Raw genomic sequence first — 72,089 nt, 5'->3', positions numbered from 1 at the left:
GTTCTCTGGAGAAGACAAAACAAAAAGTGCAAAAAATTATGTCTTTACCATGATGTTCAGCCTGGAGAAGAGAAGCTGTATGGAGACCTCATAGCAGACCTCCAGTATCTGAAAGGGGCCTACAAGGATGCTGGGGAGGGACTCTTCATTAGGGACTGCAGTGACAGGACAGGGAGCAATGGGTTTAAACTTGAACAGGGGAAGTTTAGGTTAGATATAAGGAAGAAATTCTTTACTGTAGTGAAGCACTAGATGGGTTGCCCATGGAAGTTGTGAATGCTCCATCCTTGGTGAGGTGTTCAAGGCCAGCTTGGACAGAGCCTTGGGTGACATGGTTTAGTGCGAATGTGTCCCTGTCCATGGCAGGGGGGTTGGAACTGTATGATCTTAAGGTCCTTTCCAACCCTAACTATTCTATGATTCTATGTGGAACAGAATATTGACCCCATCTCATCATTAGATTAGCAGATTAAATTTACAGTAGGTGTTTGATGGGAAAATATTTGTATTCCCCTAAAAGTGTTAATGTTTACAGTCTTCGTCCAGTCTACTACTGTATCTGTCAGAGCAGTGGTATAAGTGGAAAAACATTATACTTATATAGTATCTCAGAATTATATTTTACATTTACAGTATTTTTCACCCTGGTTTCCACTTTATTTGGAAAGCAAAAACCCCAAACCCAACCCCAAAAAATCAACAACCCGGTTTCTGACTGCACTGAAGTAGCTTGAATATGACTGGAAATTTCTCAACCTGCCAGTTCTCTCCTGTTCCCTCCCTATGGGTTGGGAATCCTTGTTAGAGCGCAAGCAGACACTGAATTAAGACGGCTGCTCAAAGTCCTTAACAGCCTCCAGGAGACTTTGAAAGTGAAGTGGCATGGAAGAAGAAGGATGAAATACACATCAAAGGTCATGATGAAGTCTTGATCAGATTCACCTTACTTCTCTGACCAACTAATTAGGTGATATGTATTCAAGCATGAGAGGTACATAGAGACACATCATGTTTAAAATGCAAGGAGGAGGAAGAGGTAGAATAATCAATAGAGATATTTGTAGTCTGCAATCAATGAAAGTTGTACTTTCAAATCAGCATAACATTGATTCTTGGATTGCTTTTTCCTAAAAAAGAAAACAGGTGTGACACGCATTTAAAAGCCAAGGCTGCATAATTTGACTTCTTTTCTGTGTGTAGCTGCTGTCTGGTGAGAACAACAACTTTGAGAACTCATCCTAAGCTGTAGCATGAGGAACCACTCCTGTGGCACATTGATCTACGTATACTGCTTTTTCCTACCACTAACAGATTCAGGTAACATGACTCACAGAAACACAAGCCACAGAATGGATAGGGTTGGAAGGGACCTCTGCAGATCATCCAGTCCACACCCTCTGCTAAAGCAGGTTTATCTACAGCAGGTTGCACAGGATTGTGTCCACGTGGGTTTTGTATATCTCCAAAGACGGAGACTCTCCAACCTCTCTGGGCAGCCTGTTCCAGTGCTCTGTCACCCTCAAAGTAAAGTTTTCCTTCTTATTCAAATGGAACTTCCTAAGTTTCAGTTTATGCCCATTGCCCCTTATCCTGGCACTTATTCAGCAGTGGGCCCACATTTTCTCTAGTCTTCCTGTGCTATTGATGTACTTGAGGAAGTCGCTCTTGCTGTCCTTGACATCCATTGCCATATAGAGTTCCAAATGGATCTTAGCTTTCTCGTCATCTCTCTGCATACTCACAATGTTCCTATATTCTTCCCAAGTATGCTGTCTTTTTTACCACAGTTTGTAAACTTGCTTCATCTGTTTGAATTTTGCAAGAAGCTCCTCACTCATCCATGCAGGTCTCCTGCCTCTTCTGCTTCATTTCTTACTTATAGGGATGCACTGACCTTGATCATGGAGGAAATGATACTTGAATATTAATCACCTGTCTTGGGTCTCTGCCCACGACAGGGGGGTTAGAAATAGACGATTTTAAGGTGCTTTCAAACCCAAACTGTTCTATGATTCTATGACCTTCCAATCTTCTAAATCCCAGATCCCTAACCCATAGGACTCCTCTGAGTAAATCTTTGAAGAGGCCAAAGTTAGCTCTCCTGAAAACCAGGGCTGTAATCCTACTTATTGCCCTGTTTCCTCCATGCAGGATCCCGAACTCCACCATTCCATGGTCACTGCAGCCAAGACTGTTCCCAGCCTTCACATCCCCAACCAGTCCTTCTTTCTTTGTTAGTACAAGGTCCAGCAGCACACCTCTCCCAGTTGGCTCCTCCACCACCCATGTAAAAATGTTATCATCAATGCTCTAAAATACATCCTGTCATCGGTGATAGTTCAAAATCCAGTCCATCAGCACAGGCTGTGAATTTATTTCTCTCTAGCAGTGTAGGTCCTTGGAACACATTTTTGGAAGGCAGCTGTTACACATGCATCTGTTTTCTAAATACATATTAATGTTTACAGCTGTTTAAAACCAATTCAGCATTAGTGTAAAAACAGTGCATACACCTAAGTCATTTTAAATCATCCTTTCATTTCCTCTGAATCTCTTCATTCTATTTTTGCTGGATTATATCTAGCTATCTGGCTTGATACTTTCACTTAGGTGTTTGCTTCTTATTGCTTGGTTATTTTCCTTTAGGAAGGAATACTTAGGTAGAATCTATACCATTCATTTCTTGCTTGGGCCAAGGTCTCAATGGCATCCCTGCAGTGACCCAACAGCCTTTATTTCTTTTGTCATTCAAGTTTCTATACTAGTTTCTAATAGATGCTGCAGTGTAATTAGTCTTCAACTCTTCCTTTCCATTCACTAGTCCCTCATCGTGGGATAACCCCGAGAGTTTTCATAGCATTTGTTGTGTAGTACACAGCATCATTGTGGACATGGCAAGAATTATCTAGTCTTAATAATAGGCTTAAGTTCATTGCAGGGAATACTGCAGTTCATAGAAAATTTTTGCTGATGACAAATACAGTTGGACACTGATATAGGTTTCCTAGAGAGAGTGAAAGCCTCCCATCGCTTGAGCTTTATAGAAAATGTTAAACAAACATCTGACAAACACACCAAGAGGGTATTTGATCCTGCCATGGGTAAAAGAATGACCTTTTCAGCAGCTTGTTGTCTCTCTGTAAAAAGGGCTTGAAGAGACTTCAGGAATGCTGGCTTGATGGGAATGAAGCCTGCTCAGGAGGCTTCCAGCACACCCTGGGATCAAACTGCTTGTTCAAAGAAGTTTTGCAGTTAGCTAGCAGATCTCATTAAGGTGATGTCTGCAGCTTCCTATGCCCTGACATACTTCTCAACCCTGTAGATCAGAGGCAAGTACTGATTTATGATTTCAAGTCACAGATTTTGTGCTAATTGCTCATCAGGGAACATCTGCCTCACAGCTTGAATGTAACTGAATATCATGAAGTTTGGATTAAAGAACACTCTTCCTCCCTCCCTTTCAGCAAGGAGACCCTTGGATTTTGTGATTATTTGGCTTCATCTACTTCCTGTCTTCATTTTCTTTAGTTATTTAGTTTTAGTGAGAGAAAAATGACTATTTGATATATATTTTAATTAGAAGAAAAATGACAACAGAATCATTACGGGTGGAAGAAGGATCAAGTTCTACTGCAACAGAAATAGAAAGTTTGGACTCAAAGTCATATAAAGGAAGCACAGTGGAAGAGAACATGTGGACAAGATCAGATGAACCTGACATTTAGGGCCAGATGGATCTAAAATGACTAGATAAAGAGGAGTTTTTTTTCCAGCACAAAAGGTGCAGGAGGTATATTACATCTGATCCCAATTTCCAAAGGGAAGGTAGTACAGAAAAATCAACCTTGGAGTCAATTTTCTTTAGGAACATCATATAGTGGCTTTATCAGAACAATCTCAGAATGGCTATGCAATCCATTGGCATAGCAAAGAAATTCAAATTTAAAGGGCATTACCAAAGACCAACCTCTCTTCTTTGCTTTTGAGCAAAAATTCATAGTTGAGAAACAGCTCCTGCATTTCAAGTACTAACCTTAGTCACTGCTTCAACTGATGTCAAAACAACATCTCTATTCTGATCAGGTTAGCTTTTCTGTTTATATACCACAATTTTCTGATTTCCTGACTATCATGTGCTTATAATGGACAGTATCATGGCATAAGGGACTTCAATTTTAACCTAATAATCCATTTGATTCACTCCCTGGTACATTTTCTATTGCTCTGAGAGTGTTTATGGTCTGATTCAGCTCATCTTTGTTCTTACTGCAATCACAGTCATGCTCCAGGTTTAGTCACTTCATGTAGCATCAAACATTGCATTCTTTTAGGTCTTCAAATTACTCATAAGTATACAAGGGTTTTTAGTGCTTTTTTCCCTCCTCATAAATGTCTCATTATTTATCACCCTTAAGGACCCTAATGTCTGAAGTTTTCCTCATTGAAATTTTATTTTGACTCCTCTCTTCTTTTGAAGCTGTAGGTCCTTAGTGCAGCACTGAGGTTTTTAACACTGTTAATTGTGTTATGCATCTTGGAAAAAGAAATACCTATTTGATCATCGTCCCTGGTTAGTTTTTTTATGTGGCACTTAAGCCCTTTGGTTGTACTGTTGGGATGGAAGTAGTCCAAATTAGAGGTGCGTTAGCACTGTGGTATAATCACCTAGTTAATTGCAGACAGGCCCTTAGAGATGACTTGCTTTTGTGCTCTAATCATTTCTGAGGACAATATTCCTCTCCACTTCAAGCTATGTATATACTACATATAACAAATAAATCATTTAAAACTGGATAGAAAACCAACTTTTACTTTCTTAATCCAATTGACATAATCCATAGACAGAGCTAAACTTTCTTGCTTACCCGTATATATTGTATATTTCTATGAATGTATACACATTGCAACTGTGGTTGAATCTTGTATTACATCTGATTAAAGCTCTGTAGCAGAATTCTTTACAGATCTTGAAATTCCAGGTTTTCTGCTTGCTGTCCTGGTATCACACAAGCAACTTAAGTTCTCACTTGCCCCTGAGAGAGGTCACTTGATGACTTACTGGCAACATATAGATGTTTCGTTCCTCAATCCTTTGGATGATGAACTTGACCAAAACACACCACATCTCCCCTTCAGACATGTGATCTACTTTTCTTTCTCTGCAAATCATGATGCAGGGAGAAAGAGCTAAGAGAAAGCCAAAGCCCTATTCAGTTCCTCTAATCTTCATGAATGTAAATCAAGATGACTGAGGAAAGTCAGAAATGTCCTTAGTTCGCTTCTCATACAAACATGATGTTATGGTTTTAATAGTAATATTAAAATAATTGTTTGCTGTTCATTGTGCAAGAGCTTAAAAATCCTTGGAGAGTATTCCTGGCAGTGTGTTAGATTGCTGAGTTGTTTTGGACTATCATTCCTTAGGACCTGCTCTGCAGATCACTTATGATTCACAGAGATTCTTTTCCAAACTTAAGTTACATAGTTGGCTTCACCTTAATGGTAAGGAACAACATCTTAGCAATTCACACTTTCTGTTCCCTGCTACAGGCAGCAGAAATGTCACAGTCAGTATAGTTAATGAAAACTGGGGCTTAATTCATCTCAATCAGAAGTGCACATTTAAAATAGGTCAGATAAACTGTGCTCTAAAAATATCTATTTCTCTTTTTTTTGCTCATGAAGGAAGGCTGAGTGACTGTCTCAGAAATAGAAATGCATACAGTACTTTTTAAACTCGGGGAGAATAAGTCACAAGGGGTTGTAGATGGAACAGTAAGACATGCTATGCTTCACCTTTCTTAGAAATACATCCATTTGAAATTGATGCTGGTATCCCAATAGGAAAGATCTGCCAGTGGTGTCGCAGGGGAGACCATTCACTCCTGGTTTTTAGGCATGCTATTTTGTATGCTTTACAGTTGTATAGCTTGAGGATTTCTCCCAAATTCTCCATTAACTCTAATGCTGACAGTGGTAGAAGAAACTCAAGTTATTAACTGTTGAAAGTAAGAGTCATCTAGGAAACATCCTTAATGACCTCAGTGAGCCCTGTATTGTGTATACTCACCCTAGGAACTCTCCCTTTCCATCCTCAGTGTGGTTTTCCTTCAAGAACCATTTTGCAGTTAGGGTTGGTACAGATGTTACTTGATTGAAGTAGGAGGCTTTCAATATTGTATAGATTTTGGGGCTTTGAAAGCAACTGCTCTTCTGATGCTGCTTGTTCGCTAGATGAGGAACTTTGTGATAAAAGGATTTTTTCCCTCTCAAAATGTCAGTCACAAAAACCTAAATGTTTTTGAGTGTACTGAATTTACCAAAACTATGTGGAAGTTATCTTTTAGCAAAACTGGGATGAAACTCAAAATGAGAGCGTCACATAGAAATATCTCAATAATCTGAATATTTGTCTGGAATATGGGGATGTCGTTTCAAATCCCAGAGTGTGTGAGGCCAAATACATATGTGGACTTTCATATTCTTTACAGCTTAAGGCTGTGTCTGCTTCATTCAACTGTGATCTATTCTTAGAAGTAGAAATTAAATTATCCTTTCACAACAGCAGTTAAGAACTCTCTTTTATTTATATTCTCTGTTTTCCCCCACAATGGAAGGGTCTATCAAATATTAACAATATACAGTTATATATCAAAAAGAAAAAGCTGCTTTTACCACCCTTTCAAATGTCATTTAAGAAAGAAAAAGCCTTTAAAACTCTCAAAGTACAGAAAGTTGACAGTGCTTAGGAAGCACTGGGGAGGGTGACAAATAATTTGCTAGGCTGAACTCCTGATAAATGGTGAATGCTTTTTCTGTTTGACCAAAATATAGCTTTGATATGAGTGGTTTTGTCATCTTACTGGCTTTTGAGAAAGATTGCACAGCTCCAGGTTTTGAACTCAAGCAGGTGCTCTACAGAGCATACAATACAGAGTGCAATATAGAGCTTTGTGTTTGATAAACTCCAGCCCTCATTCTGCCTTTACTCTGCTGCCATCCGACTTCAGCTGGTTTCACTAATAATGAGAAACAATTCCCAAATAAATAGTCATATTGATAAGAAAAAAAAATAAATGGAAGTCAAAAGCATCTAGCTGTTGAGTTTTGAAGAACTTTATTTTGACTTTTAAAGTAATGTGAACAGAATGGCATTAGTAGGTTGTCACCCAGTAATAAATAGGGAAATGCTACAATTCTGGAAAGTCAGAGACTGTAAAATTAAGTTTCCCATAACAGATTTCCCTTTTCATCACTCTCTACCAGCCATAACTACCGCGAAAGGAGGAAGAGATCATAGAATCATAGAGTCATAGAATAGTTAGGGTTGGAAAGGGTTGGATCATCTAGTTCCAACTCCCCTGCCATGGACAGGGACACCACACACTAGATCATGATGGATCTCTGTGTCAGTAGAGTAGAAGAGAGAAGTCACAGTCATTGGAAGTGAAACTAAGAGTGCAAGATTTGTCTTTGAGAAGGAAATTTCCTTCAGTGAGCAAGCTGGGCATCACATCCTCCTTACTAGGGAAGAGATGTGGAGGATTTCAGCTCTCACCATCCCTCACAAACCTGTAAACCATCTCCACAGTTTTCAAGCAACCCACATGTTTCAGTATAATTATCCTCACAAAGCAATTGTGGGATAAGCATGTGTTATTTTCTCTGTAATAATGGACGTCTCGGGGACATAAAGTCCAGAAGGACAGAGTCTCAAAAGAATATGAGTCCCCAAAACTAGATGTAGTAGGCTTCATACTCGTGTGTCAACTGTTCTCTCTTGTTTATACTGCAACACTATTTCCCTGTGCTTTCCTTTTGCACACAGCACTAACTTTAGTTTCTTTCATCCTGTGACTGCTTTGCTCTTACTGGTTTTCCATCCAATCTTTAGTATAGAAATCCATATCCAGTACCAATTTTCAAGTGTGGTTTTTAGTTCTTGAAACTTATGTGGACATTTCTGTATGCACAGAAGGAACTGGACTGGCAGCTTGCTGATCCAAAGGTGCCTCATTTCATCTTCTAGGACATCTTAATTCAAATAGTGAAGAAATTAGATTTTTCTAATTCCACCTAGAAATCATGGGAAGCTATTTCCAACGTGAAAAAGAAGTGATGGAAAAATGACCTATGAAATTTAGAGAAAGTAAAACCAGACTGATTGTGTCAGTCTCCACTAGGAGAAATAATTACATTGATTTTTTGCTTTATATGTATATAAAACATGTTTATATATGTTCCTATATATGTCCTTAAGACTATACTAATCTTTGACATATTCAGTAATTAGTAAACCAGAGTTCTAACCATTAACAAATGCACATGGAAACAGTTTTTCCTCAGTTTCCTCTATTTTTGCACAATACATCCAGAATGGAGGAAGTTTGTGTGAAAAACTATTTGTTTCCTGCCCATATTCTTTTGCAGAAGTTCCATGTATGTAAATTCAATGAGCCGGCTGACAAATACAGCCCGGAAGACTTCCATGTTTTATATACACACAACATTGTACACCTTTACAGCTTGGTTTCTGTTCAATATCTGAGAAGAAGCAACCTGAACTATGTATTGTTTTAGACACTGTGACCGAGAATATGTCTCATTTAAAGAAAAACAAAGCTTTTTATTTCACCTGTGTAACTCAGAAATGAGTATTGATGCCTTTAGATTGCTGTCTAGAGATGTGTCTGTGTCAAATTTAACTAATAATATGGTTAGAAATAAAAAGGTTTTAAGTAGGCCCAATTGATCTGTCCTGTCAAGATTCCTGCTGGGAAAAAGAAAGGAAGAAAAAAGGGGCTACTAAGTCAATATGCTATGTTCTTTCAGGAAGGAGACTGCAGGGCTTGAAACCTCATCCCTTAAATTTTCCTTAGGAAAAAAAAAAAGAGAGCTTGAAAATGGGAAAAATAGTGAAAACCTGATATATCCCATAAGAAAATTACTCTTACCGGCACTAGTAACAAGTGAGGATAAACAACTACTTCCATGGAAGATTCCTATCTCTTGGATAAGGTAAGACACTTGTGTCAGTTCTCCATCTACCCCATTCAGGTTTTCTCACATGCTCCCCTCATTTAGAGGAACACAGGATGCTCCTTGCAGTCCATCCAACCTGCCTAATCCATATGGAGAAAAGTTGTGTGTCTGTAAGAGGGCTTTTCAAGAGAAGCTGTTGGAAGAGCTGCTGCATACGGGGCCTTCCCCATCCAGCTACTCAGGGGCAGGTAAACCTGGGTTAACTTTCTGGGTAGACAAAGTAAAAGAAGTGTGAATAGGGCTGATGTCAAGACTTTTAAAGATGGATGTAAGTGTTTTTCTAATAGGATCCATCTTGGCTGAATTCCAGCTGAATCTACAGAAGAAGATAGTTTGTAGAAAATTGTTGTGCAGTCAAGCAAGAAATTACAGTTGGAGAGAATTGTTTTCCTACCCTTATTTTAGACCTGCTTCTCTTAAAATATTTAAGTTTCTTTTTTCTGAACAATTGTGGAATCCAATTGATTTTGTTATCACACATACAAAAAAACCCGAGTTTCTCATCTGGCACCACTGGCAGAGGCAAGCAAACAGAATTACTATTTCTCACATGGAACAACCACACAGACGATTGTATTCCAAACTGAGCGATTATGATAATGATTCACCTGCAATATTTGCATGAAATGGCAGTAATGGAAAGCAACTGCTAAAACTCTGAGCTATCAGCTATCCATAAGCATTTAGAAATCAGAGTTTATTTTCTTTTCAGTGTCTGAAATTGCTTTTTCCTAAAATACAACCCTCAGGGTGCCTCTTTCTCCAGCACTCATGCTCTATTGATTGAAGTTTCTTTGTTTCTTACCCAAGCTCTGAGTCTGCAAGGGGCATCCCAGCTCATATTAGCCCTCGATATTTATCATGCTTGATCTTGTTTGTTAGCTGTGTACTCTCCCTTTAAAAACTCCTTTCTATTCCTTACCAAAGCTGCTCTGTGGTAGGTTTGGTCCACATCAGACTTGTGAAATTGCTGCTGATTCTGTGCCCCTTACTAAAACGTACCTCTTGCATGCCTTGCCCTTGCTGTTGCTGCTCCCCTCTCAGGAGAGAATGCTTTTTTCTGTGCTCAATTCAGAACAAAGAGAAAATCATAAGAAAATAAGAACATAAAACTACGTACTTTGCTCTCTGAGACTGCAGACTTTAGCTTTCTCCTTTCTTTCTCTGTTCACTCAAGCTTGGACTCAAGAATGCCAAATTCCAGGTGTGTATGTGGGGAGAAAGAACTTTCTTACTTCTGCAGTGATTTGTTGTGCTCAAGTCTTTCCCTTGTCCACTAAGCCAAGCCTCTGATTTGGGATGGCTGATGTTCAGAAAGTAGCCTTTCTATCCACTCATACTATTTAACTTTGCCGCAAACGTCCTGCATTCAACTGCACCATGTCTTGTGACTGCATATAACTTCACAAGGTACATTAAGACGCACCTCAGGTCTTTTCTATTCCAAGTTAGAGATGGTATTACTCAAATAAGAAATGCTGGGACAGGACTTCAGTCACAAATTGCTACTGCTGAGTAGCTGCAATTAGAATTTCCACTTTGGGAAACAAGAACAGCCTTTTGGCATTGGCGGGCAAGTAGCTGTTTAGGGATACAGGCTATCATGGGACAGCTGCAGCTGTCTCATGGCCCAGATACATGTTTTACTGATGCTCATATTTGTATTGAGAGGGAATGGACCCATGAGGCAAAACTTGCTATCCTGTTCTGAGAAATCATAAGGCATCTCAGGTGGCTTTCAGTATGAATCCTGTGATACACAGAATGGATTTAATATGGACCTGCAAAAGATGAGAAAGATGTAAAAGGTTGTGATAAATGCTTAGCAGGATCACAGAATTGTATAAACATAGCTGGTATGTAGCTGGCGTTTAGAATCTGTCAGTCCGGAGCTTTTTCTGTGAAGATTTTGCCTTTCTTCCCTTCAGCACTGGAAAGAGACATCTGTTTGGTGAAAATGCTACTTCTCCCTGTTAAAAGGAAAGCCATGGGTTGGGTTTCTTTTCCCCAAAAACTGCAATTATAAAAAATGGTGTCAGGGTATAACAGCAAAATAAATCTCCAGTCAGACCTTAGGATGAGATCCTTTTATATATATAGGGCTAGAAATCACACATGGAAGTATAGATGAGCCAACAGCCCTGGAAAGGATCCAGTCCTTCTTAGTGTCCAGGACTAAAGATTAATATTCCCTCCACATTATCTCTGAGGAACTCAGCTGTCACCAAACTACTTTCTCAAGCTCCTTAAGGACTAGTCCTGGGTACTGTCACATCAGCATGTGAGGTTTGGCATTGGTGTGTCTAAGCTCATGCATGGATTCAGCACCTGGGCTCTTTATTCCTGATCTACTTAGTAATCTTTTCTCATTTCCACCCATCTGGTTTTTGCCTTTATTCAGCATTGTAATGTTAAGACTTCTAAAGCTTAATTTGTGTTTGCCCAGGATATAGAAGAGCAGAAATTCAATCTAATCTTGTGCTTCTAGAAGTGTTTTCATTATTTGCATTGCAGAAGAAGAGAGTCTGAACTCTTAAGAGTAAAGAAAAAAAACAAACCTCTTTTTAATACTTAAAGTGGAGGTGTTGTTATTTCCTCTTTCTCTTCTATAATGCATTATCCAGCACAGGTTTGCAAATGAGATGGTGACGGGATCATTGCTTTGTAGTTTTTATCAATAGTGACTTTATGAACAGAATAATAATTTAGGTGAGACTTTGGAGTGTATTTTGTTTTCCTTTTGCATCCAAACTGTAGACTTTTAATTTGTTTCTGTTCTGCTGGATGGCAAATTATATCAAGGTAGAAAACATAGAATGTGTATATTCGATGGCCTGTGATGACCCCTTGGAGACTTACTGCTGATCTCAACCCTATGCTATATAAATGTAGGTAAATATAGAAGGCTGTTCCTACCTTCTCTTGCCCTTGGAGTATTAGCTGGCCTCATTCCTTCTTTTCGAGCAGGACTCAGCTCCAGACTGGAGACACCTCCATTTAAATGCAAATCAGGTGCGTAAGCAGCTGGTGTAGTCAATGGAGTTTTAAATCAATAGGAAGGAACTTAGAAGGTATTTGCCTCACCCTGAAATAGATGTATTTCAGTTAGCCACACATAGATATCTAATGTCTTTTGAGAATCCATTATTAATCCAACCAGCCTGGGTCTCTGATAGGACCATATCTGCCTGGGTGTCAGGCAGGGTGCCTTCTGAGATGCCATTAGAGAGCCCTTCATGGACATCTGAATCAACCTCAGTCCATCTTCTTATACAGAAGAGGCATGATTTTGCATTGAGCCAAATAACTGCAGAAAACAAAAGGACAAATGTAAAATTCATCTTGGTGTAATATTCTATTACAAAACCATATTCAGAATCTTTTAACTCTGTTTTCTTGATACAATGTGTTTACCAATAATAGTTTGTATGCATTCCTATATTTTTTCATTTTTATTTAATAGTATTGACCAAAATAGCTAAAAACAGTTGTTCTGGTTTGGGATTTTTTCATGGAGTTGTAAACATTAAGCATTTCATGGAGTTGATAAATAAGAGTTGGCTATTGAGCTTGTTTGACGTACAGCACTGCAGTGGCAAATGAAAACCAGAAAACCCCCCCAAAAAATCAACTTTTACCTGAAAAAGAAAACAGCAACTTACCCTTTATTGGAAAATAAAGCAAAGAGAGACAAAATAAAAGAGCTTCTTCCTTCAGTGTTGGGAGAACCCTGAGTAAAACAGGTGATAAAGTGGGAGCTAATAACAAGAAGGAAAGGAAGAGCGTATTGGATTTGTACTTCTTACATAAATACGTATTTTACAGCCAAAACATGGTTGTTGGCTCAGTATAGAACATAACTCACAGGGACTTTTTATCCATTTTTCAAGAAATAAGCCAGTTCTCTGTTTAGTCTTGGTCCAGACAACTTCATATGGATTATTTCTTATTACTTACTAACCGCAAAGAAGCAGTTGTTGGCTTTTACAATTTTTTACAACTTTTTACAACTAATACTAGTTGTAAATTAATGTCTAGACAAAGAGGAACTTTTATTTACCACAGACAAACAAACAAACAAGCAAAACATATCCTGAATTCAGAAAATACTCAAATGTGGCTTAACTTCCATGCTTAAACTTCAAAAGAATGAAATCCAGGACACTGAGTATCAGTTTTCGTATGCATAGGAGTCATCAGATGCTTTTCGAGTGGCTCGCACTAAAGGGCAAACCCATTAAGAAGTTGTGTCACCAGCTAGACTATTTCCAGCCAAGTATTTCTAAGTTATGCTCAATAAAGAGAGTCACCACATGATGGTCACTGGCCATCATTTGTCCTGTCAGGCTTTCTACGGTGTATAGGATGCAGGTTGAGAGCCTCATCATATGTGATGAACTGGATCCTGTATACACATATACTAGAATATCCTGGAATAATAAACATGATTCCAGCACCAGACCACAGCAGGAGAAAGTTTCTGTTACCTTTTGGGTCTGTGGTAGATTTTCCCATGTCAGCTCTATCTTTATACTCCTCAGCAGACAGTGGTTCAAGCTGCTCTCCAGCACTTGATACTGAGCTACTGCAAGGTCACAGTGCTAAGAAGATTTCTTTATCAGGAATTCAGCCACTGGCCCCAAAAAATTAAATGACCACCCAGCCCAGCTCATGTGAGGATCTCTTTCTGCTTAACTTCATGTTTAGCCTAACCAAATATAACAGCTTCATTTAGAATCATAGGATCACAGAATAGTTTGAGATGGAAGAAACTTTAAAGCTCGTACAGTTCTAACCCCCCGGCATGGGCAGGGACACTTTCCCCTAGAACAAGTTGCTCTGAGCCCTGTCCAGCCTGGCCTTGAACACTGCCAGGGAGTGTTAGACATTTGTTAAACATGTTTAGACATGATTTAAGTCTATCAAACTAGTAAAAGAATTCAGATTTACTATTTAATCAGTAAAAGCCTAGGCCAGCAACCTTTACAGCATTTATCACCTTGTGTGCATGTGTAAATGTCCAGGAAGAAAAATGTTAAAATTCAAATCTGAATTGCTCAGTTCAAATGTAGGTCTGTTTTGACTGAGGCTGAATTCAAACCAGAAGCTTTTCATTTAAATTCATACGTTTTTCTCAGAGATTACTGTCTAAAATACATGTACTTGAAGATGAGCTGTTGGTCCCTATGAAGGTAATGTCAAAACGGCTATTTACTGTATTGGCACTGGAATTTTCACTGGGTCATTACATCCAGCTGTACCACTATATGTTCATTTACTGGTTGCTTTGTTCTATATATTTTTATCTGTGATATTAAGAAACCTGATATGCACCAGGAATTCGAGAGTTTATACTTGCCTGTTATTTTTCAGGGCCAGTACTTTGCAGCATTTCTGCCATATCATCAATCTTAAGATAGTTTTTATCCAGTCAAAGTAAAATAGGGAAGGAGTAGAAGGAAGTACTTACACGTAATGTATTTCGTACACTTCCAGCTTAATTCTTGCTAAACCTATTGAATTAATTTGGGATTTATTTGCTTTGTTTTCCTGTTACCTTTTTTCCTCCTTTTCTTCAGGGAAGGCTGTCAAAATCCTTCTCTCCCTGTTCTTTAACAAACCACCCAGTTCTATTGTTGGGTCCAGACATCTGTTTCTTTGAAAGAAATTATCCTTTCTGATATTAATATCATGAAATAGTGAAGATCTGCCCCTTCTTACACAGAAGATATATGTACATTCCCTGTTTCTTAGGGTGTATACCTGCGTCAAACCAGATTGGTATATACTGGATGACATAGTAGTACATCTGCAGACAAAAGAGAATCTGAATGGAGAGCATAATTTTGCATTCTAAATTTTCATTTCAAACATTATTTGTAAATACAGTCATAAATATATATCAAATGGGAAACAGTTCATCTGTAAGATGTAAGGAGAGCTGACAGTTGGAAGACATCAAGTTACCCTGTAATAGATAAATGCAGGTAAATATAATAACAGGTAGCAAATCAGGAAGTTAAAAAAAAGAAGTCATCCAAAGCTTAAACTTCTTGAGAAGACTTGGAAGAAGCAAACAACAGAGCTCCTGTAAAACATAACAAATATTAAAATAGATGTTGGAGTTGCTGGATAAAAATAGTGTAGATTTAATGCCTTCTTCAAACAGATGGCTCTAAAAATTTGAGATGACAAGTTATGATTTGTTCAGCCCAGAAAGAAGCCTTTCCAAAGGCTCTGTGAATTGTGGTAGCGCTGTTAGAGATGACCTTGAGATGGGTTTAGATATATTCAAATGAAAGTTTTTTTTTGTGTGAATTGAAAGCAGTTATTAAGAGCAATATAATATAAGGGTAACATTAAATATTAGAATTCAGGGTAACCGAAGGATTTTACTAAGATTTAATTTCTTGTACTGTGAACAAACTAGAAAAAGAGGCAGGAGAAACAGAAGATTTCTTATCTTTGATGCATTTTATGACACATTTCAATGTAGTGTCTACAGTTGTGGCTCACCAGATGGTCACCTGAAGATCCAGCATTCCCCATAGGCAACAGCTCTAGGAAGCTTTGCTTTACCAGAGGGGGTCTTCCAAGTTTATTTCTGCTGGTGAATCACTTTTGTTTCGACTGTGGAGGCAGAGGAAGGAATGAAATACCCATCCATATATATTTTTATCTTCAGATGTTGCTCTAGTTAAAAGTGTAAACCGTCTTCTGAACAAAAAGAGAAACACGTAAACCTCTTCTGAGCTCTTTAGGAACAGGTTTGCCAAACAAGATTATCTGTAGTAGATAGAATTATTGACTATCAAAGTATTTAACACTCTAATGATCTCACTTTGTTCATGGATGCCAAAAGAACAATGAAATGCAGCCATGTTTCCCTAAGGAACTGTAAGAATTATGGGTGTGATTCACTTTTGTATTGCTCATGCCCTATTCTGCAGCAAATCCAGGTTGCTATAAAGCTGTATGATACTGGAATAATTCAGTGATTAAGGTAGCCTGTTATCTGCAACTAAATAAGTGAAAAAAATACTCTCCCAGGTATCTGTTTTATAAAAACCAAGCTTGTATTATTAACCTCTGCCATGTATGGATTTTCCTCTTTTCACTGTTTCAAACTAAATAAGCTGCAGTAATGGCTGTATATGTGACCAGCTTAATGTTTCTATAGCAACTATCTTTTTGCAAAAAGCTTTACAAGCATTAATTGTTAGTAATCATATTTATTATTCTTGCACGTAAGTAATCAGCCAATTCCATTGTGTCCAAAACTTAACAAACTGTATTATTGAGACTGTGCTAGGATAAGGGCCAGGAAATCTTTAACTGTTCTATGTGAATGCTCGGTATTATTCCTGAATTTCACCTTTTTGGGGAGGTGGTGGAATAGGAAGGAATTTAATTAACTTGGGAAGTGATTTAGCTTCTGCCCTTCACTAGGCAAGAAGGGTCACTTGTGACACCTCTCCTTTTGCCCTCTTTCACTCAGCATTGGTCTTTGTTCAGGCAGAAAATGAAGGAATCAGCCACTGTAATCATAAAATGGTTTGTGTTGGAAGGGACCTTAAAGCTCATCCAGTCCCAACCCCCCTGCCATGGGCAGGGACACCTTCCACTAGAGCAGGTTGCTCAAAGACCCATCCAGCCTCACCTTGAACACTGCCAGGGAGGGTATGTATCACACCCTGAATTTAATGCAGAGTGAAGAGACAAGATAAGAAAGGAGAAGATAAGGCAAATCAGATCGAATGAATGGATGTGTGAGACCAGAGGAGGGGCAGGTCTGGAAGAAACCATCACTCAGCACAGAATGCACTAAGTACCAAGAAAATCGTTCCTTATCAACTTACCATTTACCCTTCCTTGGTTGTGAGATTTGACTCTGCCTTCTGAGTCACATCCAGTAAATAACTTGATGCCCTTTTCCTATTTGCTCACACCAGTAACTGGAATGTAAAAGGCATCATGGTAGGAAATTAATTGGCAGTGGGACAAAATGTGTGCTATAAGTGTATTACAGATGTGTCTTTTCTTGTTCACTAAGCTGCAGCATTGCCCCGAAATTGAAATATCTGAAATTAAAAGCAAAGAAACTCTCTGGCAATGCATACTTTGCTTTTTCTATTTTAAGGACCTGAGGAGAAATAATTCTCATAAGCAACTGCTTGTTAGTGGCAGCCACCCAGCTGCCATAAAAAAAGGGAGACAATATATTTTCAGACCGTGAAAGTGGCTGTACTAATGAGTCAGGCAAAAGTTCCATCTTTAGATCTGTATCTTGTATCTGGTAGTGGTCAAAATCAGATGCCAAGGGAAAGGTATGACAAGGAAATACGCTATACGGTTCTCGCACTGCTTTACATCCCTCTCAGATGAGAGCTCTGATGAAGCTGGCAGCATCACATGGTCATGGCACCAGTTTCAACATAGAGATCTTCACTAGTGTTAGTCAATCCTTTTCTAAGAAGATACTCACATAATCCATTTAAATGTGCTCTCTGACCATGCAGCCACATAAAAGCAAGATTCCCGAGTGCAAACTGCTACGTGAATGTGTATTCAGTGTGAGATATGCTTTCTAAAAATGCAATTTGTTTGAACTGGCCTGAGATTAGTGCATTTGTTTTCTGCATAAATATATAGTCAAGTGTTGAAGAGAAACAACACCCTTTCAGATGGTTTATTAGTGGTGGGTGAACTTGTACGGCACAATTTCAAATCCACTCTGGCTTTACTGTGTAGCTCATATTTTGTTTAATATAGACTGTAAGGAAAGGGACATAAAGGTTGTGAGCTGAATCATGCCTGGTCGCTAAGGCTGCTCACCTATTGCGGCAAGGGTAAGACATGGGTCAGTTCCCTGGAGTCTGTCGATTCCTCTATCTGACCTGTGCTTGATGGCAAAAAAACAGCTGCTATGGCAGCCAAAATTTGTCTGGTTATAAAACAAGGCATTGACATTCTGCTCACTTTGTCCTCAATCATATCACTGGGATAAAGCAATAAAGTTCAGGGAAGAAAATGTTATCTAGAGGAATCAGTGGGACCTTTGTCACTAGCTTAAATGGTGACTGAATTTCACCCCATTTTCTTTGCAGGGCTTATGTCTATGTCTAGCCTTTATGCAAATGTAAAGCCTGGCATACAGATTTCAGGCTCCTGTTAATTATACTTGAATACGAGTAGATTCCTAAGCCTGGAATCAAGAGAGCCGTGGGAATCTCATTGTTTCCTCCCCGCATGGACGATGCTGCATTCCCTAACAGACATCATAGTGTTTGGTATGCTCAGTGTGGTGTTCCTGCTCTTCCAAGCCCTGGACGCAACTTTTGTATGTGCCAGTGTATAACTACACAAGCTATTCTTGACTGATTACTCTGATATCAAAGGATCTAAGGAGCTCTATCATAATCTAGGCAATCAGGGAGAGGGCTGTTGTGGAATTATACTTTAAGTTAGAAAAGCAGTTACTGAACATGGGTTAATATTTATTATATGTGTATCTATATTAATCATATTATATATATTATTTATTATATCTAGCTTGCCTTATTTATGCATTAAATAAATTCTCATGCAGAAATCACAGCCATCACTTCATGTAATTAAAGGGACATTTATTTGCATCAGCTAAATAACTATGTTTTCTGTATGGTCCAAGAGCCACAGATGTATTTATATGGTTTTGCAAAAGAAAATGAATTGGCAAGTGGAAGCTACAGCCTCCTCTGTGTTCCTTTGGGTCACTGGCAACACAGCTGGTGATCCTAAATGTGGTCAGTCTCAGGTCCTCTCCTCCCTTGCAGACAGATCTCACAGGTGCTATTATAAATTCTTGGTGTGGTAGAATTCATCATGTCCTTACTTAGTGCTTTTAATCACTTGCCAGTTTGCTGGCTGAGCGCCACTTGGTGTCAGACCAGTGTCACTCATCAAACTCACAGATATTAGAAGCTGAAAGTGAAATTCAGCCAAATATGGAGAAAAGCTCTACATGTAAGAAATCAAGCGTGCAAGGACAAATGGAGCAATGTGGGCAGGCAACATCTGGCCGTTTAGGCAGTGACACTGAAGTCTTAAGATTATCTTGGGTACACAGCACTGGTGTACACACTGTCCTAACTCAAATCATCTTTTGTGTGCAAAAAATGAGGGTTAGTCTTCATGTAGCAACAGTTTCCAGTAGTACTCACTGGGTCTGTGTTCTCAGCTCCCTTTGTGCAATGTGTTATTTCACCTGTTAGATGACCTTCATGTTAGGCCATGTCTCCTTCTATCTTACAAGTCAACATCGCATTTAAGCTGAATAAAATGTGGAGACTTCTGCAATGCAGAATTTCCATTTTCACTTGGTGTTTTTAGACCTTTGTTTCATCCAGCCAGAACCAATAGCTCATTCCATTATGCATGGATTGTATTCCTGTGCAATCCTGGCATTATTAGCTGTGCCAGACTAACAGCATTAAAACAAACAGAAAGAACCAATAGCATAGACTGGGAGACCCTGAGCAATGAAAAGAATGCATACCCCCCAGCAGCACCACAAAAGCAGACCTTTTTGCATGAAAAGGATATTATAGGAATGATAAATCCATCAAGGAAAGATGCTGACATGAGCACAGCTTGACCATTCCAGAACCAGTTAGAGGGTATCATGGATCAAAACGGTTCAGTGAAAGAAGGAGGTCAGGTTTATTTAATGGAGTTAATGAGATTTGCACCATTGGGAGTCCTATCCCCTCCAGATTAAGTCTTTAAACTTCATATTAAAATGTTTCTTTTGTGTTCTGAGAATCACATTTCCCCTCCTCTCTCTACTCCCGGCACACAGGCAGCAAAGTCAGAAGCTCGCTTGAATCCTGAATGTATAAAGGAGGAGCTGCAAAGCATTTGAAACATCTCTTCTAGTTTAATAAATCTTCTAAAATTTCAGTATTATCCTTTTTTCTTTCATATTTTTTCCTCTTTTTTTTCAAATGAAGCACCTGAAAACTCCTCTTGTGGGCAGAGTCAGCTCGTTAGTCAGCAAGCTAATCCCTTCCTCATCATTTGGGGATGATGTTTTATTTGCAAAAGAGTAATGTATCATAAGGAAGAAAAATGAAAGAAGAGACAGTTTCAGGAGATGAGCAAAGCTAAATCAATTCTTGTTAAAACCTTCCTGCGTGACTTCAATATTTCTTATTTTAAGTTATTCTGTTGTTCCTGTGTTCTGCCTCACTTCACTGGCTTCTGTCCACCAATGCCTACAATGAGTATCTGCAATAATATTTCCTTAAAGTTACAGAATAAGCAAGAATACTGAAATGTAGACTCTAATCCACAAACTGCCAGTGATTTTTTCCTGAGGTGTCATCATATGTAAGATTTCTCTTCATACACCTCCAGAAGGTCCCTCTTTCTTACCAGTTTTCTAGGGCACTGAGGTTAATTTCCTGAAATAATAAAGGTATCTTTAGCTTAAGTTCCTGCTAGGGATAGTGGTTTCATCCTTTCCTACTGCAAGCACTGTTTATTTATTGCTTTCATTGTGACCAGTCTAGTGTAAGGATACGATCACATGCAAACATTCGGATATGGGATACCAGCAGCTTTGACTCGAAGCAAGATTTGCTCATTTTTTTGTATCAGAGTGGATCAGATTGATGTAACTTGGTGTTGTTCCAGGGAAACCACTGAAGCTAATCTGATTGTACCAGCTGAAGAACTGTTCATTTAATATCCAAGTCTGAGAAATCAAGTTTAGTTTAAACACTGGGATTTGAACACAGCATGCTCCAGAGCTAAAAGTGACAGCTTGGTCTAGAAAGTTAAGGTTAAACAGAAGTTATTGAGCTGCACCTATAAATGTGTCCTTGCTTTGAGATGCTATAGGGTACCTGAGTCACCCACATGGGGCTGGCAAATACAATGGATGATCTATGACAAATATCCGTGCACCTAGGGGGCAGCAGCTGGTTACCCTACAAAGTCCAAAATGGCATGAGATGTCTACATGTGAGCCACTGAATCAAGACCTTAGTTTCTGTGAACTGGAGTTAGGAGGAGACCTATGCACAACACTACCATGAACACTACTGCTGGTCAGCCAAGATCCTCTTGACCACACTGGAGTTTGGCTGGTTTCCATTAGCTGAGAAAAGGAAAAAACATTTAGGGAATATGGGCAGTGCAGAACAGGACTCTCTACACTGATACTGAGGTTGGCACTAGCTGCTGGACCTTGGTCAGTGTAGCTCCAGTAGGAGAAAATGTCTCCAAGTGGATATAGAATCAGACTTTTTCTGTTCCCAGTCCGCTTAATTTTAATGCATTTGATTCAGAGTGAAATAGCTTCACCAAAAGAGCTGCTAAAATGCTGCTGTAAAAGCTGACAGCTATTTTAGTGGCTAGAAAACCCATGCTCAGTAAGTTTTCTCAACCAGAGGCTCCCCACATCTGAAGTGAGTACTCCACTTTTTGAGTTATTGAGTATTATGTCTCCTACAAATAATACGAAGAACAGGTTACTTTCTTTGGACAATGATCCAAGCAAGGATTCATTTGACCTGATGTCTAAAGCTCTCTAGCAGCTCAAGGCCCTGTAATTATGGGGCTAGATGAAGTGGCCAGTGGTGGCTGTAGATCAGTTTAACTTCTTCTAATGTATTTGTCCAAAATAGGTTAGGCAAAGCACACCTCTAAGCACTGTTTGTTCTCCACCTACTCTTGGGAGACTAGCTGTTGTGGTTTAAGCCCAGCTGAACTCAGGACACTAGCTTAGAGGTAACATTATGCAGATAGTATGAATGTTTGAATGTTGCTGCCATAGACAGAAATCTCCAATGTCCAAAATGTGTGATCTATGTTGCAGAGGATTTGCAGACCAGAAGTAAAACATGAAGGTGCTTTATTCAGATCAAAATGCTTCTGGAGAGTCAAAACCCATTCTTTCATTGTATGGCTGTGACTTGTGTCCTGTATTGCCATCAGTTCACCGATGTACTCTTTCAAATGATGAAAAAGTCCAGCGTAATGGAAATGAAACTTCTGAGTCCACCAAATGCAATCTGTGTTACTACTGTACTTTCTCAACATCACAAACTGCATTTCAGTTATATTGTGCCAGGTATTATGTCTTACAAAGTTTTTTTCCTTGCACTTCTCTAAACTTAGACTAATTTAGGCTGTCTTGAGCAGAGGGTGTTTTATGGTCAGTCTTCAAATAAGGTTATTTTTTCTTTCCATTTAGACTTTGAGAGTACTGTCAAAAATAAAACATTTTAGCATACATTTGGTCATTGTTCATAAAGATTTAGTTTTATGCATAGAGTGTGATTCCAGTTACACTTGAAAGAAAATTGTCTCGCATAATACTGTCTCGCATACAGAAATAACAGAATGGTGAAAATGGGATTGAAGTCGAAACAATCAAGCAGAACAAATATCTTGCAGTGTGTCTATTCAGACAAAAAGTAATGAGTTTCACAAACAGGCCTTTTTTAGGGTCAGTCCAAGCTTCTTCAGGGAGAAGTGATCTCCCGATGCTGTTTCAATACCTACTAAATAAAGTGATAAGGCAAATACAAAGCAAGTTGATACCTTTAACGTATAAGAGGCCATTGTTTTCCTTGAAAAACCCAAGTCTCTAATATATGCTTTTTGGCATTTTTCCATCTTTGAGTTTTCACTCAATATGTTTAGTTATGTCACTGATGTGCCATAACATGTCATAATGTTATTGATCTAACGTCAGGTCAATGGCATAAGAAAGCTTTGGAATGACAACTTGAGTAGAGGGATTGCTAAATTTAAACTGATGTGTTTGCCTTCCTGTCAAAATAGTGCATGATCCTTCAGCTCATCCAGCCACCTGCCTGCCTGAACCAAGCTGATTTCAAAAGGCAATGCATCAATCAATATTGTTTGAAACAAGCTATATTGTTCCTTTGAGGCTTTTGGCTTTGTTTTCTTCCTATCACACTTTCTTCAAATCGAAATATCATGTTATAAAGATACTCATTGCACCTTAACATTGCTTTTGAGCATAGAAAGTGCATGTTGACACTCTTACTCTGTAGGTCAACTCACCAGCAACTAAATTGAACAGTTAAGGCTGCTAATATTTCATTAGCTTAGAGATTACATTTCTCCCCACTGCATCAGTTTGTGAGAAATTAATCACATTTACATGTGATTTATTTGTGAATCACAAACATGGTATTTGTAATCTTATAGAACTGCTCTGTTCCCAACAAAATCTGTTTTCTCAGTTGTGTTGGTTGGATTTTTCTATATAATCTGCCTGCTTTTGGGAAAGTCATCACCATGGCCTGCCTAATCAATGATGGAAAAAAGGTGCTTGTTTCTGTTGCAAATGCAGATACCAAATATCATAAGATATCTAATACATCAGCCTGCAATACGACCAGGGGCCCACAGGAGGTTTGAATGCTTCTGGAGCGTCTATCTCCCTGCCACATGGACACCACATGAGATCATAGAATCAGAATCATAGAATGGTTTAATTTGGAAGGGACCTTAAAGCTCCTCCAGTTCCAACCCCAGCCACAGGCAGGGACACCTTCCACTAGAGCAGCTTGCTCCAAACCCCTGTGTCCAACCTGGCCTTGAACACTGCCAGGGATGGGGCAGCCACAGCTTCTCTGGGCACCCTGTGCCAGGGCCTCAGCATCCTCACAGGGAAGAGCTTCTTCCTTATATTTAACCTAAATCTCCCCTCTATCTCAAATGATGGTAGCTCTTAATCAATGGACAACTGAATCAAACCATAATAATTAGGGCATGATTTCCTTCATTTTCTTTTTTATCCATTTATTCGGGATAAAAACCTGATAAAAGTGTTGAATGAATTATTCCCTATTTCAGTCCATTGAATAGAAAGACAATTTAAGAGAGACTTCTCATGAAGCAGGTATCTGTTCCATAGATGTTTATATTTGGTGAAGAAGAGTCTGACTTCTCTTGCCAGGTGAGGGCTCTTCTGTCATGAGTTTTACATGGTGCACGTAGATGTTCGTTTTTTCTTTGTTAGCAAACTCTTGTGTCAGCCAGTAATATACTAGCTAAGAAAGCACAACTAATGCCCCATTTGTCTTTTGCCTTCAAAAATGAAGAATAAAAAATAAATGTCTTCATTTTGACATTTTTATCTGAAGCGTTTTCCGTCAACGTTTCAAAATGGCTTTGTCTGAAAAATGGATTGAAATTAATTTTTTAAACATGTCCAAAGAAGTGAAAATATTTAATTTCAATTGGAAAATTAAAAATTGTTGAAGTTTCCCTTCCACTTGCTAAGAAAACAAAGAAAAAATCAACAGGTTAACGCATATTTACTTCATTTTTCAAGGCAGCTAGTAAGAAAAAAGTAAATTATACACACTTGTCTGAATATCAAGAGAAACTCTGCTCTGTCCCAAGCTCTGCCTGCTTCTCATTGCAGCCTTCTTTGAGCCAGGCTGCTTCACTGAGTAGCCTACCTCATGAGTAAACATGAGCGCATATATTTGGGAAAGAAAGCCCAGCAAACCACCCCTGGAGTAAAAAGGACCAACATCAAAATAAGAGGGAAAGAAAGGGGGGGAGGTGGATGGTGTTTGCTAGGGTAGGAAAAAACAGTGATGTTTAATTAACTGTGCAGATGGATTGTTTCACCCAAGAGATGGGACAAAATAAACCTGAGGCATTTTGTATAACCTGCATGTTGTATAACTGAATAGGAGTCTTCCTAACCCAGCAATGTGATGCCTGACCGTTACTTGTGATGCTCTGCCATTTTCTTCTCAAGAGCTTGGAGAAGGTCTGTGCAGTGAGAGCCAACCAGAGGATGGAAAGGCCATCTCTGGGGCTGTTCGAGGAGATGTGTTCTTGATAAGAGATTGGAAAATAATTCCTGAAAATTGCAACTTGGGCTTCTGAAATGCTGTAATCAGAACTGTATCCTCAAATGGCTTCCCAAGCTGAAGCTACAACCAGTGCTGCTGCCATCCTGTCCCACCCCAGCTGCTTCCAGGCTCATTCAGACACCCATCCGTGCAAATGAGCTGCATCCAGGCTCGTCACTGCTTTTACAGAGCTGTCCTTAATTTATCTGTGCTCACAGCCTCGTGTTAATGCTATGGTCCCTTCCACAGCTCTTAGGGATGTGACTGTCAGGGAGCCAGTCACTGCATGGCTTGGTAATGTCCACTTGCTCTCCAGGACCATTTCCCACTTGGAGTTCGTGACAGCTGAGGGGTTTTGCAGCAGCAGGCTTCTTTGTGTGGCCACATGCTGTTTTGCTGTGTGCCAAAGCTGTGCGTGGGCTGGAATCTGATGGAGCAGAGAGAACTGCCAGAGCACCAGCTTCTCCTTGTGTTCATGGCAAAAGGGTTTAGAGCACAATGAGCTGTTTATAGGAAATGGCAGCAGAAACAAGTAAATTCCTTCCTTTTTCAGCCTTTATTTTTGGGGAAAGACAGGAGTTATTCCAGAGCTCTCACAAATTAGAGATGATCCATTTTTTAGAAGTTTCCAGTTTTAAGTCGCATCAGATATATGAGAATTCAGAAGACGTATTATGCAGCAAATTATTGCTATTAATAGGAAGAAGAATAATACATGGAAATTTACTTGCTTTGCATACAATATGATAGTTTTATATTGAGATCTGTAGGATATGGTTTGGTAAAAGGTTCCTGTGATGTGCTCTGGCACTATCCTGTTGCCAAGCCCAGATGCTTGTGAGGAAAACATAGTAAAAGCTATGGAAACAAGCTGACCACAGGAAGTGCTCCTCTGCCTGCTTGTTAGGCAGAAATTTGCTGTTTGCTTGCAAGCTTGAATGTGAGAGTCCTTAGACTCCTTATTAAGCACTGACATTCACCTTTTTCCAAATATGCATTCAGTTTCTTTATCTCAGCTTGGGGGATTCTGATGTTTTCCAGGTACCTTGAAAAGGGCAGGAGGGAAACAGGAGGTCAGAAGACAGTAATGAAAGCAGTATTTAATGAACATTCTTACTCATGACTATTGCTTACAGTTTTTAAGATCATACAGGTGTTTTCTTATACTGCACTGTGTACCACCTAACATTCATTTATAGCACAGTTGTGTTAAAAGTAATTTTAAGTTCTAGTTTATTTACAGAGCAGCACCTTGCAGATATCCATTGACCAGCATAGAAGAATGCATTACAGAAGAATTATGCTGCTGCACTCAGAAAATGGCAATGCATATATATATCTAGAATGAATGCTGGGAGTAGTATTTGTTTTGGAGAAATACCTCTGGTTTTTAAGGTCTTCAGTGTGTGGAGGGGGATTATTTACATTTTTCAGCCAATATTTCTGAGTCAATGAACATTTTTTATTCTTATTTCCCTGGAATATCTATGTGCATGTCTGTGTATATGGGCATAATTTTCTATACAAAAAAACTCCTATTGGAGAATACCAGTTCTGACCAGCACTAATAGAGTTAAGTTTTAGAAACAGGAGACTTCCCTGCAGTACCACGAAGTAATGTTTCAGGTGGCATTAGAAGATAAATAATCAAGTTGCTCTTGATTAAGATTACAAAGGAATGAGATGGTTGAAACCCCATCAATATTGAAACAAAGACTGAACGTACAGCCAAGAGGTGTTCCCTGGATTGGGTAGTTCAATAGACTGAGACAACGTGGAATGGAATAATCCGGATAGGGTATCACACTCTTTTACACACTGATTGTCAGTGCTTAACATCCTGTAGTTACTTTTCATCAGAAATGCATGCAACAGAATCAGCTATTGAAATACACCAACTGCTGAGTGCAGTCCACCTCTGCCAGGCTGACAGAGGTTAGATGAGTTATTTGGATGTTATATCAGTATGAAGCACTCAAATGAACCTCATATAGAGAGAATGATGCTTGTGGGAAACACATTAATTGAAAATGCCAATGAAAACTAATTCTTGAAAGACCAAATCTAAACAAAGATGGGGAGAAATACTTGGGAAGGGTGAATCTTTCCTCTTGCTGTAGCTGAACTGTGAAAAGGAATAAGCATAGCACAGTAAAGTCTGGATACACACTGGGGTCCTGTACAAAGATTTATTGTAAAGCGGAAGAAAATCAACTGCGTTTCTTTAAGGAATCATTATTTCCTTCGCTATTGGTATCTCTCCTGGAATCATGCCTATACAGCATGCAGGTTTTGTGTGGAGACATACAAAGAAGCTGGGCTACTGTGCTCACTAATGCAAGATTCATGAGGGCAGAGAGAGAGGGAAAAAGCAGCTTGATTTTGTAGCCCAGTGATCCAGTCATTCACATGAGGGTTTAGTCTGTGTTCCTGGTGTTGTTCACATGTTTTATTCAAAGTCTATTTAATTCAGTCTTGGTAACAGAGTTTGACATTGCCATCCCCAAGAAAGGGAGCACAAGCCATGAAGTTCCAGGTACACTGCTTTTTTTTGCAAACTGTCTATCTTTTGTCCTTTAATTTTGCTTTTTTCATAGTCCTGTGATACAGGAGGGATGAAAAGCATCTTTGGTCCTGCCTGGTGCCTGTGCAGGTAATTGGTGCATTCTCCTTGCTGGTAGAAATTGTGCATTTAAATGCCTTCAGCCTCAGGGAAACCCTCAACTCAGTGTCCTGGGATTTCTGTCCACTGGACTGGCACAAAGGGGAGGTGGCACCATCCTTGCCCGGCTTTGAAACAAAAGAGGGAGACAGTCACTCCTGTGCCAAACAGAGATCACTCCTCTTCTAAAAGCAGATTTAGTACCATGAATCTAGGAAGTGGGTTCAGACTGGAAATGCTCATGCCAGTGCCCCATGGGTGTTAACTCACAGAATCACAGACTGATTTGGGTTGGAAGGGACCTCAAAGCTCATCCAGCTCCAACCCCTGCCACAGGCAGGGACACCTTCCACTGGAGCAGCTTGCTCCAAACCCCTGTGTCCAACCTGGCCTTGAACACTGCCAGGGATGGGGCAGCCACAGCTTCTCTGGGCACCCTGTGCCAGCGCCTCAGCACCCTCACAGGCAAGAACTTCTTCCTCAGATCTCATCTCAATCTCCCCTCTGTTAGGTTAAAGCCATTTTCTGTTTTCCTGTCCCTACAGGCCATTGTAAAAAGTCCCTCTGCAATCCTCAATAAGTGTATTTATCCATTAATACAGGTTCTGTTACTGATTTTATCCTTCAATTACTCATTTTATCCTTCAATCCCAAATCTGTCTAATATTACATTGGCCTCTCTGCACCATTTTGTGGAAATTCAAATAGGATTTGCACCCTTGTTGTCAGAAGCATTGGTCTTCCTCTGGGATGAATTGTTTTCAAACATTGCACTAGAAGCCCATCCAGATAGATGGCACCTCCACAGTCCTTGCGAGGAACCAAACCAAATCAAGCCAAACCAACTGTGGCTACTGTTGCATTGATATCCTCACCAATAGAATCTTGTGTACAAAGCATCACAGATGATACTTGCCAGACCACCAGTATCCCAGCACAGTCCCACATTCCCATGAGTCTGCAGACATCCTTTTTGCTCCTCTGCTGTCAGAGACTGCACAATGCAGCAGCAGGAGCACAGGGCTGATTTAAAGCCTGGGTGCAATACAACATGCGTAAACGTGCTGCAGTGGGGCAATTTATTCCCTTTGAGCTATTACAATTCTTGTTTTACCTCGTCTTCCTTTAAACAAACTTTGCAATCTTCATCTCAACCATCTCAAATGGTACAAATTACTATTCGGTAATCAGCATTCTGAATTAGATTAGACAATAAGAACCACAAAACCAAATCTAGTTTCAGGGGTATAAAATCCAAACACATTTTCAGCAGTAACTACATTGCAATGTCTGTTAGTTCATTCCTTTGTGAAAGGAAAAATCACTTTCCGAATTGTTACAAAAACATGGCCATTTATTTATCCGTTTGAGAATCAGCAGAACTACTTTTAGCAACACTGAGCTGTAATGGAACTGTTCAGCTTGTTTACCCTGTATCCTCCAGCCCTGAAAGGCACCCAGGTTATAAGATTTTGGATCAGAGGCAAATTTAGCTGGCATAAATCTACCTGGCTCCACTTCTGGTGGCATGGATGCATCTGAATCCTGTACAGCTGATGAGCAGGACACCTGATGCTGTTAAATGACACATGCCATCAACTTCTGTATAAAATCAAGGACTTCTGCTTTGTTCTGGAATGCAAATCAAACTCCAGGTACTGGTCCAAGCGAGTGGGAAGAAATGGGAAAAGTCTTAAAAAATAAATAGAAAATCAGCTTTTTTTATTTAATGTAAATGGAAGTCGTTGTTCTCTGATGGTGGAGAGGTAGGAAAAAACAGCTTAGGAAATAACCAGTGTTCAAGGCCAGGTTGGACAGAGCCTTGGGTGGCGTGGTCTAGGGTGAGTGCCAGGGGGTTTGGAACTGTATGATCTTAAAGTCCTTTCTAACCCAAACTATTCTATGATTCTAATGGGAGAGCCTGTAAAGCCACCATCTTCACTATATCAGCTCTATAGACTCCATAAAGGAATTGGCTTTCTAGGCTGATATTTTCAAAGCAAGTTACAAACCAGTAGGACAATATTTGTAAGGTTTGGTGACTGTTTTTTGGGAAACAGCTCTTATTGAACCTATCTATATAATATTTTCCATATTAGAATAGCGATAAAAATGAGTCAGTTCTTCTCCCTGAAAATGTGAAAGCTGAATGAAATGCACGCCTATTATAAAGACTATTTGCTAAGGCAGCACAGGGATGTGATTCACTGTCTCATACTGAAAATAAGGATCCTTTTGAACTTACTCTCTTTGCTGCCAAACTGATCAAATCCTCAGCTGGTGCACATTAGCATGGCTTCTGCAGCCCACTGCTTTTAGAACTGCTGTAGTGTATTGCACAATCTGGATTTGTGGTTTCTGCTGATCAGCCATGCTTGCTTTCTTTTTTGTCTAGAAAGAGAATGGCTTTCTATATAAGCATCTGAAATTAAAGATTATGTTTACCCAGCCCTTAGTTTACTTAAAATCTGGCTTATCAGGTGTCTTGCCTTTCCTCCTACCCTTATATATGTCAGTCAATAAAGACTTCTGTTGCTAAATAGGAGTTTATTAATAAGCATGTATGAAGAGGGGAAACTCAGAGAAGATACTAAATAAAACCTATCCTTGACACCCTAAAAACCACAGTTGGTTTGGTCTGTGGTTTAGCTTGTTTCTCTGCAGCGTTTGCAGCAGTGAGAATAAGCTCAAGTGAACATCCTTTTGCAAGTCTTAAGTCTCTGTTAGGAGACTTCATAGCAGCCTTCCAGTATCTGAAAGGGGCCTATAAGGATGCTGGGGAGGGACTCAGGGCCTGTAGCGGTAGGACAAGAGGTGATGGGTTCAAGCTTAAACAGGGGAAGTTTAGGTTAGATATAAGGAAGAAGTTCTTTACTGTGAGGATGGTGAGGTATTGGAATGGGTTGCCCAGGGAAGCGGTAAATGCTCCATCCCTGGCAGTGTTCAAGGCCAGGCTGGACAGAGCCTTGGGTGACATGGTTTAGTGTGAGGTGTCCCTGCCCATGGCAGGGGGCTTAGAACTAGATCTTAAGGTCCTTTCCAACTCAAACCATTTTGTGATTCAATGATTCCTTAAGTGAGTTTTCTTTTAATACTGAAAAAAATGTGAGTTTGATACTAAGATTTTGCTGTGCCCTCTCTCTATGCTGATTCAAATTTAAAATTTGATTATAAAACAAGTTGTGTTGCAAGTACAGGAATCAGCAGCATCCATACTTATGTTCCAGTGTGTGTAAACCCTATGAAGACCAAGAGATACATTTATGCATTGAAGCTAAACAAAATATAAGCACTTTCACAGACATATGTGGGGAAGGACATGCATTTTCTCCTGCTTTTGTTAGAAGATTTTCCCTTTCAATTGGTCAGTATTTGAAAAAATACCATTGTCTTTTAGCTTAAGTGTTGGTATTTTACTTGAGTTGGATTTCCATGTTCAGAAGAAATGTTTTGTGGGAATCACCACTGATTTAACATAGGTTAATGTGAGAGAAAAAAGGAACCTGTCATCTCCCCATACCATTATTGATGCTTCATGCATCAATATGTTATGTGGTTGAGATGGCAAAAGCATTCCTCCTTTCCTCTGCACAGCCCTTTTACTGTGGTGGTTTATTTTACCAGTGTTCAACCTGCATTATAAAGGTCTGGATGCACTGGATCCTTTCCTGGAGCTGTGTTGCTTGATCAACAGTGTCCTTTTTGCAGTATGGTGGCTTTCCTCTTGCTTCTGCATATTGTTCTTCTTTCTGAAGGAAGGACTGTTCCTTGCGGGAAAGACAGGGTCTAGCATGCAGCAAAACACATCTTTAACCTTCAATTTTATTGCAATATAATTCAAATCAAGGACAAGTTTTCCTCACAAATCCTCTTTCTCACTAGGAGTGATATCAGGGCAGATTTCCACAATAGAATGTTTGTCCCTTGTCCTCCTTTCAGCCCTTGGGAATCCCTCAATCTGGCATCCCCTTCTACTCTTGTCTTTCCCTCAGGTGCTTTTCAACCTCCCATGTCTTCCCTTAGGCTTTTGCCTCTTCACAATTCTTTTCACAACTTGGTCTATGTGCTGCATTATTTAATTTTTAGCTGCATATTACCAATAAGCCTAGACTAGAATTTCTCTAGGGCAATATTTCTGCCTGTACATGGTTCTTCATGGTGCCATCCTCTATTAGACATTAGTTATTATGATTAACAAATTATTAGTAACAGCGTTGTTGTTATCACATGTTTTGGTCTATTTCTATGTCACCACACTGCTATTTGCTTTATTCAGTGCTACAACAGCCCATCTCCTCTTGTAAAACTTACTGTTTCTCCTTTCTCATTCATCATGGTTTAGCACTAGTTATTTGCAATATCTATTCTCAGTCAAGCTATCTATCCAGCTGGAGTTGTCATCCTCATTTAATTTCCATTTCAGAGCAGTGTCACTGTCAGGCAAACTCTGGGTCAGCTCTGATACACTGAAAATGACAACTGCAACAAGCAAAGCTGTCATGATCCAAAAGGGACTACCGATGATTTCATTTTCTTTTAAGGAAGAAGGAATTTAATGGGCATAAGGGATGTGGCAAACAGGGAGGCTTTAAAAAAATATAATGTTTGTATCCAATGTAAGGAAGTAAAATAATTAAAACAGCAAATATGTCTGAAAAGGAACAAATCATTTTGGACAGCTTGGCTAACAGCACAGTCTTATTCTATATGCACTGTAGGTGTTAAGGAACAAATTGGTGTTTTGAAGTATGGCAGCAGAGAATGAGAATTGATAAATAGGAAAATAACATCAATATCATGCAATTACTGTGGGGGGGAGATGGGGGAACCAGAGTCTGCAGAGAGTTATAGGAGCCAAACCACACAAGTGCAAAAAGTTTGCAGGTGTAATTTAATTCTTATGGAAAGTTGAAAGGCACAGATACACAAACCCAGAAAAGTGATGGTTCTCTACAGACCGTGAACAGAAAATGGGAAAGAATGGAAGATGAAATGTAAGGTTCTATAGCTGATGGGTATATGATAAGGAGCTGGAACAGGTTGCTCAAGGAAGTGGTAAAAGCTCCATTCCTGGCAGTGTTCAAGGCCAGCTTGGACAGAGCCTTGGGTGACATGGTCTAGTGTGAGGCATCCCTGCCCATGGCAGGGGTTTGGAACTGGATGATCTTAAGGTCCTTTCCAACCCAAACCATTCTATGATTCTGTGATTTCCTCCAAACTTCAGGTTGTAATATTTTTCCAAAAAATTTCTGTACTGTTCAAAGGGGAAATAGAGGGTCTTGTACAAAGTGAATGAAAACATATTTTAGCAATCTTTCTTTTTAAGTAAAATTAATTTTGCTAGTTTTTTTACAAATAAAAAAGGATTACTTTAAGCCTTTTTTTTTTTTTTACTCTTATTTTTAAATAAGAAAAATTCAGGGAAAAGAAGATGAAGGAGCAAAAGGCAAATAAACTGACATGAGAATAAGTAGGAAAAACATATAAATGTGGTTTTTTTCATTTTGTTAGTTTAAAATAAGGCTTTTCCCCTTACTTTGAAGTATCTATGACTCTGTGAAGTGATTTCTTAATTTTTGGAGTTTTATGCAAGACCTGTAGGAAACTCAGTGCCTGGGTCTCTCTACCTGCAGAGTTATTTGGCTTGTTCCTAGTAAGAGCTGAAGACTGAGCCAACGGGTGGGCATTGCAGATGACCAGGGAGTTTGAGCATGGGCATGAACTCAAGCTGAGCTAAGTTGGCAGCACAGATAGAACCTCTTCCATCTAACATTAAGATAGCCCAAATTTTCCAGCGCTACATGTTGGCACATTTCATTGGCATATAAAAGAATTTGATGAAATACCTTAGATGAAATTCTGTCCTGAAGGCAAGCAAATGTGATAATAAAATATCCCGAGGCAGATTAAAATGAAGAAGTCTGGTTTTGGAATCCAGCAAAGAGAAAGAAATGGATGCAGTGTTAAACACGATGGGGATTTTTGCGTGTAGTAGATTTTTGCTCTGGATGCACAAAAAATCCAAATCAGAATTGTTTAAGAGTTAATGCTCTACATCAAAACAAAGATAACTAAATAGAGTCATGAGGCCAACTTTCCACAGCCACTGTTTGGAAATAAGTACAATGTGATATGTGGAATTTTCCCTTAAATAAAAGCCCTTATAGAGAAGTAGTAGTATAGACTGCTTCTTACATGAAAAATGTAAGATGAAGTCTTGACAGGAGCAGTGTAAAACCAGGTACAAGGCAAAACTCACCAGAAGAGCAGCAATAGTTACACCAAAAGGACATAGTTACACCAAAAGCAATAATTAGCCAAAAGCATATCCAGTAAGCAAAGAAGATATCCTATTCTGAAGAAGACAGGACGGAAAACCTGAAGAACTCAGACTTCATATTGTGTTGTGAAAGCAGCAGAAACATTCTGATTTTATTCTTCTCCTTTAACCCTTTAAGGATCTCTCTTTTTTCATCTCTTGCAGTTACTCTTTCCAAGCTTTGTTCGCATATCTTTATGTTTTCTGATTCTTTTGTACGAATTAAATGTTAGTCAACTTCTTATTTCCCCACAACAATTTTTGTGTATTTGAGAAAATATATTTCCAAACCATAATACCAAGACAGTTTCAATATTGTAAAGCCTGAGTGGATTAAGGCTAAAGTCAAAGCAGCTTGGAAAAATTGCACTTTTAAGTCTAGGTCCTAAGCTTAGAATAATCAGGAGAGCTTCATTTATGTCCATTGTGGGACATGTCTCCTATGTTCTGTGGGTATGCTTTGAAGGTTAGGTCAGTGCTGATTTTCATACTGGAGAGTAAGATGTTACTTCATCCTTAATTCTAATTTATCTTGCTTCTAAATGGAAAGAAGGAGTATGGTAACAAAATCAATGAGGGTTTAAAAGAGACTAGAGGGTGTTTCCTACTTTTATACCTGCTTACAGGCACTTTCTCTTAGAAAACTTGATTCTTCATGTTTCTATCTCTTATAAATTTATCTCAGGAGTCATGATCCACTGGCCAGTTACCTTAATATAAAGTCTAAAAGGAGGAATACAGGTCTTTTGAGACATTGCAGGAAAATAACTATGTTCAAAAATATCTTTTTAAATAGACACATACAAATCCCTCCCTGCTGAAGCTATAAAATGCCCCAGTAAATGTCAACACCAGTGTTGGCCAGGTGTACTCAGCAGCTGAAAACCAGGCCTCCGGAAACACCTTTATTAGAAATGCTCCCATAGGAAGCATTTACCTAGGTAATGCCTTTTCTTAATAGGACCAAAAACCTCCTCAGAAGCATTGCTGTATTCCTCTGCTGATGAAACAGATTCTTCCTTCAGCAACACACTAAAATTCAAGGCTGACTGGTAAAGTTAATGCAATAAATATGGATGTAAGGAGGGAAGAGGACAGACAGGGAGGGTGGAAAGAGAAAGATAAGATATCATGAATACAGATATATTTTGTTATATACATATATACACAAAATAGAAATACAAAATGGAATGAGTTTTGCATTTTGTTGAGACTAATGGGGAAGAGTGTTAACTGCTTTTAAGCATCAAAATAAAAAAGAGAGGAAGGGAGTTTTAATGGCACTGAGTCTGAGGGAGCTACAGGTCACACAATGCCACCTACTGAAAACATCAATACTGCAGGGGTTTTGTGCCTAAGGGATCATTCCAACCAGTATTTGTAATTGTAAAATCTAAATGGAATAAACCTGTGCCTGAGTGTACTCTCATTACTGTGAAGTTCAATGGACTGGACGAAGTAGATAAATCATGAAGGAAGGCTTGATCAAAACAAGGAGCAAAGTGCTTAATTTCGATACGTCTCTGAAGATTTTGGCCCAAGCCATTCTGGTTTGGATAATGTGGATGAATGGTAGATGACAATAAACCAATGGTGCCTTTCTCATGCATAAGTAATAAAGTTGTCTCCTGCCATGGCAGTAATTACCACCATAATCAGTGAAATCCATCCATTTAAGATCTCTGTTCAGATCAGACAGAGAAAATGCAATTGTATTGGTTTTAAGCACTTTTGAGACTTCAATAGCTTTAAAAAACAAACTTCAAAGCTGTGAATCTCTGTGTGCATTAGCAATTCCTTTTCGTGTATACTAGAAAAAGTTTAGGTTAGATTGATGGAATTTGCATTAGGTGCTGATTTGCCTTGTTTGGTTCTACAGACAAACAGAACACATGTCAATGACATTGCTTTTTTTTATCATTCTGGTTCTAAGAGTTGAACAAGATCTCTAAGATGTGATCCAGAAGATAATTGCAATTGGGAAACCAAACAGATTTATACACATGACTACATGTAGGCATCCAAGCAAATGAGTATGATGGGAGAAATCAACTGGTAGTCTTCAAATAGACAAGTGCTTGCTTAGCTGTTGATGTGAAGAAAAGCTGTGTGGAGACCTCATAGCAGCCTTTCAGTATCTTATAGGGGCTACAAGGATGCTGGAGTGGGACTCTTCCTTAGGAACAGTAGTGACAGGACAGGGGGGAATGGGTTTAAAGTCCAAGTTAGATATAAGGAAGAAGTTCTTTATTGTGAGGGTGGTTAGGCACTGGAGCAGGTTGCCCGAGGCTGATATGAATGCTCCATCCCTGGCACTGTTCAAGGCCATGGACAGATCCTTGGGAGACGTGGTCTATTGTGAGGTATCACTACCCATGACAGGGGGTTTGGAACTGGATGATCTTACGGTCCTTTCCAACCCAAACCATTCTATGATTCTGTGATTCTATGAATATAACAGTAAATTAAAGATAGCCTAGAAGGGAACTCATGCCTGGATCTCAGACTTTATAAACTGTTCCACCATTAAATCATTCTCTGCATCTGTTTTACATGTCTTGAACTAGCTATTTCCCAAATAAACCATTTTCGATCTTACAGAAGAGTACAGATATAAGCCAGTTAATGCTATGTTGCCTTGAAGCTGTTGCCTGTTCCCTGTTCCTGTTTATTAACATAGACATAACCAACCAAAAAAAATGTAGCAATATGCTTCATTGGATAGATATATTTTACTTCGGTTACAGAAATATGAGAAGTGTCACAAGGAATTGCTTTTTCTGTCTCTGATATTGTTAACATCCCAATGAAATTCCTGAAGCAACAGCATTACAAAATATTTGTATCTTCTTTTATAGTTTTTATGTAATAAAACTAAATAAAATTTTGCAGATAGATAAAGTGCTTCTAGCTTTTCAAGGGGGATGGGAGAATGGTTTTCCTGATCTTGAAAAGAAACAATATAAGCAAAAGAAGTGAACTGAGGTAATTGTGGACTTTTGAAAGGGTGGTAAACATTTAAAGGAAGAGCCAGCGGATTGATAGCTGGCTTCAAGCCTGGCGTCAGCAGAACTTGGGGGTTTTTGGTCATAGGTTGGTTCACACAACACCAGACCTGCTGGTGACAGATGAAGCTGACACCAGACTCAAAAGGGGAAAGCGTCTTTGCACAGGAGTTAGCAGGGATCATGAAAGAGCTTTAAACTACATTTGAAGGGACAAAGGAATCAAAGCAGGCTTACCAGAGATAAGCCTGGGGCAGCTCATCATTGTTTGAGGGATGGTGCTAGTGAGGTCCGTCTTGACTAACCTGATCTCCTTCTATGACAAGGTGGATGAGGGAAAGGCTCTGGATATTGTCTAAGTAGACTTTAGCAAAGACTTTGGTACCATTTCCTATAGCATTCTCCAGGAGAAACTGGCTGCTTATGGCTTCGACAGGCATACTGTTTGCTGGGTAAAAACCTGGCTGGATGGCCAGGCTCGAAGAGTTGTGGTGAATGGAGTTAAATCCATTGGTGGCTGGACAAAGTGGTGTTCCTCAGAGCTCTGTATTGGGGCCAGTTCTGTTTAATGTCTTTATCAATGATCTAGATGAGGGGATCAGGTGCACCTTCAGCCAGTTAGAAAATGACACCAAGTTGGCTGGCAGCCTTGATCTTCTTGAGAGTAGGAAGGCTCTGCAGAGAATCTGAACAGGCTGGATCAATGGGCAGAGGCCAATTGTGTGAGATTCAACAAGGCTTAGGGCTGGGTCCTGCACTTGAGTCGGAACAACCCCATGGAACACTCCAGGCTTGGGGAAGAGTGGCTGGAAAGCTGCTTGGTGGACAAGAACCTGAGGGTGTTGGTGAACAGCAGCTGAACATGAGCAGCTTGTGCCCAGGCAGCCAAGAAGCCAACAGCATCCTGGCCTGTGGCAGCATCAGTGTGGCAGCAGGACAAGGGCTGTGATTGTCCCCCTGTACTGGGCACTGGTGAGGCTGCACCTTGAATCCTGTGTTCAGTTCTGGGCCCCTCACTACAAGAGAGACATTGAGGTGCTGGAGCGGGGCCAGAGAAGGGCAACGGAGCTGGTGCAGGGCCTGGAGCACAGTGTGATGGGGATCGGCTGAGGGACCTGGGGGGTTTAGTGGCTCAGGGGGGACCTGATTGCTCCCTACAACTGCCTGAAGGGAGGATGGAGTGTGGTTCATGCTCATGTAAGAAGAGATAAGACAAAAGTAAACGGGCTCAATTTATGCCAGGGGAGCTTTAGATTGGATATTAAGAGCAATTTCTTACCTGAAAGGGTTGTCAAGCATTGGGGCAGGCTGCCCGGGGAAGTGGTGGAGTCACCATCCCTGCGGGTATTGAAGAAACCTGTAGATGTGGCACTTACGGACGTAGTTTAGTGAGGGACCTGGCAGGGCTGGGGTAATTGTTAGATTTGATGATCTTAAAGGTCTTTTCCAACCTAAACAATTCTATTCTATGATTCTGTGACTGATCTTACTGAGCATATTGCACATTTTAAATTGCCTTCCTTCTGTCTATAGATTCTGCTACATCATCTTCTTTTAGCTAGGTCTTTTATTGATCATGATAGAGAAGAAGCCATTTAAAACATAATTATATGTTGAAAGCTTAAAAATCTCAATTTACTTTGTGCATTTCTTCCAGGTTTTTCCACTCAGATTTTAGGAGCTTTTTGATCTTCAGTTATGTGAGTTTCAGTGTAGTGTTCCCTAAGAAAAAAACAATGACTTTACCAGGTGTTTCTTGTCTTTGCAATATGCTAACAGATCTTTCCAAAACCAACCAAGCAAAAAATTAAATTAAGAGTCTTTATTTAAGTGATTGTTTTTCTTCTGGCAAAAGAAAAAATTTGAGCATTTTTATGAAACATTTGAAATGTAGCGACTTGTATAGATGATGATAGAGCTTTGTGCTCTGCATTAATGTTTTTACTATTTAAATACACCACTAATTAACAAACAGCCAAGTTCTACTTAGGATTTTCCTTCAGTTCAGCAAGAAGACTGAATTCTGCTTCATAGCTTAATGACATGGTGATTGACAAGCATCGAACTTTGTGGGAACTTGCAGGTGGTCTTGCCAATACAGAAATTATAGAAGAATCATCTGTGGTTGTTTGCTTAACTCTTTAGTCTAGAAGTGAATGGTCAGTAGAAGCTCAGTCTGTGCATGAGGGACTGGCAGCTGAGTGATCGTTGCAATTCTTCCCCCATGCTGATGGGCAAAGGGCTTTTTGATGCACCCATAAATAATAGAGTTGTGGCTCAGCTGCTTCAGTGTAATCTTGTCCATGGGCCATCTATTGCTTATCGCTGAGACTGAGTGAATTATCATGTGTAATTTCATCCATTTTAATGAAGAAATAAGACTCAGACCTCCCAGGCTAAATATGGGTTGCAATAGGGATTGCACCTATTGGAAGTACTGGCACATCTACATACCCGTTGGGACTGCGGACTGGAAGACTCAAGTAATGTCCTTACCTGCAGGAGAGAGTTGCCTGTCCAGGGAGATACAAATGTCTGGAGAAATTCTGCAAGAATGTAGGTTTTGGAATACTGGGCAGGAAATCTGTAACAAATCACAGCTGACAGATTTCCAATAGCTTTTGCTCTGGTCGGGCCCAAAATAACATCATTGAGTAGTCCAACTCCATCATTTGTCAAACACGATATTTCTGTAGTGGCTAATGAGATGTAGTTCAGATTACAAAATCACTAGTGCCAATGTGAGACGAAAGTTTGGTGCAGAACAGAGAATGCAATGTGGAAGACCACTGTGGAGTGGCTGAACACTGTCCAACAAAAATTCTTCAGCTAGCTCTCAAAGAGCAGCTGAAGTGGGACTGTGGCTTCAAAGGGATTATAGGCTAAGACCCACACACCTACTAAACTATTGGCAAGTATTGATCAGAAAAGAAAAATCAATTAATTTCTACCATACTGTTTGCTAAACCTCATTTTCAAATGCATATTTTTCTCCAGTTTACATATACCAGCTATTGATTTGAGATAATTCAAGCATACAGTTCTTCCAGACATACTGACATGTTTTCCTGGTTAAAAATCTGTGTCAGTGTCTTTCCATGAATGTCTCAGAACATGATCCACACAAATGATATAATAATGAATAAAAAGTGAAGGAAAAAACCAAAAAGTGCAGGTTATCAGTCTAAGAAGAAAAAGTTGAGGGAAACTCATGAGAATTTTCAGTCAACCTTATTTAAAAGAAGAAAAGAAAGACTTGCTGAGAAGAGTTCTTGAGTAGATTATTGATCTAATCAATTGATGTATTTATTGAGTAGAAGAAAAGTAGATTATTGAGCTAGTCACCCTGAGCAGAGAGAAGTAATGGGCTCCACTTTTACTAAATGTGTCCCAAGTCAGAATGAAGGGTGCTCTCATTTATCCATCAGGAATGAAGGATGCTCTTATTTAGCCATCAGTAGAACATGAATAACTCAAACTTGGCAGTCATGGGGTCCAAATTCCTAGTTTTAAAGCCTACCAAGGAGCAACAGCTTCTGCTGTGAGAGAAAATATGCATCCACATGAAGAAGGGCACTTCCAGCCTGTCTTGTGGATTCAGCCATGATCAGTGTTCCACTTCTGTACTGCATGGGTATTCAGCCTCTGGGACAGCAATATTGCCCAGGTTTTTCTGTGCCTTCATGAAGAGAGAAGAAACAGGTCTGACAGAAGCTCCCAGGCTGTGGAATCTGCCAATATATCACTGGCTGACCTGTGGCAAACAGAACATCTGTAAACATCTGTCAAAACAAAAGGCGATTCTCCTGTGGTGCAGATGAAGTGGTAGATAACCTGTCGAGCTATAGTCTACTCTCTTGTAAATTCAGTCTTCAGGGAGCTGTTGTCTATTCTCTTGTAAATTCAGTCTTCAGGGAGATTTTTGATTAGGAAAAAAAGAGAAAAAAGAATACCCATTTGTAGGGTTTCTTGTTATAATGCAAAGGAACCAGGCATTAGAAGGCACTGAGCCAAATGTGAAACAGTTTGGGACTCCTTTTATAAAATTCATCAGAAAGATGTTTATTTCTGTAATACAAGGATTTCTCCAAGCCCACTGACAGAAAGTTCATGTAACATTTCTTATTATGACTTATTACTTATCTGACTTGTTGCACTGTTTGCTGTGGAAAGGTACATCTCTTTTTTGGAGATGTCAAGGTATTAATGAGGTTTCAAACACTGATGTATGAATTCCTTCATTCGTGTCCTTTTACCAGTCACATACTTAGCATTCAGTAGAAAAGTGTTGTTTTGAACATCTCAAGGATAGCAGTCTTTCAGTATCTGAAGGGGGCCTACAAGAATGCCGGAAAGAGACTCTTCATCAGGGACTGTAGTGATAGGACTAGGGGTAACAGGTTTAAGTTTAACAGGGGAAGTTCAGGTTAGATATAAGGAAGAAGTTCTTTACTGTGAGGGTGGTGAGGCACTGGCACAGGCTGCCCAGAGAACTGGTAAATGTTCCATCCCTGGTAGTGCTCAAGGCCAGTTGGACAAAGCCTTGGGTGACATGGTCTAGAGCGAGGTGTCCCTGCCCATGACACCACATAGGTGAACTTAAGGTCTTTTCAACCCTGACTATTTGTTGTGGTTTAAGCTCAGCTGTAGATCACACAGTTGCTCTCTCACTCCCCTCTTTCCTTCCCCCTCTCTTGGAGGGATGGGGAGGGGAATCAAAAGACTGTAACTCCCACAGGTTGAAATAAGAACAGTCCAGTAACTAAGGTATAACAAAAACCGCTGCTGCTACCACCAATAATAATAAGGATAAGGGAAATAACAAGGGAAGAGAATACAATACCACCCGTCAATACCCAGCCCGACCGAGCAGAGACCTAGCCCTTCTAGGTAACTCCCAGTTTACCTCCTGGGCATGATGTGCTGTAGTATGGAATACCTCTTTGGTTAGTTTGGGTCAGGTATCCTGTCCCTGCTTCCTCCTGGCTTCCCCTCTTCCCTGGCAGAGCATGAGACTCAGAAAGTCCTTGGTCAGAGTAAACATTACTGAACAGTAGCTAAGAACATCGGTGTTATCAGCGCTGTTCCCAGGCCGAAAGTCAAAAACAGCTCTGTGCCAGCTACTAAGAAGGAGAAAAAATGACTGCTACTGCTGAACCCAGGGCAGTATTCTATGATTCTAATATAAGTAAACAACAGCTGCTTCTTAGAGAGACCTGAAGAAAATATTTACATGTTGTTTCTTGGTAGGAAACCACAGCAACAACCTAATGTCAGTGAGAAAACTATCCATTTTCTAAAGAGAGCCTATCTATAGCTTGTCTGGCAATGGTGAATTGTAATCCCAATTCAGAGCTGGCCTACAGAGTTTATTGAAAATTGATTTCAGTCTAGCTAAGACTGTAAAGGTACATATAAATCATGTCTTCCATGTTCTTGAAATTGATAAAAACATCTCATCAGTTATTTGTTCTCTAAACATGTAATGCTAGCACTGCTGGGAGAGAAATGGAAGCTAAAATCCACATTCTGGCTGACAGTATTTAAATAACAATGTACTATATTAATGTGAATGTTATCTGGGGACATTAAATCTCTTAGGCAGTCTTGCATATGGTTTGCATGCCAATTGTTTTCCAAAACACAAGATTAGGTGTGTGGGGTGGTGGGGACATGATGTATTTGCTAGGAAGTCTGCTTAAGTCAAATAATTACTTTCTGAACAAAATTGCATGTCTCATTTCATTGAGACCCTGTAGGTGAGCATAGTTGTTCTTTTTCTGTTGTCACAGTTGAATTATGTTCAAATTGTCCTCTGGAGAATGCAAGGAATTTGGCTCTTAAAAATTTTTACTTTTATTAGATAAACTGAGTCACATAAAGAATAGGTGAGTGAGAAACATTCTAAGGGCAATTGAGTTGCCCAGGCAGGAATTTCACCTGCTTCATTCTCTGCCCCCTTTTAATTATATAGGCCTTGATTATGCAGCCGTTGAAGATAAAGTAGAACATAGTAGACAAACAAATATAAGAACAAATGTACCAAAGGGAAGAATCTAGTGCTAGGTGCCTTTTATGCACTTAGAAGCATCAACTAACCATAAAGGAAAATTCTCCTGAAAAAAGGATTATAAAAAGTGTGGGTATAGATAAGCTTCCCAGAAATATGGACTCTGGGTCAAAAACTGAAAGAAATTGAGCTCAAAGTCATCCACTCTTAATTTTATCTTAGTCCTTGGGATTAATGTTCCTAACTAAGTCCATCTGGAATCCTGGAGCCAGTTGATAAGAAGCATCAAGCGTAGGGATTTAGGCCAGGTAAATTTGGGCACTGGAAGGAGCGCTGACAGTCTGTGGGCCAGCAGTCTGGGAATGTGGCCCGACCTGGCCTTCATGGGGTTTCTTTTTGGCCAACAAACACAGTCAAACCTCAAGAAAAGGAGTGAATTGCATTGTTTCCAAGGTTTTACACTGGTGAGAAAAAGCAGAATAGCATAAGAAATAGTGTTTTGGTGTGGGTTGTTTGTTAGAAAATTAAAATGCAACAAAACTACATAAGCCCTGGTAAGGCAGGTGCCTGCCTTAACATTCATAGAAGGTTTCATGGAGCTAAGAACAATGCAAACCATTTTAATTACAACTGGTGTATTTTAGTTGATCATTTGTTTTACATTGTGAGACCCACCATCGCATTCAAAGCCATGAGGTTACCAAAATGTTGTTTTTCTGTTCAGTTGTCATTGCCAAGTATAATGTGAATTTCCACTAGTAATGTAATTTCATGCACCTTTAGGGCAGCATCTATGTGAAAATTGACCTATAAATTGCATGAAATATTATTGTAATATTCATGTTGGAAATGGAGCATAAAATTATACTAATATGTATGCGCAGGCCATATTTACTTATTTTCGGGACCTTGTTTCAAGACTTATTTTATCTACTAGGCCGTTTTTAACATGAACCTTTTTGAATCATATAATAAGAATCTGGAATCTTAATTTTGATGTGACAAAATTCAAATCAATGTAACATTGCCTTTCTTGTGTAAAAACAAATGTCTTAAGAATCAGGCTGAGGTTATTAACACAAAAGATGCAATTTAAAGTCACAACTGGATTCTTCAGTTTTGGCTGTGACATCTGCAAGCACCAGATTTCAAATGTGTTGTATACTGTCCCTTTGAGAATCTCTTTTCTTTCCCGTATGAGACTGAAATACTTTGTTATGTATTGAACAGTGAAATTCTAGGACAAGCCTTTTGTGCTTTTATTTGCATTTCATTTTTCACTTCCATCCCAGTTGTAAATGCAGTCTGAAAATAGAAGGTTAGAAATCTCAAATCTGTCAGTAATCAGTGAAGAGACAGTTACTCCTGTAGGAACCCTCATCTTTCCATCCCCAAGCTGCATGAGCAAGCTCCGAATAAGTAACTTTTCTTTCTACTGTTTAGCTAGCTAAAGCTATGTGGAAGGAATCCAAGCACTTGTGTCCAGATCCACAAAAGTTTATAGATACTTCACTCTTGCTGAATCATAGAATGATTTGGGTTGGAAAGGACATTAAGATCACCTAGTTCCAACCCTCCTGAGATGCAGGGTGTTGGAACCTCACACTAGACCATGTCAACCAAGGCTCTGTCCAACCTGGCCTTGAACACTGCCAGGGATAGAGCATTTGTCACTTCTTTGGGTGACCTGTTCCAGTGCTTCATCACCCTCACAGTAAAGAACTTCTTCCTTACATCTAACCTGAACTTCCTTGTTTAAGTATCTGATGGATTTATACTCTTAAATTTCAGAGATTTTGGGTTTGATTATGTTTCCATGTAGTATTTTTTGGACAAACATCCTGGTGATTCCTAGCATGCCAGAATCCTAGAATAATACAAATGGAGGAATTCAGCAAGAGAGAAGAAACTACTAAGTTTTGTACCCAAACCATAAGCCTTAACACTGAACCACTTTTTATAAAAAATTCCTGATGGGAGAATTCAATTCAGTCTGAGCAATATTTGCAAATATTAGACATGATAATAATTTGTGCATGCCTGTATTACCTAAAGTTTATATTTGCTTATATTCCTAAATATTCAACAGAAATAGAGTTGCAGTGATTTCTTGAACAGCAGCAATTTCCAGCACCTTTTTATGCCTTCTGAGAAAGTTTCTATGTATCACAGTAGGGCTGCAATTGCTCCGTCGTGCAGAAATGTACTCTTGCTATAGAAAGAACCTAATTACCCTCCTATTTCCAGCTTGTCTTTCTTGGTATGGCATTTGAAAAGTTTGTGTCAGAGCACTGCCTATAATCATACATGATCAATTTGGGTCTATCTTTAGGTCTTGGCTAAGCACATGTATTGTGCTACTGAATTAATCTGATAGGTGGTTCAGATATCTGCAACAGTGTATGTTGAACTTAAAAGAATCAAAAGAGAGAATGAAAGACCTCTACATTCAGTCAAGTTGGGTAGAAAGTAAATATTTAGAGGAAGATAGAAATACTTGGATTACAAAAAAATAATGTGAATTATAATAGGGAAATAAATTCCTTGTCAATGAAAGAGACAAACTGTCATATTGTCCCTGCAGTCTGGGATTGTAGCTTAACACAGGTGCAAAATTCTGAAGGTTAGGACGTTATTGTCTATATAAGTAAGTTATCTACACTCTGTGTCACCAAATATTTTAGCAATGTGCTAGCACATTTTTTTCCTTCTTCAATAAACTTTAATATTGTCTTGGGCTTTCTAAGACAGTTTAAATGAAGGAAATTTCTTCTCTGTACAAAGCAAAACTGCCACTGTAAGATTGAAAAGTAGCTCAAACACTGACCAAAAGACAAAGTGATTCTTGAGAGAGAATTAATACCAGTGTATTTTTTTCTGTTGTACTTGATTCCTCATCAGATTTTAGGAATTTCTCTAAATCTGCTTGTTATCAACCGGCTTGCAACTAACTAAAATGAAAGCAAAGCAAAACCTTCTGACCACTTTTACACTCAGACTGATAACTACTGCACACCTTCAGTCTCTGACCATAATTTGCAAGTTTTATAAGAAATAGGAGTTCTTTAGTGCAGTTAATAAACTGGTCTTCCTATTGACTTAATCTCTAGCATGAAGATTATTTAACCTGCTCCAGCTTTTTAACTGTTTTGATCCTTCCCCACCTCAGCATTGTTACAAAATATGCAATTTTTTTACACAAACTACAAAAAGATGCTGAAATCAGAGGTCATTTCTAAGTTCCGTTACCTACCAAAACACTCTTTATGAAAATACCCACTATGATAAATCTGAGGGCACTGGACCTCATCCGCATAGATGACCACACTACGATAACTTAGTGGACCTTTGTGAGGGGCAATGATTTAAAATTTTACTAGCAGCAAATTGATCTTATCTCAAGTGCTTTAAATTCTTCCCTCCTAAATGTCATTTGCCTGTTGAATAACAAGTGGGATCTTTAACAGGAGCCAGTTAATCTTTGTGGTGAATTATTATTTATAGAATACTCAAAACCTGTTAGCCTTTATGTAGACAAGTATGTTGAGGACAAGTCCTTGAAGCACAGAGTTCACGCTAAGAATCTGACTCTTGAATAACTCTCTAACATGATTTTATTGAGTCAAGCAGCCTCCCTGAACTCAGTACTGAAGTTCTTTTAGATTTTTAAGCACATACACAATTTTTGTATGATATGTAATATATATGTTAAAAACTGATACCTTTGTTTTATGTATCAGTTGAATCTATTATACGACTCTCTCTGTTTAAAATGCCCAGACAAGGTTTTGTAACACAATTGTGAATCTAATACTATTATCAATTTTATTGAAAGGACAAAATGGGAAGAAGATTCCTACATTCAAGAGAAACAATTATAGAAGTGCTAGCATTTCACTTTGAGGATGTTTGCACTTCAAACAATGAAAGACTTTTCTTTGACATTCAAATAACATAAGTGGATGCAGCACATGTTACTGAATGACTCTAATCCTTGATTCTTCCCTTTCCTTTTTCTTTCCTACCCTGTATTTCTGCCTGTCATTAAAGGTGTACATTTCTGGTTTGATGGCTAAAAACCAATCCCTTGAAATCAATAGAAACCTTGACACTGAATTTAAGGGGAATAGGCTTTGGCCTTGAGACTTTCAAGACAGGAATATATCATCATTTAAAGTCATCTCTGCAAAGGAAGTGGTTCAGGTGTTTTGATGTGCCTGTGGCTGAACTGCCAGACAGCAGACATTGAACCTCAATACTCTGGATCTTAATGCGTGAGCTCTCCTGCCTTAGGTAAGGAAAGCCTCCTCTATTTGCTCATTGACCTTTGTATCTGGGCCAGCCAATATTAGCATGGGAAAAAAAAGGCACCACAGCAGATAGGTTACAGAGGCCAGTACCAGCTTAGAGACTGTGGGTGAGACATGTCATATCAAGCAGAAGAAGTTTGCTTTAAGAGGCAAAGGAGAAATGAGCACGCTGAGAACAAGCAGTCCCCCAGCCACTGCAGTTGAAGGGGTGAAAGAAGGGACAGAAAGAATTGGTGGGGAGTGTATTCCCATTTACTGCAGCACTTGTCTCCATGTCTCTTTCCTGGTGGGTGATGCTGCCCCACTCCCCTACCTATACGACAGCTTAGTGGTACCCGACTTTACGAGGTGTTACTCCAGCTCTTACTGGTTAGCTGGAAAACGTTAACTCAGAGAAGTAACCAGTGTTACTTCAGAGGGCACAGAATAAATGGGGTGGTCTTGGAGGAATGGGCATCTCCAAAACTACCCTTATTCAGATCTGTGCCCAAAGTAATAGTCTCTAGCTGTTTCATCAACGGTAATACGTTTTTCTTTACCAGTATTAAGGGAAATGCCCTTATATGACGAAGACATGAAGCCATTCAAGACACTTTGGAGGCATCTTTTACGTAAACCATCTAAAGAAAAGTGTCACAGGCATTAGCTAGATAATGGGTACATACATGCTGGAGCATGTGTATATATATATTCGCACACATGCACACACATACCCCTGCATGAACACACATGCAGTTCTGGACCTTTTTATCAGATTTTCATATGCTACAAAGTTGAGAGAGTTATTCCCACGGAATCTCATTTAAAGTTAATGTAAATTATGGTACTTAATGGCCATTTTTAAGTTTTGGTTGACGACCTGCTTTCAGTAGAAGATGCTAATCTAATAATTTATATATAATAAGTGTAACCAAAGCAGGTGAAGGAACACTGGAGAAATTAGACATAAGAAACTTTTGTGCCATGACTGGAAGATAAATTAAAATAGTATTTCATTTTTATTTATAAGCAAAGCAAAGCAGAGCTTCCCCCACTCCTGGCAAGTCTGCAACCTATTCTTCCATCTCCCTCTTTACTATTTTAGCTTGGTGTTTTCAGCTGGGAGCCGTCATACCCAGTACACTGCTCACATAACTATACTGTGGGAAACAGATTCATTTGAGACCCTGAAGTGTTGCCTGCAAGGTGGTATGATTAGCATTGACCAAATGGGACCTAGACTGAGCTACAGTGCTTAAAATGGCCTACTCCTAAGGTGGTCTTGACAAGCCAAAAAGGCACAGTATCGCTTGTGTGTGTAGTGATGAGAGAGAATATTAATTCCATAGGTTGCCTTCATCTTTTATGCATTTATTTTCTGTTATAAGCTGTTTATTCTTGATTATTTAAACTCTGGCATCTTTGATTTGCTTCCATCAGACTGCAAATCTTCTTTTTTCATGTATCTTGGAATGTTCTGCTTGTCTCTGAGATCTAATGCAAAAAAAAAAAAAAAATCAAAGAGAAACCAAAGGACTTATTTCTTGTTCTGATTGCTAAATTGTAAACTGTAATTTACTGCAATTCATAGGGCAAAGGTAAGTATGGTCTTTTAAGAAATGATCACTAATTGAAATGAATCAGGAACATTGGTATTGTTAACATTGTCATTCAGGGTTCCTACTGGTGCCTTTGTTACCCAACTGGGATTGATTCTCCAGGAGAAAAGGTGAAGGTTATGATGAGAGTCTTAGTCAAAGAGCTGAAATTACAAGGACTTTATATGAATGTGAATGTGAATAGCTTCTCTTTCTCTTCCCCCAGTACTAATGGTTTCCATTTCCAGCTGTCTGCCCTGCAGAGATGAGCCAGCTATTTGTGAAGCCATTGCTTGAAATTACTGCCCCAAATATAAAGATAAACCAGCGCTTAGGTTATGTTAAAAGTCTGAACTCTGGTGGGTTCAGCTGTTGCTATACAAGTAAATTAGTTTTCTCAGCAGCAGAAATAGGGTCAGTGAAGGCTAAGAGGGAGAGCAGAAAAAGAGGCCAAAATAGATGTTTCATGCTGTGTTGTCGTTAAAATATGTAGAATAGAGATGAGACAGATGAATGGGATGAAATATTATGAATATTAAAGAGATAAGGACACATCTATATATATTATAAAGCAGTCAGTAGCACGAATTTCCAAAGGATGTCAAAGGCTGTAATCAAGTAGTTAATGGTTGCTGCTTTCTTGGTGAGATATATTTGCATACTTATTTTGTATCTCATGCAAAATATTTTAGCTCTACCAGGCAACACAGAGAAAATGATGAAGTTTGATAACACTGGAGGAAATGAAACAATGAAATAAAACACAGACACGCTTGCATAAATATTTTTATAGAAAACATATTGCAATGATTCTTTACCTACCTTATCCATTTAGATGAATTAGAAGAGAGGTTTGACAGCTAACGGGTGTGCATGTCTGGTGGTGTACACAGCTGGTTTTATAAAGGAATGTTTTCTTCCCTTAAACCTAGAACCATACAAGAAGAAGTAATAAAAGGTACTTTCCCTTAACTTTGTACATTTAGAGTTAACAGTTACTGTAAACTAGAGCAGCCAAACCACTTAACTAGTCAAATAAGTTTTAGTTAGAGTCAGTGGTGATCAATAAGGACTTCCAAATGATGAGTTGTCTCTTTATGAGACAGGTACCCTTAGGCCTGTCTAGCGTTTTGGTCAGTATGTTTAAGAATATAAAGTCTTTGCTAAAGGGTTAGCCAAGTGTATCCCAAAGAAGGATTACTGACAGATGAGCTGTCCGAGCAAGAACATAATGAATTCCAGTAGCTAGGACAAGGTATTTCTTAATTCAAAAAGGGAATATACAGGATAGGTTTATGAAACATAAGGTGGCCTTGCACTTCTGTGGCTTCTGTGATGGTGATGGAATGCGTCCATCCAGATTAGGTGAAATTTATTATTGTTTTGTATAATTGCTTTGATCACTTTATAAAGAAGGAGTCAAAAATATACAAAGTTTGTATTGTCCTTGTGGCTGTAGAGTTGTGGCAATGACTTTCTAATCAGTGCTCATACATTTTTGGAACATATGATAGGTTCAGTGTCTCATAAGTAATAAATATCACTGAGTATTGAGCATATTTTCTGTGAAACAGGATTAGCATCGACCCCAGGTTAGACAGAGCCTCGGGCGACATGATCTAGTGTGAGGTGTCCCTGCCCATGGTAGGGGATTGGAACTAGATGATCTTAAGGTCCTTTCCAGTCTGAACCATTCTGTGATTCTATGGTTCTATCAGTGAACAGCCAGCACAACAGCAGCGAGGCTTCTGTAATTGCAGTCCTGACAGTTCACATGTGCTGCAGAGAGCAGCAGTCACTGTGAAAATAGTGTTGAACAAACGGAAAGAAAGGCTCTGATGGTGGATGGTCATAACATTCACATACATGTGAGTAAGAGATCAGACCAGGGTAGGAATAGGCTGCTTGAGACAAGGCAAACAAGGACTCACTCATAAAGACTGTGCTTTGCTAGAGTCACCCAACTGGAAACCATGCGTTCCTCCTTACTTAGGCTAGCTGTACTAATGCTTGCAACCTATTACTGTTACCAGAAAGTTGAAACAGAGTGCCCTGGGTGGCACCTCTACATGATTCCACTCAGCCTTCCCAGTGCCACACAATGGAACTGAAAAACCCCAAACAAAACAATCGTCAGCTTCCTGTTTTGTACCTAGACCCTTTTCCTGCCCATTTATTTATAGAAATATACATACGTACAGAAATTCAAAAATAGAGGAATTTAAAGGATTTTTTAATAGCCTCCTGATTTTAAAATATAGCTATAATAAACTTCATAATTTTGAAATACTGTTGTGAAAGTATATTTATTGTTATATATTTATTATATTGGTTTTGCCAATTGTCTTGTATATTTTCACATATGATAGAAAGAAACTTAAAAAGTTTATCTTTGAAAAAGTGGACATGGGATTAAATGTATTTCTGTCCCCTCTCCAACCCCAAAATGCCAGGGAAAGCAACATTTTTTCATTATCATTTCCATTTTGATAGAATTGTGGTTTCAGACAGTAAATGATTCTGTCAAGGAATTTTGCACTGGCTCTATTGCTAAATCAATCACCTGAAATGAGAAGCTGCACTATGAAGCAGCCTTTCTATATGATCACACACTAATTCTGTTTGGGTTTCTGGGTTTGTTTGGGGTTTTTTTCCCCACAGAGTCCTTGCCTCTTTGAAGGTGCTAAGTTGAAAGTACCTATTTAAGATGTCTTCTCTTCCATTGCTATTTAAGTACATTTTCTGCCTGCCTGGCTTTGAAGGCAGAACTAGCAATTAATCACTAGCCCTTTTTTTGCATCCATCTGACAGTTGTGGAACTCAAACATGAAAGTACCGTCATGTCTTTCCCAAGATATGAACAATAGACTGTCTTCCTACCATAAAGCTGAAGAACAAAGAGATGAATGAAAATAAAGCCATCTAATCATTTGGGATGTCTAATTTAAAGAACAGAGTTTTAAAGTCATTAGCACTTTGGAGACCAAAGCAGAGCACTTATGTTGTCTCAAACCATGCCTTAGAGTGCACAGTTCTTCTGAACATCAGATACTGAGTTACCAAATCAGGCACCAGAAAATGAGGCTCAGGGTACTGTGACATTTCAGTTTAAGTATTTTGATAAACTGCACAGTTGGTTTCAGGAAAGGGCTCAGCATCAAAAGAAACTCCTCTCTCTGCTTCTCAGTGTAGCTGATCAGTCCTCAGGAACAGCAGAGCAAAAGCACACCCTTGCACCACTGACATCATAGAACAGTTAGGGTTGGAAAGGACCTGAAGATCATCTAGTTCTAACCGACATGTTACTGGTTCATAGCGTTTTATGAATGGCCTTGATCATTTTGTGCAGTAACCTTCCTTCATCTGAACTCAAAAGTGAGCTTAAACTTCTCGTCACATCTTTTCTCTGGTAATATTTGATGAAGAAATCTGTGTTTAATAGCAATAACCATAGTCAAGCTGCTAATTCTAGCACCAATTTGTGGCTCACCTTTGTTCCAAGTTTTCTGGAATGCATGTGTGGCTTTGAAAAAGTTGGCAGACTGTTGTATCTGTATTATATTTCATCATATGTGTTTTGCTCTCTTAAATGCTCACAAGAGCTACTATAATTTAGCTATGTCTGTAATGAAAGATGGTTGGACTAAATCATGGGACTTTGCTTTTTTTGTCCATATTAATTCTTTCTTCAAAAACTTGGGATTTTGCCTTCTTTTCATTTGTCAAAAGCTGCTTTTATTCTATTTTTGGTTTTGTCCAGCATCTGTTACCAGGCATTTGATTACAGTAAACAGGTTATTCTAAGCAGAGATCATTATATGAGAAAGATGGTATAATTTTGTTTCTCCCTCCACTGAAAACTCAATGAATTGTAAGGAAAATAACCAAATTGCTTTCAGTGATGTAGGGGTTTTCACCCATGGAAATGAAATAAGCTGCAGTCTGACTCATGTGAAGGCTCAGCAGCAGATTGTGGCAGAGGCTGCTTTAGAGAGCAGGGAGGGAACTGCCTGCTTTGTGCAAGCAAGGAGAAGCACATGGCATGCTTTTAGCCCTGGGCTTCATCCTCCATGAGTTAAATCCACTGCTGATTGTGAAGCAAAGGGATTTGAGGGGATGTTGAGGGATACTTGTCAAGCATACAGTCTCCTTAGCTCTTCAAGACCTAACTTTACAGATGTTTATTACAATATCTCCTATGCCACATAATGAGGTGGGGAAAAGATGACAGTAGAATTCCCCTATTGATTAAAAAATGATCTACAGAATTTCTTATGTAGGGATCATGAAGCAAAGAGGTAAAATGCACATCCTGTATCCAGATATAAGTGCTGCTCAGAGGGTATTTAAAGTATCATCCCACTGCGAACATCCCTAATTGTCCCTGACAAGAACCAGCCATCAGCTTTGTCACAGCTCTGTCCATACTACTGTACTACTTACTCTCTCTTCCTTCTGTATTTTATTCCACTCATTCCTGGAGTGTAGGAGGGACTCTACCAGATGTCTGTAATGTTAGCTGCTGTGAAGCAGTATGGGCACCCTGCATGGCAACTCTTCTCTGATATATCTTCATATCCCTTGATTCCAGTGGGATCCTGAGACCCTGATGAAAGGAGACTGTCAAGTACAATATGATGAAGGCTCCACCTTCATACACCTTTCATTTCAGTTTCAGAGGAACAGAAGTGAGAAATTATAAAGACATAACACAAATCCCTCTTTACTTTAGCCTTGATAAATTCACATGACAACCTGACTGTGTTTGATCTCCAGCTGGAAGCAGCTGGGCTTTGAAACTACACTGTAACTTCCAACTTGATTTGCTTCATGAATAAGCAGCTGTTACCAAATCCACCACTGAAAGCAAATTATCTGAGTGGCTTTTTTTTAGGGTCTTGAGTAAGAGAAAACTCTGAGACCATTTTCAGACATGTCCTCATGAAGGCATCATTATGTGTCTGTACCTGCAAAACACTCGAACAGTCTTACTAGGAGCACCAGTGATGTATTGCAAATTGTGAAGTGAAATCAGGTTAAAGCAAACAAGCAAGAAGAAGATAAAAGGAGTTAACTACACAGCTCTCACTGCAGGTAAGCTCTTGATGGCTTTGCAGTCTTGTTTCCCATCTCTGATTGAAAACAGTGAACATGTCTGTGTGCAGGTGCTGTCTTTGCAACAAAATATAAGTTCTTCAGAGATTTTGCCAGCCTGCATCCTCTTGTAATTCAGTGTCAGACCACATCTCAAGAAAGCTAAGACTTGACTTGGCTGGCTTCAGCTGCGCCATGCTGATTTGTGGCCACTGAAGATATAGTCCTCAGTTTCTGGAATTAGAAGAGTTAAAACAGTTCAGCAATTTGGAGGAAGAAGGTTCACAGGTTACCTTCAGAGAAATGTTGGAATCACCATCCCTGCAAGGGTCCAGAAACCGAGTGAACAGACAAGGCCCTTAGTGATGTGGGTTGGTGGTGGATGCGGCAGTGCTGGGGTAATGGTTGGAACTGATGATTTTAAAAGTCTTTTCCAACCTGGTTGATTCTATTATTCTATGATTCTGTGTTCTGCCTGGGAGTGGATCTCATGAATTTTCTTATTTGAAAGGTGCATGGAAGCTGTTTGAGTAACTTAAAAGGTACCACAGTTTGAGTAAGGAAAGGGGAGCTACCAAAAGGCCTACTACAAAATAGACCTTTTTCCAGTTGCCAAAATTCTTTTAAAAGCTGATGATGTTCAAATACCTGAATTTATACTGTTTAATTTACATCTCAATAGAAGTTGTAACTGCAACATTAGACAGAAATATTTAACACCACAATTGTTAGTCCTTTTCTTACAACAAGTTGCAAGCTGTTGCAAAGACATCAGGAAACCAACAGAGCAGATGGGTCAGGATTAAGGAAGTAATCCATACAGACAGACTAATATTTCCCTTCGTCTTTTCCATTTCCTTCTACCTTCTCGCTGTGTCCCTTCTGACTTCAAGGTTTAATTTTTTTTGGTAGTAAAATCTTCAGTGCTTACCTTTGGTGTATGAGCTGCTAAACACATCTATCAGGATATTGCAATATGAGAAGAAGTAGATTTAAGGCTGCTATAAATCACACTAGCTCTATTAAAGCAGTTAAAACTACTAGAAAGCAGTTAAAACTACTACAGAAATGTTCATTTCTGACACTCTAGCCCTTCCATTTTGATATCCAGCTTCTCTTTATCTAAAATGAAACCATGGAACAGACTGTTCGTGGGGATATCAAAGAATTGGATACGTACAACCTATAGAAAATAATTGTTCTAAATTATTGTGGGTTAAAGGTGTTGATAAAGGCTAAAGGCTAAAGGGCTCTGGATCTACCTGACACAGAAGAGAAGGGGTTTGAACAGTGGAATGTATTCAATCTTCACTATCCCAGGTCTCAGAGAGCAAGTAGTTCTTACCTGAGCTGGCTCAAACTGCCTGCAGTGCAACACAGCTTGCTGCTACCACACCATTTAGGTGACTACAACTTTCTTCTCCCCTGTTTCTTTCTCTTCCTCTTTACTCTTCCCTCCCTTTCCCGCATTGTGTTTTCAAGTATTAACAAGAAATTTTGCCCATGAGAAACTCACTAGGAAAATAGCCAAGTTGTGTTTTCCAAACTGGTGTAAGATCTAATCTGAGATTCCCCTTTGCTGTCTGAGTGACAGTTTTATTTGTCTACTATCCAGTCAGCATTTTACATCTCTGCACTTGATTCACACAACTGTGTAAGTAAATTAAATGAAGCAGGTAAGCTTTATTTCCCCCTCTGCCTGCTGCCCCCCTAACTCTTTAAGGCAGCATTTTGATTTTGTTGTTAGCCAGTTATCTTCATCTTGCACATGCAGGGTATTGCGGCATGATGCCTTTGTAGGAAGTCAAGCACGAGCAAAGAAGGAAATAAAAAGGAAAAGGAAAGAAAGAGAATTTGTTGAGGAATAGATTGCATTAATACATGTTCTTTAATCGTTCTTGCCACATGAGACATTACACTGAGGAAATGCTTCTTTTCATGTAGTAAGCAGCAAGTGAAGGATGAAGCCAGGGATAGAGCTGGTTAATAAATAGCTTTCAAATGATGTTGCCCATGAAGCTGCTGCATTGACAAAGTGTATTAGTTAGGACTCAGTTAGTTAGTTAGAATCCCTCACAAAAAGCCTTGATGGATGTAAAGATTATGAGAGTGGTTTAGAAAATATAGAAAAGAACAGAATTAGATGTAGGCTATCTAATGAAGGGGTTTGGAATAAATGTAAGAAGACAGCTAAAAGTGAAGGGGATAATTGTCTTTGTGAGCTGAAATTGTAAGAGAACCTGAAGCAAGGTCAACACATGACAAAGATTTATAGTGTCTGCACAATGTGAGCACTTCTCTGGCATTCATGAAATTTGGTTTCTTTGCCTGGATTTGCCACTGAATATAGACTTAGAATAGAATCACAGAATGGTTTGGGTTGGAAAGGACCTTAAGATCATCCAGTTCCAATCCGCTGCCATGGGCAGGGATGCCTCACCCTAGATCATGTTGCCCAAGACTCCATCCAACCTGGCCTTGATCACTGCCAGGGATGGAGCATTTACCACATCTCTGGGCAACCTGTGCCAGTGCCTCACACCCTCACAGTAAAGAACTTCTTTCTTATATCTGACCTGGACTTTCCCTGTTTAAGTTTGAACCCATAAAGACTTGCAAAGATTACTTCCTTTCAATAAATATATTACTTTATCTCTCTAGACTACAGATGGCAATTGCCTCTTTATGTGTTTGTATAACAACTTGCTCAATGTGGCCAGCGTGAGTCTAGTACCATTATCTTACTCACAACATGGGTTTGGTCCACTCAACAGTATCAAAGCAAATCATTATTTCAAGTGATTTCTATGGTTAATTTGTTTCCTGTAGCATATTTGCCTCTATTAAATCATTTTCTTTAATTTCCTTCAGAGTTCGGGATTTTTAAATTGTTATGTTGATAGACTGCTTCTGTGGCTGGAGTTGAATGTTAGATGCATCTTATTAAAGGAGAAGTAGTGATGTGAAAAATGCAAAATGCACTTTGAAATGATATACCTATTTTTTTCCTTCTTCCTTTGGCAGTTTCAAATTTAGGTTGATAAAAGCCTCAACAGAGAAGACTGTCAGATTTTCCCTACTTTGATTTTAATTTCTTGTTATTTTGAGCTCAGAGACTTTCCCCACATTTTCTTTAGCCCTCCCTTTTCACAGTGCCAAAGACATTGTACTGGGAGCCTGTACATCAGCAAAATAATAATCTCACTATTTGCGCTAATTAAATGTCTGTCTTCTGTGGATTTGTTTCTACTCCATTCACAGATGCGATGGCCATCTGTATTGAGCTCCTCATGTTGGCTTTCACGTAGCTGTCACAGCATAAACATGACATAAAATGTATTTAGTAAAAATTGTTGACAACCTCTCAGGACTCTGAGTAAATCCCTGAGAAGACCATCTTTAAATCCTTACCAAAGTGATTTCAACTCACTTGTTCTTGCTGGCTAGAAGCCAATTGGGAATGCCCTACCTGTACAAAACCCATGTCCTGATTCCTGTATGGTCAGGTAAGTCTACAAGATGCAGAAAATACTCAGTGTCATACAACAGAAGAGTGAGGTCCTGGCTTTGGCATTCAACAGCATACACAGGTTCACTAATGGGACAGCTCAAGAACTTTTACTTCTATTTTGACACCAACAAGAACTCCCCGAGTCAGTCGAGAGAGGAGCAGTGGGATATCTGGTGCCCACACAGTCCCTTGGTGCTGCCCAGTAGACCCATATGGATAGGGAATGCAAAAAATGTGTTGAGGACAGCAGTACTGATTGCTTGGGTGTTTTCTACTCTGCACACGTGTTAGGGATGAGCCTTGGATGTTCAGGGAGTAGAAATAAATGTCAATGCCTCGTAACAGATGGGCCGTTTGAAAACTGCTGGAGGTAGCAACACCAGGTTGGAGCTTATCATTTCTCTGAGCTTGTTCAAAATTGCAATGATATGAAATAGACTAATTGACAATATTTTTTTTCCTCAGAAAGGGAATTTTTCCCTTGGGTGTTTCTATCATGAAGGAAATGGGAAAGAGATGGAATCCAACAAGCCCAGAATGTTGTTACCGTTAAACTACTTTCAGCCAATATGGTCCTTATTTAGTTCCTCCTTCAAGTTGAATGCAGGGGACAGAATTGATTCCATCCTTGATGTTGATATACTGCTACAACCAACAAATGGCAGTCAGTCTGTGGCAATGATATTTTATGAAGTGCCCAGAGAAATTAATTAAAAACCTTTTTAAGGGGTTATAGTAAAACAGCTATCAAATCAGTAATCCAAAACACACTGAATGTCTCCACATGACCGTTGAGCCTGATTCATTCACAGAAGGCTCTGTGCCTTTTGAAGTCAGCCTTCAGGTGAAGTGTGCCTTTGTGCTATTGTAACATCCCATTTTAAGCCTACTTCAAATGTAGAAATGTCCCGTTTTCTGATTAGTGTGTCTTAAAATGGTGCAGTTGGAGGTGGATTCAAGAATAGAAGAAGACTGAGGAAAAGCTTCCTTCTCCTGCCTTTGGTTACAAAACACTACAAATCATTTGACACTGTACCTCAGAGTCAAACCCTGATATGTACATGAAAGGAGGAGGAGACAAAGATGAAGAAATGTAAGACATGAAAGTGCTCTTAGGAACTCACTAAGGAGCTGTGGATGACAGTTTTTAGAAGAATCTAAAAACCCTTTGTTTCCTTCCTACACTTACTGAATTCAGTCCTTTTAGTTGCTTTCTTTACATCCTCTGTAGAGCTGCAGGCGACTTGGATAGTTTTGTGAGGGAGGTTGCGACACTCCATATGAAGCAACACTCAGAAACTCTCTGACTTCACCTTGAACAAGGATGCCATATTTTAAGCAGCTTTGTCTGCCTGGATTATTCTACTGCACTAGAAATGGGAAAGAGATAATTTGCTGCAAGCGGGTAAGATTATTGCTCCACTGAAGGCTCCACCAGTTTATGCCTGCAGAAGATTTGGATCTCTATCTCTGTAATAGTAACTTTGCAAATAATTTAGCTCTGGCTTTTAGTTTTCAATTTTGTGCCTTATATGTCATAATTCTTCTGTTTCCAAAAATTTCTTAGTGGGTAAGGCATAGCAGAGAGCTGGAGTACTCAGTGTAAATTGTTCTCTCTCCTTCACCATGAGGCTATTAAACACACATATAGAGAACAGTTGTAAAGGACTGGAATGTGATCTTAGAATCTAAGGGTATGTCTGATAAATCTATTGGATTTTCTACACACAGGAGACAGATAAAGAAAGTCTATTCCACCATTCCATACTGTATCTTTCAAATGTTCTTGTTTTGAGTGTTTCATGTTCTTCTAAAGCCTAAATGAAATATTGTAGTTCTAAATAAATCTAAACATATAGTGAAGCCAATGGAAAATTCTTATATTAAGGTACAATATATGGAGATGGACCTTCAGTAGATTTCCAGTTTAAGATTTTGCATTCCACTTACACAAGAAAATTCCATTAGATAAAAGACAGTAGGAGTCATTAGGCTTATGGTTGAACAGACATAGGGACAACGGTACTTTTATTTATTTAGAGAAATCTGTTTAAACATCACTGGAATTCAAGTCCCCCTTTATGTGTGTCATCTGATAAAAAGAATAGACTGAAACACTGTTAAGAATCCTAAATTCTCTGGAGTTTTACCTTGTAGATGTAGATTAATTGTGAGGGAGCTGTATGAACAATTCCTATTCACATAGGAATTAATTATCTTATATTCAAGTAGCCATTAATTATCTTGTACACCTGAAGGTTCACAAGGCCATGGGACCTGATGAGATGTATCCATGGGTCCTGGGGGAACTGGCAAATGAAGTGGCTAATGAAGTGGCTAAACCACTATCCATCATATCTGAGAAGTCGTGGCAGTCCTGTGAAGTTCCCAGTGACTGGAAAAAGGCAAATATGACCCCCATTTTTAAAAAGGGAAAAAAGGTGTTGTGGTATTCCTGTGGAAGAACAGTCAGAGATATATTTTGTGGCTAACACATGGTGGTGTAGTCAAGGTAGGCCTGGGAGAGAGGTCAACACTGCTGTTCTGAAAACAGTCTTCAGATATATTATTTAGGAAGTAGCACAGCACTCCTTTCACCGGGGATTTAGTCCCATTCTCAGATCAGTGGCAGGAGAGTGATGAGTTGGACACCAGGCTTATGCCAAGTCATGCAAATTATTATGAGGAATCATCTTTTCCCCAACCCCCATCACTCATGGAGTTCCTCCATTTTTCATACCTCTTTTTTTATTACCTGGTAGCCCTGCTAGGCAGAAAATCCAAGATTTCTAACCTTGGTTTGAAGCCTGAAAGCATTCCATTGTCTGCATCATATCCTGTTAGAGACTGTTTCTGAGCAATTGCTTCCCTATATAGAGTGCAACTTTCCTACCTGCTCACACCAGTCCATCAATTAAGTCCTTCCATCTATCTAAATAGCCTCAGCACTGATACTCAATATCACAGTACTTCAGAAACATCTGGCAATTGAGACTCACTGTACCAGGAGGCAAATATCATGTCTGGCGTTGAACATGGTGGAAGAGAAGTGCTGCACAGCAAGTAATAAATTATTATGTTTCAGAACAAAAGAACAGTAGGAAGATAAATCTACTACTAGGAAAACTGGCTAGTATATGTGGTCCTCATGCAAAAGCATAGTCAAAATCCCTACTGAGTGTCATGCTTCCAGCCTAGTAAAGAGCAGGAATAGTGTAAAAACCAGGCAGTAGATCAAGGTATTCTGGAAAGAAATCATACTTTGGACCTGATCTACCTTGATCTGTCATAGAAGACACTGACTCCATTACTTTCTTGTTAGAGGAGTTTGAAAGGATCTGGAAATCAGATTCAGTTCAGGTAAGCACCTCTTCTAAAAGAAATAAAAGAAAGGCAGGATGCTGTGACTTAAGTCTAAAATCTTATTAGTGCAAAATCCCTCTGTTGTGCGATTTCTGCTCCTTCTGATTCAGACTGCTGTAAAGAGAAATACTGAACAGACAAGACAGATGCACTATAGAGTGACACAACACCCAGTGGATACACTGCATCAACATGTTGTTTCTGGGCTGTAGCTCACTCTGTCTGCATGTCTCCAAATGCAGTTAGGACAAACACACACCTTGCTTCTCGTTGTTGCCTCCACTGACACCTGGAAGTCCAAATAAACCCCTCCTTGTCTTAATGGTGTTGTCAATGCCACGTTAAGGTGATGCTGAAATCCTGGCCTTTTCCTAGGCCAGCAGCATGCTGCTGTGGATGTGTTGATGCTTTGGGGTCTCCAGCCCTTGCTCCTTAGCTCTGTGCTTTCCTTTCCCTCTGGTGTTTTTAGAAACAATCACTTCTTTTTTGTTGCCGTCTGTCAGTTGTTGAAGCAGGGCCAGATGGAAGCCTCCAGCTCATTTGTGATTTATGGTCCACTGTTCAGATGTGACTTCTTGTGCTCTGGATCTCCTCAGGATTTACCAGTCAATGCACTCAGAATGGTGAAATAATCAGGGCCAGGGAGCAACCCACCCATGATGGCTCATGCTGCTGAATTATCTGCATACTACTTATCATGATTTTGGCATGTTTCAGTAGGTGTTGTCTCAGACAGTGCCCAAACATGGTTGCAGGTTTGAAGATGTTTATTAGCATTTAGTCCATACGAAGCAACTCAGTTTTCAAAGGAGAGAAGACAGTTTAGCCATCATGACTTAACACTGTGTTTCAAGGACAGAGGACAAGCTCTTTTAATTGATAGCATAGGCACAGCTTCAGACAGGTACTTCAGAGGCCTGGGAATACAGTACTGTCATGTTTACAGCCTCCTGGGTTGAGTATTTCTTTCATAACCTGCTTGGAGCAGCAGTGTGGTTACATGCTGAGTAAGTAAGATGAGGTGAAGAGTATGCCAGGGTCACCGCATCTCAAGAGTGAGGAGCCCCTGGAGTAAATTTTCTCTTTTACAACAGGTTATTCACCTTTTATAGCAGATAGGATCTTGGTTTCTCATTCTCTGCTTCCTCAGCTCTAACTTTTCCTTGCCCTTGGAAGTCTGCTTCAGAAATGCCTCATCACCCCTGTGTCAAAGATATTCCCTTTTCCAGTGGCAGCCTGAACCCTTATTTTTTTGTATAAAAGCAACATATTTCAGTAACTCACTGGCTGTCTGAATGGCTGTTTTCAAGATCGGCACTTTTAAGTGAATATGGATGGTCCAAAGGGGTAGAAAATGTAATGTTTTAGATCAAGATAAAAAAGATATTTAAAGACCATTATTAAAGTTACCTGGTAATTCCTTTTTGCAAGCATAGTTGGGAGGGATGCAAATTAGTTAGGAGTCAGGCCTTCAATTTTAATCTCTGCCTCTGATTTATATTGTGACACTGAACTGGTCTTTCATTACTTTCCCTACCTCAGCTACATCTGTGGGAATTGTCTGTCAGCTCTCTGGCTATATGTTCATTGTTCCGCACAAGATCGTGGTTTAAAAGAAGCACAAATTTAATGCAAAATGGGTAGTTCATATTAGACAAATTAGTCCACAGCTAAAATGTTTAGTTTCAGATGATATAAAAAGATATCATTAGAAAGGCAGAAAAGAATAATACAAAGAAATGAATATATCATTAATTAAGGAGGAAGCTGATGTAACAGAGATTGGTGGAAAAACTTTTTTATTCCTATTTCCTGTGAGAGAAATGATGCACACTTCATGTGGTGGTATTCTGCATTGCACTTAGCACAAGGCTGTCAAGTACTTAAAGAATGTGGGGAATAACCATATAGCCTTCAGAGTGCAAGATAACACCCATTTCATGTCATGACATAATGCAGTCTAGTCATCTACGCGGTATAGTGATGAAAGGTTACTGGTTTATTTATAAAATCAATAATGAGCTCAAAAATAATGGTGTCGTAGTTGATACAAAAATGCTCTATTAGAATGATTTATGCTCATTATGCTAGCTCAAATTGTTTTTAAATGAGGCATTGGAGGTTCACATTCATTGTCTTTTGTCTAATTTTAAAAGACATTTAAAATACCTTAAAGCAGAAAATTAATTCAGTAGGTCCAGAATACAAAACCAGTCTTGAAATGGAAGTAAAGTTTGTTTTAGTCATTTAAATGTATATTTCAAAAGAGATATGGGAGGAAAAAAAGCAAAGCAATATTATTTATCTGCAATTTATAGGTTTAGATGCTGAATAAATATGCAAAAGAATCTTTCTTTGGAACCAAAATGCTATTTTACTGTGATAGGGAAAGAAAGAATGAATTTCTCAAAGAAAGGTGTCATTTTTGTCAAAAGAAGAGCATGTTCCATTTCAAAATAGCACAGCAGCTGCAGCACTCATCTGAGATGTGCCTGAGTTTGGGACTTGAGTGAGATGCTGTGATGTACCATGGCAGTGGGCTATCCCAAAGAAGCCTTTCTCCAGAAGTTTCCTTTCTGGTTCGTAGCATGGGATTTTACAACTGCTGAACTGTTCCTGAAATTAAATTATTTTTCTTATCTTTTCTGAAGCAAAACCCTAAGAGGATTTGTAAAAGTAAATCCAGCCTTCATTACCCCCTGCTCTTCACTAGACAATCTGGGCATAATTCTGCTCTTGATTTCACCAGTAGAAATGAAATTACTCTGAATAGGAATTGGTGTAGTGGAGGCTTACATTCAGACTGCAGCTTTTTCTACTACTGGAAGAGATGCTAGTTTCCAGTCGTCCCAAATTTCCTTTGAATGGGAGTCATGCTGCAGTTGTCTGTCAGCTAGAGATTGAATTGCCTAGAGAAAATAGAGGAACCCCGTGAATACCAATGCACTCTGCTGTGCTCTGTGGGATGTTTTTCTTTAAGAGGTCCAAACTCAGGTCAGTAGAAATTCATACAACAGCAAATAGAAGGAATTTTAAGACAGCCACATATATTTGTGAGAGTCATGTCAATGAATCATCAAGTTAGAGGCTCAGTCTGAATTTGTAATTTGTGCACATGAAAATCCACCTCTAACGTACAACAGTCAATGACTAGTTGTTTTGGCATGGCAATAGCATGGTAATGGCAATGACTGTCCTTATATGAAAGTTAGATGCAATCATAGTGAAAACAGAAAGGCCTAGAAGTCCAACTCTGGCCTTCTATGCAGCTAAAAGACCATATTATTATTAACAATATAATTGCAGAATAAATCCTAGGGGTGGAATGGCTCACTGAGTTGCACTGTACATGTAAGCATTGTATGTTTAGGAGCTGCCACTTTAGAAAAAAGGATGCAAAAGAAGAATTACTTTTACCAAAGTATGCAAATAAAAAGAGAATTTTAACAATTCCTCCCTTTTTGAAATGTTTGGGATAATTCTCTATTAAGCAAAACATATGTTTCAACACTTGCCAGATGTTCACTGTGAGGAAGGTATTGTTAGAGAGATTAAAATAACCTCCATGAGACTGTCAATTTTCTAAACAAGTTTCCATCATTAGATATTTTTAGCTGCTAAACACAGATCCATTAAATGGGGGGAGAAACCCCTTCAAATCCAAAACAGTCATAAAAACTAATTCTGATTCTATTGTGTGCTCGATCATTTCAATGAAACATAAAAGAACAGGTAATGACGAGCTATTTCTATAGCAGGGGCTAATTCCTAACCTTTCACTGGCAAAAGGGCAATTTTTTAGTTACTTTAACATTGAATTTAGTAAGCACTTCTTTTAATGATTTAAATCGGAAGATTTTCCCAAATCATCGCAGTTTTAATGTGCATGGCTCAATCAAGAAGTCACAAAGGGCATTCTTTCCAAATATTAATTTCAAAACAATCAACAAATTGTCAAATGTAATTGACTGTATTTTATAAGGTAAGGCCTAATAAGAAAAGAGCTTTGCTTGACTTCTGTTTCTAAGGTAAGGGTAAAAAAGAGGACAAGGTTTATGGCTGATCACAGTTAGCAATGGCTCAATAATGGAAGACTTTTGAAGGTATAGATTCGTTATTAACAATTACTGTCAGTGTGTAAAAAGAGTTACCAAAGCCTACCTGATCTCTATCTAATCATTAGACAGAATTACGTATCTCCAATGTCATATTATCTCTTTCACATTTTTTTCCAGAGCACAGGCTTTCCATTTGCTCAGAAATTTCTGTTTTACAAAACTTTTCACAGTAAAGACGGAAAGCAAGGTGTGAGTTCATTGCTATTCCTCAGCACTGCAGTGTCTTCTTTTTCATGGGGGAATGAACATACAGGCTGAATCCGTCATTTCCCTTCATGTCCATTCCATCATCCATGTAGTTGTCACATAATTTTGTTTCATGTACTATTCATTAAAGCCATTTAGCAGCAAACTGCCTAGAGCTAGCATGTTAGAAAGCTCCTGAGAAAGAACAGGAAGGAGTAGCCTGAAGTGGATGACACTTTTCAGTGCTTTATAAAGATTTCATTCATAAAAAGTGTATAACACACTTATGTATACCAAGTGAAGATTAGTTTATGATACTGATGTCTATCACTACAGTTCCTGGTGAACGGTCCCTCTCCAGCATCCTTGTAGGCCTCCTTCAGATACTGGAAGGCTGCGCTGAGGTCTCCACGCAGCCTTCTCTTCTCCAGGCTGAACAGCCCCGACTCTCTCAGCCTATCTTCATACAGGAGGTGCTCCAGTCCCCTGATCATCCTTGTGGAACCTCCTCTGGACTTGCTCCAACAGTTCCATGTCCATTTTGTGTTGAGGACACCAGAACTGCACACAATGCTCCAGGTGGGGTCTCAGGAGAGCAGAGTAGAGGGGCAGGATCACCTCCTTCGACCTGCTGGTCATGCTTCAAACTGCTGGTCACACATATAGCTCATGGCAATGACTTTAGACATTAGACAATCTTTTGTATGGCCTTTTAAAATATTGAGATAAATCCAGACTTGTTAAGTTCAGAATTTTAACTATGAGATTTGTGGTTTAGAATATAGATTTATTTTTTCCGCCCTTTCCCCTCTCTCAGTGTAACTCAGTAGAACCCTGCTTAGCTTTTTTGGTAGGCTGCAGACAGCCAAGAGTCACTAAGAACAAGACTGAAGTAACTTGACAATGAAGAGACATGTCAATACTTCTGCCCTTTAGTCAGAGGGAATGAAAACTACTGGGAATAATTTAGTCTAGGGTTGGCAAGTTTTCACGCAGCCTACATCCTGTCTTCTAGACCCTGCTTCTTGAAAAAATGCAAGTTCAATCAGGTAATAAAATCACATTTTCAATATGACATCTGTAAGTGTTGAGCTTATTCCAGCACAAAACCTTTAAGATATTCATGAGTAGTTTGGGCTTATTTCCAAGCTATTTAAAGAACCCCAAAACATATCTCAGCACTAGTAATTCAAACCTATTTTATGCATTATCTTCACAGTATCACAGTATCACAGTATCACAGTATGTTAGAGATTGGAAGGGACCTCAAGAGATCATCTAGTCCAATCCCCCTGCCAGAGCAGGAACACCTAGATAAGGTTACACAGGAATGTGTCCAGGCGGGTTTTGAATGTCTCCAAAGAAGGAGACTCCACAACCTCCCTGGGCAGCCCATTCCAGTGTTCTGTCACCCTCACTGAGAAGAAGTTTCTTCTCAAGTTTAAGTGGAACCTCTTGTGTTCCAGTTTATACCCATTACCCCTTGTCTTATCATAGTTTGCCATTGAGAAGAGCCTGGCTCCATCCTCATGACACTCCCCCTTTATATATTTATATACACTAATAAGGTCCCCCCGCAGTCTCCTCTTCTCCAAACTATAGAGACCCAGCTCCCTCAGCCTTTCCTCATAAGGGAGATGCTCCACTCCCTTAATCATCTTAGTCGCCCTGCGCTGGACTCTCTCCAGCAGGTCCCTGTCCTTCTTGAACTGAGGGGCCCAGAACTGGACACAATATTCCAGATGCGGTCTCACCAGGGCCGAGTAGAGGGGAAGGAGGACCTCTCTCGACCTACTGACCACCCCCCTTCTAATACACCCCAGGATGCCATTGGCCTTCCTGGCCACAAGGGCACAGTGTTGGCTCATGGTCATCCTGCTGTCCACTAGGACCCCCAGGTCCCTCTCCCCTACACTACTCTCTAACAGGTCGTTCCCCAACCTATACTGGAACCTGGGGTTGTTCCTGCCCAGATGCAGGACTCTACACTTTCCCTTGTTATATTTCATCAAGTTTCTCCCTGCCCAACTCTCCAGCCTGTCCAGGTCCCGCTGGATGGCAGCACAGCCTTCTGGCGTGTCAGCCACTCCTCCCAGCTTAGTGTCATCAGCAAACTTGCTGACAGTACACTCAATTCCCTCATCTAAATCATTGATGAATATATTAAATAATACTGGTCCCAATACTGACCCTTGAGGCACTCCACTAGATACAGGCCTCCAACTGGACTCCGCCCCATAGACTACAACTCTCTGGCTTCTGTCCTTCAGCCAGTTCGCAGTCCATCTCACTACCTGATCATCCAGGCCACACTTCCTCAATTTAGCTATGAGGATGCTGTGGGAGACTGTGTCAAATGCTTTGCTGAAGTCAAGGTAGACCACATCCACCGCTCTGCCATCATCCATCCACAATGTTATTTCCTCATAAAAGGCTAGGAGGTTGGTCAAGCATGACTTCCCCTTGGTAAAGCCATGTTGACTGCCCTTCATAACCCTCTTATCCTTGACATGCCTTAAGATGGCATCAAGGATAAGGTGTTCCATCACTTTCCCAGGGATGGAGGTGAGGCTGACCGGTCTATAGTTACCCGGGTCCTCCTTCTTGCCTTTTTTGAAGACTGGAGTGACATTTGCTTTCCTCCAGTCCTCAGGCACCTCTCCCGTTTCCCAAGACTTGGTAAAGATGATGGAGAGTGGTCTAGCAATGACTTCCGCCAGTTCCCTCAACACCCGCGGGTGCATCCCATCTGGACCCATGGATTTATGGATGTCCAGATTGCTCAACTGGTCCCTAACCCATTCCTCATGGACTAAGGCAAACCGCTCCAGTGACCTGACTTCATCTGAGGTCTCAGGAGTACAGGGTTCTTCAGGACTGCCTCCAACAGAGTAGACTGACACAAAGAAGGCATTCAATAACTCTGCCATCTCAGTATCTTCTGTCACCAGGGCACCCATCCCGTTCACCAGTGGGCCAACCTTGCCTCTGGTATTAGTTTTATCAGCTATGTATTTGAAAAAGCTCTTTCTGTTGTCCTTGACCCCTCTGGCCAGATTTAATTCTAAGGAGGCCTTAGCCATCCTAGCTGCCTTCCTACATCTTCTAGCAGCAGCCTTATATTCCTCCCGAGTGGCCAGCCCCTCCTTCCATGACCTGTAAACTCTCCTCTTCCACTTGAGCATACCCAGCAGTTCCTTATTCAGCCACGCAGGTCTCCTGGCCCTCTTCCTTGACTTCCTACGTGTCGGGATGCTCAGCTCTTGAGCTTGGAATAAGCAATTCTTGAATGCCAACCAACTATCTTGGGCCCCTTTACCTTCAAGCAGCCTTGCCCATGGGACTTCCCCTAGCAATTGCCTGAAAAGGCCAAAGTTTGCCCTGCTGAAGTCCAGGGTTGCAATTCTACTTGCTATTGTACTGGTCCTACCACACAAGATCCTGAATTCCACCATCTCGTGGTCGCTGCAACCAAGGCAGCCCTCAACCCTTACTGCTTCGACCAGACCCTCCTTGTTAGTGAGGATGAGATCCAGCAGCGCTCCTCTCCTGGTTGGCTGATCCACCATTTGCATGAGGAAGTTATCATCCATACACTGGAGGAACCTCCTGGACTGTGGCTGGGTTGCTGAGTAGTCCTTCCAGCAAACATCAGGGAAGTTAAAATCCCCCACGACGACCACGTCCTGTGACTGTGAGGCCGCTCTCAGCTGCTTGTAGAAGGCCTCATCAACTTCCTCACCCTGATCTGGTGGCCTGTAACAGACACCCACAACAGTATCGCCCCTGCCAGCCTGCCCCTTAATTCTCACCCACAGACTCTCAACTCGCTCATCCCCTGTTCCTGGACAGAGCTCAGTACATTGTAGCTGCTCTCGCACATAAAGAGCAACCCCACCACCCCGCCTGGCTGGCCTGTCTTTCCTGAAAAGGACATAGCCCTCCATGAGTATATTCCAGTCATGTGAGCTGTCCCACCACGTCTCTGTAATTGCCACCAGATCATAATCTCCTGACTTAACACAGGTCTCCAACTCCTCCTGCTTATTTCCCATGCTGCACGCATTGGTGTATAGGCATTTCAAGGAGGGAGCTGAGCTCACCAATTTCACCCTAGCATTATAGGAGGCCTCCCGGTCTTCATCAATCCTAGACTGCTGCCCCACTGGGGCAAGCCCAGTTACAACCCCATCCCCCTTCGAATCTAGTTTAAAGCTCTCCAAATGAGCCCTGCTAATTCATGCCCCAGCATCCTTTTGCCTCTGTGAGTTAAACCTTTCCCACATGCCATCATCCAGACTGGAGCCTTATAAAACCAGCTGTTATCAAAGAACCCAAAGCCCTGCCTAAAGCACCAGTCTCGTAGCCAATTGTTTACGGACTGAATTTTCCCATACAATCCCACATCATCACCGGAAGATGGAATCTCATTTTGTGATACTAACTCCAAAATAGGATTTATGTGAGTGAAGCTACGAGCTTGCATGAAGTCCTCCATGAAGTGTCTGTGGGATGGAAGGTGGCTGTGAATGAATCTAACAAGTTATGGTCTGCTTTATACTGAGGCTGGTTGTTAAGTCCTATTTATTTGGCTTCTGTCATAAACTGTGAACCAAAATAGCATATATAAAAACACCTTTCAATTCTTCCAAGTATTCTTTCTTCTTGACTTTTAAGTTCTTTATTTCACTCACTCAGCGTCCCATTTCTGTGCCTTTTTTGATGTTGAACAGAACTATGCTCTTCAACCCTGAGAACTCAGGGTTACTAAATGTGAGCAGATGTGTCAAACTTTTCCACTAATATAGGGTACCATGACTGACTTTTTTCAAGTCTAATTTTACAACTTTGACATTGAAAATAGATGTGCATTTTGACATTAGTATTAATTTCCATGGAGCTACTTGCAAAATACCATAGTCCTGAGTAGAAGTGCAAGACCTTTGAATTTTCCATGGCACTAAATGTGTCACTGAAACATTTGAATAAATCATGATAAGGTTGAATATCTCCTGCCACACATAAGAAGCTTCTTTTCCTTCCTTCATGTTACAGAACCTTTCAAACACTGTGGGGAGGCACTGTCACAGATTGCCAAGGAAGTTGTGAATGCTCCATCCCTGGCAGTGTTCAAGGCCAGGTTGGACAGAGCCTTCAGCAACATGGTCTAGTGTGAGGGTTGGAACTAGATCATCTTAAGGTCCTTTCCAACCCTAACTATTCTATGATTCTATGAATACTTTGTCTCTGGGTATGAAGGAGAAAACTTCAGCCCATCTGCAGGTATCATTTCATTTCATTGGTAGGTGAGGGATGAGCAAGGCTTTCATCTGCATGGAGCAACAAGTTTTCCCTTTTCCTTAGTATAAATGCCATTGAAAAACCTTGTCAAGTTTCATGCTTGAAACATTAGTTAAATAAAAATGAGCTGGAAAAACTCTGTCTCCTTCTGTATTATAGCTTTAGGGAATGCAGTGGGAATCTCATTGGCTCATTATGGCTGATTATAAAGCAAGAGGTATTGACAGAAGAACTAACAGCTGTTTAAAAATGTTATAGTATAAATTAGAGCACAAATGCAGGTAAAATGCAGACATTTTGTAAACAATTAAAGCTAGAGAAGAGAGGTGCTATTAAAACATTGTTTAAAATGCTCAATCACTTAACACCAAGGACTTGGAATTCATTAAAGAGCTGAGTAGTATGTATGCCTTAGATCTTCTTGTCGTGGTTTAAACCCAGACAGTAACTCAGAACCATGCAGCCACTCGCTCACTCACCCCCTCTTCCCTTTTCTTCCCCCGCTCCTGGAGGAATGGGGAGGAAAATCTAAAGAACGTAGCTCCCATTGGTTGGGATAAGAACAGTCCAGTAACTAAGGTATAACACAAAACCACTACTGCTGCCACCAATAATAATAATGATAAGGGAAATAACAAGGGAAGAGAATACAACCACTCACCACCTGCCAACTGATACCCAGCCTGACCCGAGTAGTGATCTAGCCCTTCTGAGTAACTGCCCCCATGCTGTGGTATATGGAATACCCCTTTGGCTAGTTTGGGTCAGGTGTCCTGTCTCTGCTTCCTCCTGACTTCCCCTCCTTCCTGGCAGAGCATGAGACTCAGAAAGTCCTTGGTCAGAGTAGACATTACTTAGCAACAACTAAAAACACTGGTGTTATCAGTGCTGTTCCCAGGCTGAAAGTCAAAACCACAGCACTGTACTAGCTACTAAGAAGGAGAAAAATGACTGCTACTGCTGAACCCAGGACACTTCTTCATTAGCACAGGCTGCTAATAGGAAGTTATGGTTTTGCTTCAGCAGTTCTCAGTTATTAGCACTTAAAAGCAGGGAGGCAGAAGACTGTGAATGATCATCGATTACGAATGTTACCCTGAAAACCAGCATTTTATTAAAAAGTGGAGATAGAAGGAAGAGTACAAGGTTTTTAAATACATAAACATGCAGTAACAAGGTATAAATCTGTATTACATGTGTACATCCTTACTTATGGATAATAAACCAAATATTTCCGTCTTTAACATTTCTGTCATTGATACTTTAAGTCTTGAAGACAGCAGTTAAATTGCTTATCTGCATATGTACAAAAAGTAACATCTCCCTACGATAGGGAGATATTCTATTCTAAACAAGTTGAACTATTATGCTAATAAGTAGATTAGGTTCTTATTAATCAAAAATCATGCAGCTTTTAAAAACAGCTTTTAACACATGCTTGGCCATTCTGTGCCTTGAAACTTTCCATTCTTGCTTTATAGATTCTGATGATTTCTGGTCATGGAATCCGCTTTCTCCCTGCCTGCTTCCCAGCTTCAGCTGTGTTTTGCAGTGTCAGGTTTGAACAGAAAGCAGACAGATCATGAATACACTAAGTCATTTAACAGAAGCCCCAAATTTATTGCTCCTGTCTTTCAGCCTTTCTGAACTCCATTTGGTAGAAAGGAAGAGTGAATTCATAGTCTGATTCCCAGAGGG

This window comes from Psittacula echo (assembly GCF_963264785.1).
Source record: "Psittacula echo genome assembly, chromosome: 1".
Lineage (NCBI taxonomy): Eukaryota > Metazoa > Chordata > Aves > Psittaciformes > Psittacidae > Psittacula > Psittacula echo.
Note: the sequence above shows the minus strand (reverse complement) of the source record.